This window comes from Microtus pennsylvanicus, chromosome 17 (assembly GCF_037038515.1).
Source record: "Microtus pennsylvanicus isolate mMicPen1 chromosome 17, mMicPen1.hap1, whole genome shotgun sequence".
Lineage (NCBI taxonomy): Eukaryota > Metazoa > Chordata > Mammalia > Rodentia > Cricetidae > Microtus > Microtus pennsylvanicus.
Genome location: NC_134595.1, coordinates 8,406,858 through 8,478,946, shown reverse-complemented (window position 1 = coordinate 8,478,946; position 72,089 = coordinate 8,406,858).

Sequence of the window (72,089 nt, the reverse complement as noted above, 5' to 3'; positions counted from 1 at the left end):
GTGATTGGTTGGGTAAAGATACTAACATACCTTGGGAGCTTAGTCCATTGCTCTGATGTGGGTCTCTGTCTCTATTTCCATCCATCCCCAGACGAAGGTTCTATGGTGATATTCGAGATATTCATCAGTGTGACTTTGGGACAAGGCCAGTTAAGGCTCCCTCTCTTCTGCTGCCCATGGACCTAGCAGGGGACATCTCCTTGGACACCAGGGAACCTTTCTAGAGCCAAGTCTCTTGCCAATCCTAAAATGGTTCCCTTAATGAGGATATCTTCTCCCCTGCTCCTATATCTGCCTTTCCTCCATCTCAACCCTCCCACTCCACGAAGCTCTCCCCAATCCTTCCTTTTCTCTCCCCCTCTTCCCTTCCCACAACCCCACCTCCATCCCTACTCCTGTGCCTCCAACTTTTGCCTGGTGATCTTGTCTGCTTCCAATTTCCAGGAGGATCTATATGTGTTTTTCTTTGGGTTCAGATTATTATTTGGTTTCTCTAGGCTTGTGAACTATAGGCTCAATGTTTTTTGTTTATGGCTAGAGTCCACTAATGAGTGAGTACATACCATATTCATCTTTTTGGGTCTGGGTTATCTCACTCAGGATAGTGTTTTCTATTTCCATCCATTTTCATGTAAAATTCAAGATGTCATTGTTTTTTACCGCTGAGTACTCTAATGTGTATATGTTCCACACTTTCTTTATCCATTCTTCCATTGAGGGGCATCTTGGTTGTTTCCAGGTTCTGGCTATTACAAATAGTGCTGCTATGAACATAGTTGAACAAATGCTTTTTATAGCATGATTGGACATCTCTTGGCTATATTTTTAAGAGTAGTATTGCTGGATCCTCAGATAGGTTGACTCACAGTTTCCTGAGAAACCATCACACTGAGTTCTCAAGATTCAGTTGAAGAGCAAAAGGAGGGAGAAGATGAGCCAGAAAGCCAGGACCACGAGGGGTTGGTCCAACCACTGAGACAGTGTGCCTGATTTAATGGGAGCTCAGCAAATCCAGTTGGACTCGGTGTGAAAGAGCATATGTTCAAACAGGACTCTCTGAATGTGGCTGACAATGGGGGCTGACTGAGAAGCCATTGATAACGGCACCAGGACTTGTTTCTACTGCATGTACTGGCTTTTAGGACATTAGTCTATTTGGATGCACACCTTCCGAGGCCTGGATGGAGGGGAAAGGGCCTTGGACTTCCCACAGGGCAGGGTTCCCTGCCATCTCTTAAGACTGGAGGGGGAGGGAGGAGGGGGAGTGGGGGAGTGGAAAGGGAATGGGAGAAGGGGAGGAAGTGGAAATTTTAGAATGGAAAAAAAATATATGATATTAACATACAAGAAAGTATAATATACTTTTTAAATGCAAAACATATATAAGTATTGCATTTTCCGTACTATAAGAAACTGTTAGACAACATTGTTCTTTCTCTTAAGGAACCTTGGATTATTAAGTACCACCAAGCAACCCCATGACATTGTCAGACTCAGCAAAGGACTTCTCGGGTCTTCTTTAGCATTTTCCTTCCCTTCTGTTTCTCTATCCTCTTGACCTCTCATGTCAGATCCCAGGCCTTATTCACAAGAGACAAGAAATTCAGACATCCCAGCAGGTTCCTCAGTGTTATTACCAGACAGAGTCAGTTTCTTGGATCCACTTCCAAAACCTATGGTCCCGCTGCTTTCCTTCTTAAGATACATTCCTGCCAGGCTAAAGATGATTCAAATTCACTTTGTTGATTCCTTACGGTCTATGTAGGTAAATAGAAACTCTTTCAGGGTGATAATACCAACAACATTAGCTCCTTTAACAGATTTTGTTATGTAATGACATAACAATATATAATTGTCAAACTATATAAATATGGAATGCCTATCTTGTCAAGTCTGCATCTCTTTTGATCTCTCAGTTTTGAAGCAGTATTGCATTTTGAGTGCTTACATTGTACTCCATTTTTATTGGATAAACAAAATCTTTCTGATATTTTAGAAGAATCACTACAGCTCTACCAATTTAAAATGAACCCTCTGAGATGTACAAACAATATTAAATGTCCCTTCTGTGTAATAAAATTTTGATACTTAAACATAATTAAGAGTCTCATTGAGGACCATTTAGATCATTCTTGTGTTCTATTTCTAATCCTGTTTTAGTAATATTACCCTGTTGTTAAAGAAAAGAGCAAAAACATAAAGACAGAGAATGGGAGAAAAGTGGGCAGCTGGAAAAACTGTTTTTCTGATGTATGAGTGACAGGAAGTGGAATGCCTTTGCTTAACAAACAGCCCACAAATCTCTGTGCCTTAAAGCCGTAAGAATTTATTTCTCTGGTGATATGCTTTAGGTATGGGCAGCTCTGCAGGGTAGCTGACCTGCATTTGAGAGCTCAGCAAAGTTTGTGTTAACTATCACGGCTGCAAAGACAGAGCAAGTGCTCCGTGGGTCCACTACAGGTGATGCTTCTCTATTCTGCTCATGTATCTTTATCATAGCAAGTCACTTGATACTTGCCTTTTTGAGTAAATAAAGTTGTAATTTGTGCTTAGAAAGAGGCTGGCTGTGAATCCAGTGAATAGGATTGAAGTCTTCAATTCCAGCTTTCACTGATCTGGCTGTTAATGTTTACCAATAGAGCTAGATCTCAGAAGAGTAAAAACCAAACAGGACCAGGTCCAATCAGCAACTCCCTCTCTATCTCAATCAAATTCAAATGTGACCTGTTAGTGATGTTTTATGAATATTCTACACACTCTTTGCCCTGCCTTATTGTAGAATATTGACAAAATGGTGCCAAATTATGCAGACTTTTTGCTTTTATCCCCATGAGATGAAACAACTTTGTCAACATTGATTTCCAGTGTGTATCACAGTAATCAATATATAGAAGTTACTAAAATATAAGTTAAATATAAGAAGTGAGATGAAGGGAGCGAAGGAGAAGAAGGGAAGAAGGGAGTGTTTTTGAACGCTACCCTAGGCAATGATAGAAACACTGTAGCTGTGCTCCTATTCCTGGGTCTCCACATACAATAACTTAAAAGCATGTTTAGGCAATGATAGTGTGTATGTAGGGTCTACGACTGAATAACAATGTTCATTTATCTTGATCTCCTTTATTAATAGAAAGTCTAATTTTAACAGGACTTATGTTGCAGACCATTATTTCCACTCTCTTTCGCAGGTGGTTGTGGTCAGTTGGGAGTAAAAAGGAAGTAATATAAACAACTTCCTAGTCACTTGTTTGTAGGGTAATTTCTGTGCATTCCCCTGTTCTTCTCTTCTGTCCACTAGAGAAGACATTTGAACAGCAAAATGGAACCTATATGTTTAATGTAACAGAACAAGAAAGAATTTAACTCCCCGCAAGTTTTAGCTACCAAACTAGCTATGCATTGCCTTAATTTAAAACAACCACTAACAGAGAACTACATTTCTTTCTGATAAGCGCTATTACATGTTCTTTATCTTAGTAGTCAACTAAGTTCACTTAGTTAATAATTTAATCTAACAATAGCTTTTAGTTAAGTGTGTGTGCATGTACATACACATTTGTGCAATACCTTTTGTTCAAACTCTAAGACAGAAATAATGAAAAGGATGCAGTCATAGGGAAGGGTGGAAGGAATTCCTATGGTTATCAGATATGAGAAGACTTGCTAGATCACAGAAATGTTTATAATTTTATTTTCATGCCATAACTATAGAAGAATAAAAAGTTTCCATAATCAACTTAGAGTCACAGGGATAGCCATTCCTTGTAAAGAATGGTTAAAGTCAAAGTTATCCAGTTGAAATTACTAATGTCTAATTCCAAATTTAAAGCAACGAGTTGCTGGGTTTTGATTTTGGTCAACTCGAGGGTTATTTCATTCACAGACTTGCCCATGCAATACATAAATTCTTTCCAATCCTTCATTATCATTTACAAAATTTTATTAAGTGTATCTGCACATTTATATTCCTACATGTGTCAAAATTTGTGTGTAAAGGAAAGCAGTTATCAGCAGCTATGATTTGCTAGGGAAAACAAACCCTTTCAAACCCTTAAAGCAGATACAATCTCTTAGTTTTAGTATTCATTGTATTCCAACACTGGCAGCAGCAGTAGGGAAATGGGTTGCCTGTCCTTTGAAGTCTGTTTGTGCAGATGTAGAGAAGAGAAGCCCAGGTGAGAAAGGAAGAACAGGGTATCAGTCCAAAGTTCATATCCAAGGGTACAGAAATGGCAAACCTCGCTTCATCTCTCTCTCTAGAAGATGAAAGAAGGAGGAAAAAAATCATTCTATAAGGGGAGAAATAAACAAAATTACACCCTCCCTAAGAAACCCCTAAAGATTTGAGTTCCTGATCCAGCAAAGGAGAAGATTCAGAGGCCAGCCTAAGTCGCACTGAGGACTGGCCAGGCGACATCACCTACAGCCTGTTCCATATTTATCACAGCCAACATGGCCAAAATAGATTTATTTTCAGATAAACATGAGCTTAGGGAGAGAAATGACTTCCAAAGGCTAAGACCCAAATCTGATATTTTTCTTCAGTAGGAATGAGAAGATCTTAGGGGATTGCGGGTAGTGTTTTTTTGCTTTCATGGTTAAGATAGTCCAAATAATCCTTCTGATTATGTGTCAGGAGTAAAAGGAGCAGAATCAGATAGCATAATTAAGAATCTTTTCTCCCAAAAAGAACTAAATAAAAAAAGGCAGAGAAAGGTCCTGGAAGTTTAGAATAGAGTGTGGGCGAACTAAGCACCGTGTTTCTGCTTATTCTGGGTTTTTCACAATTGGAAAACCTTTATTTTTCAGTCATTCTGTTACACTATGTAGGAGGTGCAGAAAAGCCAGAGATCATAGATACGCCCAAGTATTCATGAAAGGGTTAGCTGCTAATGCCATTATTTGCTTTAAAAACTGTTTTAAAATAAGCGGACAATGAGGACTACTGAGAACTCAAGAACAATGGCAATAGGTTTTTGATCCTACTGCATGTACTGGCTTTGGGGGAGCCTAGGCAGTTTGGATGCTCACCTTACTAAACCTGGATGGAGGTGGATGGTCCTTGGACTTCCCACAGGTCAGGGAACCCTGATTGCTCTTCGAGCTGATGAGGGAGAGGGACTTGATGGGGGGGGGGGGTGGGGAATGGGAGGCGGTGGCGGGGAGGAGGCAGAAATCCTTAATAAATAAATAAATTAAAAAAAGAAAAAATTATTATGGGTTATTATTACTTACTAAATAGTCAAATCATGCTCAATGACGGAAATGTCTTAACTTCAGTCTTTTGCTTATCTATTAGAGATCTTTTCACGTAAAACTTATTCTGGCATAGTAACTTAACTTTTAGGTATCTTTTAAGGAGGCTATATGCCAAAACAGTTTTTCCCTTTTTTTTTTCTGTGCTAAAGCAATGAGGGAGAAAATCCTATGACTAAGGAAAGATAGAAGTAATACCAGTAGGTTCTCCTTCTTTTTCTTCTTCTTTTTTTTTATTTTTTGAGACAGGGTTTCTCCGTAGCTTTTTGGTTCCTGTCCTGGAACTAGCTCTTGTAGACCAGGCTGGCTTCGAACTTACAGAGATCTGCCTGCTTCTGCCTCCCGAGTGCTGGGATTAAAGGTGTGTGCCACCACTGCCTGGCTCTCCTTGTCTATGTAGACAAAAGCACTGAATCAAATTCTGTCTCTCTCTCTCTCTCTCTCTCTCTCTCTCTCTCTCTCTTCCTCTTTTTTTTCTTTTTCTTTTCTCTTTCTTTCTTTCTTTCTTTCTTTCTTTCTTTCTTTCTTTCTTTCTTTCTTTCTTTCTTTCTTTCTTTCGTCTTTGAAGACAGAGTTTCTCTGTGTAGCACCACCTGTCCTGGAACTGGCTCAGTAGATGAGGCTGGTCTAGAGCACACAGAGGTCTGCATGACTCTGCCTCCCAAGTGCTGGGATTAAAGGCTGACACCACCCAGCTACTGAATCATGTCAAAGCTGAGGTGGAGACTGGTAATAATTCATAGGTGTTAAATGCAGTAGTAAAAATAATGAACCTCCAAAGATTTCCACACTTCAGTAGTATAAAGTACCAGTTTGTAACTTTAAATGGTAAGAAGACTTCACAGACATAAAGAAAGGTCTACAATTGAGATAGTCTTGGATCTCCTGGGTGGGACTACCAGGATTGGAATACATAAATCTGTCTGAAGGTCAGAGGTTGAAACTCTGTCATGAGATGAGGATAGAGTTTCTTGGAGCTGTCTATGAAAATCTATGAAAGCACCATCCTCAGGAATGGAATTTAAATCAGTTCCATTACTTCATCCTCTGCATCTTTTGCAGCATCAGGACAGAGCTTAACAGGTCATTCCAGAAGCTGAGCTCAATCCCCACTAGATACAAAATCTACAAATGTGGTAGTCATGACACTAGCTCTGCCACTGGAGGTCAAATGTCATAGTCATGACCAGCTATGCCACTGGAGGTCAAATGTCATAGTCATGACCAGCTATGCCACTGGAGGTCAAATGTCATAGTCATGACCAGCTATGCCACTGGAGGTCAAATGTCATAGTCATGACCAACTATGCACTGGGGGTTTGAGGAACCCATTTGTTTAATTTATAAGTTATACAGTGTAAGGTGCTTTGTTACATTCCCGAATGAATTAAAGTGGGAACTGAATAAAGTCCATCTGTAGACAAAGACAGGAAGATCAAAGTCTGGAAAGAAAGTACCATCATAGAAGCAGAACTGTGATGAGGGAAGAAGGAACCATGTGCCAAAGGGAGGAAAACAGTGGTAGGATTTGGATAAGCCAAACAACAAAACAAAACTCAAAACAGCAACAATTGCAAAACAAAAAAATCAAAAGCAAAAACAAAACAACTAACCAACTGAACAAACAAAAACCAGGTTGTTCCTACAGCTCTATTCCAGAAAAAACAAACAAACAAACAAACAAACAAAACTCAGCTCTGTTCATGCCTTGATTTCACCCTGTTAAATTCCATTTGAGAGTTCTGCCGTCTACAATTTGTAGCAAACAACAAGTATCTACATCACTGTCACCCCTATAAAATGGACAATTTTAGGTCCAAGGCCTTAGTATTGAGAAGAAAGATTGTCTTTTTTGAGATGGGGGCTCACGTAGTTGAGGCTGACCTTGAACTTGCTATGTAGCTGAGTCCTCTAACTACTGATCCCCCTGCCAGTGCCTTCTGAATGCTAGGTAATAAGAGCTCTAGCCTGACAAATAAATAAGCAAATAAATAAATAAAAACAGTTTTGCTCAAGCAATTGAGTACCACAAAATATACTCATACCCATTAAGTGTTCAATTAAAATGATTTCCAATAAATGTATCAAGCATCACTGGGGGAAAAAAGAATTCTGTTATCTAGAACTACAAATATTAGTCTCAGAAAATATATAATGTATAAGAGAAGAGATAGAGACTCATTTGTACTTTTTTATTAAGCAGGTCACTTGTTGACAATCCCAGAGCACAGTCATTGAAAATGTCATGATTTGTACGCAGCACCTGGTTCTTTCTTTTTGTTTTTGTGTGGGAGTGTTATGTATGTATTATATCTGTTTTTATGTCATGTGTGCATATGTGCATTTTCTCTCTCTCTCTCTCTCTCTCTCTCTCTCTCTCTCTCTCTCTCTCTCTCTGTGTGTGTGTGTGTGTGTGTTATTTATTTATATTCAGTAGGGAGGTAGGGTATGTGCAGATGCCTGCAGAGGCCAGATATGTAGCATTTCCCTGCAACTGGAGTTGCAGTCAATTGTGAGTCACCCAATATAGGAGTTGGAAACTAACTCTGGTCCTCTGCAAAAGCAGTCCCACTTCTTAACTGTGAGGCATCTTTCCATCGCTCCACCTTCTTTTCTAAAGCAAGATCTTTCACTGAACCTGATGCCCATTGATTTGCTATGACAATTTTCCAGTAAGCCCCAGGTATACTCTCTTCCACATTTCTCAGCTTTGAACCATCTCACCCAGCTTTTGATGTGGGTATTGGGATTCTGAACTTATGTTCTTATGGTTACAGAGCAAACACATCAATTGAACCATCTTATCAGCTCTCCTATTGCTTTAATAAAGACCCTTACCCCAGAATATATGACTGACTATAGCACCCAGACAATGCCTAGGGCCCACCTCATCATCTTCAACCAAACTTCCATCACTCTACACAGAGATGCAAGTCAACATTTAAGGCTCCCGCTTTTGGATACAGAGCCTGAACTGGCCATCCTCTGTAACCAGGCGAGGCTTCCAGCAGTGGAACTGGGATACTAACCCAGCCAAGATATCCACACCTGTCCTGCATGCAAGATGTGGTGGGCCTGTGGTGGCTCGGAGATTTTGGGAATGACCTCACAGTGACTGGTTTAACTTGAGACCCAAGCCAGATGTTGAAGCTGGATAACTTAGAGGCTTAAGATAAAACCAAACATGAATTCCAAGAAAAGAAAAGAAATAATTCCTAATGATATTCTGCTATTCTCATAGAAACAATGCCTAGTCATATTGTCATCAGAGAGGCTTCCTCCAGCAGCTGGTGGGACAGAGGCAGACATACACAGCCAAATATTAGGTGGAGCTTGGGGAACTCCACAGAAGGGAAGGGGGAAGGCTTATTCAGAGGGGTTTAGGACACCAGGCGGTAGGGGCTCACAGAGACAGGAGGCAATCACACAGCCTACATAAGTCTTTACCAGGTCTTTTGCATACATGCTCTAGTCGTTTAACGTGAGGTTTTTATGGTACTCATAACAGCGGAAGTGGGGATTTCTCTGACTCTTTTGCCTGCTCTTTGGACCCTTTTCCTCACACTGGGTTGCCTTCTTAGCCTTGATATAAGGATTTGTGCCTAGTCTTACTGCATTTTGTTATGCAGTGTTTTGTTGATATGACTGGGAGGCCCACTCTTTTCTGAAGGGAAACAGAGGAGCAGTGGATCTCAGGGAGACAGTAGGCGGGGAACGAGGGAGGAGTGGAGGGAGAGGAGGCTGTGTTGTATGAGAGAAGAATAAATAAAAGGAAAAAATAAAGCTCTTCCTAAAAACAAAATCCTTTGATTTCTACCCTAGCATTTAGGATGAGAACTATATTATGGGGTTTAACAGGTAAATTCTGTCCTGAGAGTCCCTTCTAGTTTCTCTCATCTGCAGTATTTTGCTCTCCAGACCTGGATATTGCACACATACACACAGTACCCCCAGCTACACATATGTAGATGAGCACATATATGCACGCTTGTGTGTGTGTGTGTGTGTATGTGTGTGTGTTTATTAGCCTAAAATAAATTCTGTAGGGTTATTTTCTTTTGTTGAATTTATTTGTTTATCAAGGTAACTTCTAAGAAAGTTCTAAGAAATAGGTTACTTTCTCAGGGAGGTTTCAGTCTTTGATTCCTTACTATGATTATCAAAATACAAATTAACTTTTATCTTTTCTCTTTCCATCAAACCCTTTATACCACTCTCATAAAGTTCCTTGATCACAGCTACAATGCATATTGTGTTTCTTTTCTACTAGAGCACTAATTATTTGGTGGTCATGATTCCTCTGGTCTATTTGTGTTTCAGTTTTTGGTGGAGCACCCCATACAGTATTCTTGGCATTAGGTGAATGTTGAACAGAGGAAAGGGGAAGACGTGCTTTGGAAGAAACAATTGTTCTTGAAGACTCTTCTTTGGTTTTCAGAATATTTAGAATATTCTGAAATATTCATAAATATTCATATCTCTCTCAAGCTTTCTGTGATTTTTTAAAGCTTCCTTAAAAAATAGTATTCTGGGGAACATTTCAAATCATAATTTTCTTGAAGGTACTTTGGGCTTAGTAGATTTTTAATCTGAACTGTTCTTAACAGGTTAACATTGTGAACACTTGGTTCCTAGTTATTTGGAAATGTATGGAGCCTTTAAGGGTTAATTAAGCCTTGCTGGTGAAGGAAGTCAGTAGGAGAGAGAATTTGAAAATCATACCTATACCGGTTTCCAGCCTGAGGCTTCTGTCTCTTCGTTCATGTGATGTGAAAAATTCAGAGATGCAAGCTTATTCCATGAAGGACCAAGTCAATCATGCTGCCATTCCTTTCCTGCCATAACGGATTGAAGTCTTGAAACCATGATCCAGAGGAAAACTTAGTTGCTCTTGTCAGATATTTTAGTTATAGTGATTCAAAATAACAAGTATGGGGCCTATAAGCCAACTGCACTCCCTGACTACACAAATTCCTCACTTCACAACGTTAATTGCAAATATCCGTTTACCTGAAAAGAAGAAACAGCCCTACTTATACAGAAGCCACTATATTTATTATCACAATTGTGAGTAAAACCCAAGTAGTTAGTAAAGAATGATAATGACCTGTGAAATACCTTCGAAAGAGTCTAGCTGTCAAGAAAGGATTAATAATTAAGTTGTTAACTATACAGATTTGATCATTTCACATTGTATACATATGCCAAAATGTCAAGAACTTACTCACAAATATGTGCAATTACTACAATAATATTAATTTTTTCTAAAGTTATACGAGAAAGACAAACATTAGAAATTGTTAGGTTTCAAAGGTTTTGAACTTGGAAAGTTTGGCCAAAGTTGAGGACTGAAGATTGGGATTTTTGTCTATCATTGTAGATTTAGAACTTGGGGTTCAATATCAAGATTATGTATACATATACATACCAAGCTCTTTTTTACATTAATTTATTCACAAGCAAATGTGAATGAAGTAGTTTCCTGCTGGCATGAAGGAAAGACTCTAGATCCCTAATCTAAGGCATGTCTGCTCATTCTGTCAGATTTGTCATGTGTGAGATGGAAAACTCTTATGGGCTTTTCTCTTTCTGGTTTGTCCTTTTCTGGTCTTTTCTGTTTCTGTGAAAGGATAGTAGCTTGTCTGCTTTGATACGTTTTATTCTTTTCCAGTCAACAGTCTAGCCATTAGTCAAGATTACAATACACTCTTTAAAAAATTAATGACCATTTTAATCAATATCTACTGGTACTTGTCCTATTCCAATTCATTTCACATTTCCTTCCTAGACAATATTCTGTCCTGACTTAAAAATTCCTCGGTTCTGCTTTTGTTGTCTTCTACTTTCATTTTATTTACTAGATACTGCCAGAACGCTGTTTAAGAATATCATGAGTGGATGTGGCATAGCTCAATAGTAGAAAACATGCTTAGCATACAAAAGTGCCTGTATCCAGACTTCAGAACCATATTTTATCATTTGTTCATGAATGACAGTTTATAGGAACTGATTCAAAGGGAGGCTATGGTTTAGATGCTGTAACCTCTCCTTTGCTTTCCTGTGATGACCTTGCTACCCTTCTACAGCTTTTACAGAACTAGTTGTTTCTTTCCTAGTATCATCCCACCATCTTGGATTCCTAAGCTTGCAAGTATACCTGGAAGTTGTGGATGGGTTGCCTATTTAGTTGGCATACCTATCCCCACTGCAACGTGCCCAGCAGGTACCCTTTTCCCTGTTTGCATTGCATTAGAACCTGGCAAAGAGTAACCCTATTTCGTCACAATATGGAATAAGAGAATAAAGACAACATGGAGAATTGAACTTAGTAACATAATAAACAGCAGGCTTGAGGGATAATATTTAATATCCTATCATAAGTAGGCACTGTCCAAAGCCATTGTTTTCTGTGAGTTTATCAATTTGGTGAGGCAATGGAGTCTGTTTTCCTTAGCATTTGAATAGAATTTTTATTTTTTAAATAATTTATTTTATATATCATATATGTGTAATATGCTAATCATAGTTGCTATCCTACTATCCTCCCACCTTCACCCTTTCTTGTTAAAAAATTCCCCTTCCCTATCATTTTTTGTTGTTGCTGTATGGCCTGTTAAGTTCTACCAGGGCCACCATCATGGGCATGAGTGTGAAGCTATTCATTCAATCAAAACAATCTAAATATTTTAAGATAAAAACTCCAAAAACATGTTTTTGTTAAACTTTACCTGCACATTTTAAATAAATAAAATAAAAATAAAATCACACTTAAAAATGATTGGATTATTTGTTTTCTGCATCTCCAGTGGACACAAAATAATAAAGTTTATCAGTTTATTTTTTTAATTATTTTCCAGAACCATTGTTGGCAGTGTCAACAATATATAGCATCATTTTCTTTCATGATGTGTTCTAAGAGGTACGTATGCATATGTACTAATTTCTACATATTATTTTAAAATCACATTGAACTTAACTTTTTAAATTAATTTTAAATACATGGAAAATTAAATACAGAAAGTTCTGACTCAGTTTTCTTTGATTTGAGATAAATCAAATCTAAGCTGATATCTAATGGACATTATCTGGGAAAAACAAAATGACAGAATTATGAACACCGATTTAAAGTTATATTTTTCCTTTATTAAGAGAAATGTAGAAAATATGCTTTAAATTTAAAATATCATAGCGGCTTTTCATATGCAAGGAAGATTTCCAGACATACTGCTGGATGTGCACTAGCATCTGACATAACATTGTCTCAGTCAACTGAGGCGGTAGATGTTCATATTTACAATGATGGGCCATGCTACCACCCTGTAAGAATATGGGAACATATAGACAAGATTCTCACTTTCACATGATTTCCATTTCCATTTCCAAATCATGTAATTACTCAAGGACTTAGGCATCTAAATATGAGTTATTTAACTTACCCTCATACACAATGGTTAAGATATTTTATGATCAATTAACTGGATAAGATATGAGCTAAAAGTCATAACTCATTTATTTACATATTCAATTGATGTTTTTTTTTTAAGAGAACACAGGTTTATGTTTATTTTGTCTAAGGTTTTTCAGATTGAAGGCCATCATGCGGGGGCAGGTGGCTGAGCAGTGCTCTATATGGCTGAAGGAATGTGCAGTGGGTAATGTTTTCATTATGACAGACGAGGAAGAAAAAAGTAAAACAGGAAACTGTAGGAGAAACTTACCACCCCCAGTGAAGCGCTTCTTCCAGCTAGATTCTAATTCTTGAAATTTCAGTAGAATATGTGAACACCAGGAATCCACACAGCCTCAAACACTCTGACTTAAAACATAAAACTGGCATTTCTGCAGACACTGCTGAGGTCCAAATCATTGTCACATTTTGCATGAGAACACTAGTCTCTCTGTGGATGTATGCACACACACGATTCTCATCAACCTTTCTTTTTTTTTTATAAATTTATTTATTTATTAAAGATTTCTGTCTCTTCCCCGCCACCGCCTCCCATTTCCCTCCCCCTCCCCCAATTAAGTCCCCCCCCAGCCCGAAAAGCAAACAGGGTTCCCTTCCCTGTGGGAAATCCAAGGAACCCCCACCTCCATCCAGGTCTAGTAAGTTGAGCATCCAAACTGCCTAGGCTCCCACAAAGCCAGTGCATGCAGTAGGATCAGAAACCCATTGCCATTGTTCTTGAGTTCTCATTAGTCCTCATTGTCTGCTATGTTCAGAGAGTCCGGTTTTATCCCAGGCTTTTCCAGACCCAAGCCAGCAGGCCTTGGTGAGTTCCCAGTAGAACATCCCCATTGTCTCAGTGTGTGGGTGCACCCCTTGCGGTCCTGAGTTCCTTGCTCATGCTCTCTCTCCTTCTGCTCCTGATTTGGACCTTGAGATTTCAGTCCTGTGCTCCAATTTGGGTCTCTGTCTCTGTCTCCTTTCAGTTAGTTGACAAAAATAATCTGAAATAGTGTTTACAAAATAGGATGGGAAAGTAAGAAAAAAATTAACGACAGTGGAAATTGTAACTCCTCCTTTTATAGAAAAAAATATTTTTGTTCTGTATTTTATAGTTCTTGCAATCAAATATCCATGATAAACAAGTCATCTCTCACCGACGCAGTGCTTGGGGTACACCAGATGAGCGCTATTTAAAGTGATCATTTTTTATTGATTTTATTGAGCTATATATTTGTCTCTGCTCCCCTCCTTTCCTATCCCCTCCCTCTTTTTAAGCCATCTCCTATGTAATCATTTTCCATCCAAAAACCATTTGAAAAATAAACTAATTTTTCAAGTCAAGGAATCAGGTAATATTTTACTACTGAAGTCAGCTTTGGGGGCAGATGAAAAAGCCAATGCTTCTTCTTCAATTGCTCAAAAATGATTAATTCTCTATTTTGGTTTATAAAACAGAACTATGTAAGTTTAATAAAAGGTTTTTCAGTGTTCTTTGAAAAAAAAAAGATATTTTATGATGACTGGAAAAACTAGGAAAGTGTATATCTACTTCCATCCACATCTTCAATGGGTTATTTTGATTTTCTACAAAATACCCATTCACGATGTTTTTCATGGAAAACATGGAAGCATTTCAGACAGCCCATTTAGAAAAGATTGGGATATTCAAGGCTTTCAGTGTCCTTTGCAGAATATTTTAAGTATCCCCCTGCATCTATCAAATAAATACCTTGACAATCATGAACTCAATTATGAAGGAAAGGATTCATTTTTGAACCATAGGCAACTGAAGTAGACATAAGTGCTTTGTGTGTGTGTGTGTGTGTGTGTGAGAGAGAGAGAGAGAGAGAGAGAGAGAGAGAGAGAGAGAGAGAGAGAGAGAGAGAGATCCAGGATTTTTTCTTGTTATGTGTTCTTTTCTATAAAGCAATGTCACTATCTTCCTGACTCCCCAAACAATAGAATTCTTAAGCTCCAGCCTGTTATTTTTAAAAATTAGCTATTATTTTCAAAGAAAACTACTGAGAACTTGACCAAGACAGCATATGAGAGGGAAAGGCTGTACATCTGAAATTATGGCCCTATAAGATAAATGATCAGACTCAAGTTCAGAGAAAGCTGTACCACTCAAAAACTTTTTAATACATGGGTCTCAAATATTCTTAGAAAACAAAGATTTTGTTGTTGGTGGTATAATTTCAATTCCTTATTTTAGTAAATAATGAACAGCTTTACAGTTTCAAAGTATTAGCTCTTTGTTAAAAATTTCCTTTGTGGGATTAATACTTTCATACTTTTGTACAGAAAATGGACAGTTCTATTACTGTAGCAAGAGTTCCCTGTCTGCTCTGCAAGTGATCCTGGGAGACTTGTTGTGAGGGCCAAACAGTCATGGGTGCCTCTCTGGAGCTTTTCAATAAGGTCCATCAACTTACAGATGCTAGGCTCACTTTGATGCTTTCAAGAGGAGCAAAATCATATGTATAAGTGAAGTATTACATATTACTTCCTTAGGTGAGGGGTGATCTTCATTTCCTCAAATAATGTATAAATCCTTTACTTTACACGTTTATATCGGATGGAGTACAGATGCCATAAACTTTTATTCAGAATATGAATATTCTTTTTATGGCTAACTGTGATTTATAATCAGAAAGCTACCCCGATAAATGATGTTGATATTTTTCGAAGTGTTCCCACTGTATATATAAAACAACCAATACATATGTGTATGTAATATATATTTCTGTAAGTGTCTGTGTGTGTGGGAGGGTGGATGGGTGGGTGGGTACTGGTGAATATTCAGATCCCCCAAAGTTAAGTCTCTCTTTATTCTTGACTTTAAATCGCCAGTTGTAAAATGAAGAAGAACAAGAAGAATATGAATTTTTAAATTCCTCTAATGGTGCAATCTCCACAAACGGTATCCTCTTAATTGTATACAAGGTCATATGAAGTCAATTTGTAGTGCAATGAAAGGCATTTTAGAAAAATCAAGAATAAGTGAGGCTGGAAAAAAAAACCTCATTTTGCTTCCCAGCTGGCCAGAGTTGAAGGGAATAAAGCCTTAACATTTTTAACAATAGAGAAAAAAAGGAAAAGGGAGAAGCGAAGTGATGCAGTGATGGCAAGGGCAAAGACAAGCATGGGTGCTGTCTACAGTTGTGGGAGCGTCCACAGCTACTGCTCCAGCAACTGAGATCTGTAGGCATCTGTCTCTCCTCTTCTTTTAAGGTCATTCTTTCAAGAAATGCTATTGCTCTCCTAGTCAAAGTTATTTGTGCATAAAGAGCGGAAGTTGACTTCAAACACTCTTTAACTCTAATTTGAAAGCCAAGTGCAATTTTAGCTGTTATATTTTATCCATTTTGAACATTCTGGATTCTCACAAATATTAAGAAAAGTCTGACTCACTTTGACATGATACCCAATTTAAGAAAAATCTAAAGACCACTAATATAACTATTAGAACCTGAATTTTAAATTAACTTTACAAATTATATTGATCCGTTCTGAACGTGTCACCTAGTGTTTATAGCTCAAACCTTAAGAATTTAGAAACATAGTTTGTCTGGCCGTGTAATTTTATATCTAGCCTTCTGCAAAACTGAAAGAATAGTCATCTGAAAAAGAGTTTTAACAATAAAGTTGATAGGCTTTGACAAAAAGCCTTATCATTTTTATTAATTGATTTTAGTATTTCTTTTAAAAATAATTTTCTATTTTTGAATGAATAGTGCTATAATGATATATTGTACATATATATCTATATCTATATCTATATATATATATATATATTCAGAAAGTCACCAATAATGTTGTTGTTTATATGAGTGGTTAAACGTCACACTCACTCACTCACACACACACATATGCTTACACAATAAACACACACACACACACACATGCTCATGCACAGACACATACACACAGTAAGAAAACAGTGGTTTCAATTTCTGTGGAAATCTCTCCAACAAAATATTTTCTTCTGTGTTTTATTCATAAGGGCCTAGGTAAAATAAAATTACCTCAACGTTCCTGTCATTTTTAATACTCAGAATATTTTTGAACAGTTTACATGAAAGTAATGTTGCCAAAAAAGGAATAACACATTTTTAAATGTAAAAAATGGAGATTCACTGATTGCTAAGATGATGATGAACATCTTGGAACTAATGTTTAATGGGCATCTAAGTGCCAAGGAAATTTCCAAATATGTTTCATAAAAATCTCTTTAGCCCTCCATGGGATTTGGTTCAATAGGAATTGTTATTACAAAGGCTTTTAAGTATGACTAACTTGAGATGTAGAGAGGTTAAGTAATATTTCAAGTTAATATTATGGAGTGTCAGACGTTAGAACTCAAATCCTTTACACTTAAGCAAATACAACAATCAATTGAATGGAAGACTATAATGCGTGTGGTTCCCAGTCTTCTTCTCTTAGTGTAGTTTTAGTTTGTAATCAAATGAGTATAATCTTGGCAATTATGTACATGTGTGAGTCTATAGATCTATAGATATGTGTATGCATGTGTATGTATAGGGGCATGAGTATTGTTTAAATGAGCGTGTGTGTGTGTGTGTGTGTACCTTACACTTCTATCAAATTGTCATTCCAGTTAGAAAAATGAAGAATATTAAAAGAAGGAAAGCATGCATAAGCAATTTTCAACTTTTCTAAAGAAAGCATGTAGTCCACAGTTCTGCATTTCTATAAGCTGCATATTTGAGCTTTAAAGAATCCTCTATCTTTCAAGGGTAGAATATAATCTAAGAAAAATAAAGCAAGGTCCAGTGGGCAAAGTATGTTTTTCCTTATTGGGCTGTGTACATGAGCATATTTTAATCAAAACAGTTGAGACCTTTGGAAAAATCTTTTAAAAAGCCATTGAACTTCAGCCAACAAAGATCCCTGTACACTCTGGAATAAACAAGAGCATCTGGCAGTACCCTGTGTGAGCTGTCGCCTTTATTCTGCCTGCTCATAGACTTTCTAGAAAAGTGAGGAATGGTTTCATCTGGTCACTCTATAAGGAAATCAGAAAACACAGAGTGTCTTCCCCTGGAAACTGGGAAAGAATGCAAATACTGGGTCGTCTCAGAATGAGGAGTTCCAGTATGATGTGCAGACATTGGTGCAGAGCAGTCAGTATGCATGGCCACTAACAACTCGCTCATTTTTACTTAGCTTCAAAGGAGACACAATCACAAATGTTTAAACATGTTTTACTTTTTCTCAGTGGTAATGAAGACATCTGAAATGTTCTAGGGACTGAAGGAAAGCAGGTCTGGGACACTAGTACTTCAGGATTTCTTTTCTAGAACAAGACTTAGTCAAGCAGATTCATTAAATAAATAAGAGCAGAGCCAAGGAGGAAGAATAACCTCCACTAGAGAATATAGGGAGCTTAGCCCTAAGGCTAGAATCTACTTTTGGGAGACAGAAGGATAAAAGTTGTGGGATTTGAGCTCATGAACTTAGTATATTGGAATGGCATGTGGAAACATGTATCATCTGAGAAAACAGAATTCTTAGCCAGGGCCAAGATGTTGACACAGAAACATCCCTCATCTCTAAGAAGAATGACCATGTGCTGGGGAATAGGTGTTCCTTATCCAGGGCCGGAGGATGCTAACACAGCCTTCCCTCATATCCTAGAATGACTATATGCTAAGAAATAGGTTTCCCTGTTTTATTTCCATGAACTTCCTTTAGATCAAGACTTCTGAGCTTTAGGCCTTTGGGTGTCTTGAAAACCTATGTGTGTTTTCATTTTTCTGAGGTAGTGGTTTAAAGCAGCATGAGGCACTAAATATTTTTTTAAAACATGATTTGAAACGACTCCAAACACTTGTCTGTTCAATCTGGAATAAAAAAAAAAACAACTCCCCCCTTTCTCTTTCTCTCTCTCTCTCAATTTCTTTCTTCCTTCTTTCCTCCCTCCTTCCTTTCCTCCCCCTCCCTCCCTCCTTTCCTTCCTTCCTTTATTCCTTTCTTCCTTTTTTCTTCCTTCCTTCCTTCCTTTCTTCTTTTCTGTCTCTTTTATACAGTGTCATAACACATAGAAAAACATATCCATAATCTTTAATAAAGGTGTAATGAACAAAACGGTAAAGGTGGTCATAAAGAGTTTGCATCCGTACTGCCAAGACTTTAAGAAACACATTACTATTTCAGACATGAGGATAATGAATATCAACTGAAGTATAAATGTTAAGTTCAAGTTTAAAGATGTGGACAACCTCAGATGTACTGGGAGCTTTCTATTACTGTTGGAAAGAGTCCATTGGATCTTCATCACAAGGGCATGAAAGCAGCCACAGAAAATAGAAACACAGAACAATTACCTCAAGGTCTGTAATACAGGAACAAGAGAGAGAGAGCTGGGTGGGCTGGCAGTTTTCTGTGGGTACCCTAACTTGGTGCTACCTCCTGATGGCTAAAGGAGGCTCCCCATTAGTCTTGTTTTATCAAATCATATGAGCGAGTAAGGAATCCACAGGTTTTTATTCTCTATGGAAACAAAAGCAGAACCTCATTTCCAAAGCAACATATCCTTAGATCCAAATTTGGAAGTCAAGATACCAATGTGTGTGTGTGTGTGTGTATGCTGAATGGTGTTTGTGTGTGCTTATATAAGGATGGTGTATGTGTTTATTGAACAGACCTATGCATTTCATTGTCATAGTTCATTTCGGATGCTTGTCACAGAGTCATTTGTTCTATACCTACACCACAGTACTTTTACCCAGTGTGCTGTTAAGATGATGTTGGTTGTAGCAGGAATATAAACACGCAAAGTCAGATATTGGGTTCAACATGAAACCCAAAAGAGCAAAGCAGCCACACCACCAGAAAACTGTTACCTCTACCAATGCTGGGTAACATCTAACTCTGTCTTCAAAATCCTGGGATTAAAGGTGTGTGTCACCATTGCCTGACCTCTACTGGCTTAGTTTTGCTTCTGGTCTTCAGAGATGATTTATTTATCAAAATACTAACAATATACCAATGTGCCCAATTTTATATTTTTTTAGTTGCTTGTCATAGATTTAAGTAAAGCATAACAAGCTAGAAGTTAAAATTTCTTGTTCATGTTAAAAACAGTATGATCTTATGTGCTTTTCCCCAAGGAGATGTTTATGTGTCACATTTTAGATTTCAGTTGGATTGCCATGTTCATAAATCCTAAAGCAATTTGCCTTTGTCAATAGTCTTTTGGCAATCTATTTAAACAACTAAAAAAATCTTTGTGCTGAATTTAAATTTTAATAGCGTATCCAAGATATTCAAGTCTGATGGTTACATGTAAATATCAGATCAGGAATTCTGCAATTCAATTAAGCTGTGAATAATTATAGTTTGAGTTTGAGATTTAACTTTCAACAATGAATTTGTATTATTTGTTTTCTTTGTGGGTATAACCTATTCCTAAAAATATGTTTTTAAATATTCAACTCAATACCTAATCTCATTTTACATTGCTCTTACTAAGTGTGATAGGTTAAATACTGTCAAACCCTATTGAAATCTCTCCTTTACAGACATCTTTCTCTTACCACCCTTGAATTTATGGTGAGATGAGTTGTCATTATTAGCAATCAAAAACAATGTGAGAAGAATTTCAAATAAGCCCAGGAGGTTTCATTAAGTTTTGTTGCTGTTGTTTATTTCTTTTTGTGATGCCAGTGTCATAGTCTAGATTAGTTTTAGCTATTCTAAGATTCCCTCACTAATTCCCTCAACATTCAAATGAGGTCATTTAGGAGCCACCGTTCTCAACTCCACTATCTATTGCTGGTAACTGGATAAAGAACCCAATAGAGCTGTGTAAGAACTACCTTTGTGAGCCTACCCTGGTATTACAAAACAAGTTTTCACCCATTATATTTTAGACTTATGTTCTCATATAACATTTAGAAATTGATTATTGACATGGTTTTTATAAGCAAATAACCATTATAGTGGCTTTCATTAGGGAATGGAGGTTTTTTAAAAATAATTCTTCAAAAAATGAGAAATTTTTATGAGTACCAAAGGGTGAATAGTGGAATCAAAGATGTGTTTTGAAATATTATTATATTAAAAATAAAACTCTGTAAAATTTTTTACAAAAGGGGCTCCAAACAATGAATATCATATCAGAACAGGTAAATTTTTTCTAACGAAAGGAAGTGAGTGAGAATTTATAAACTTATATACATTAATGATTCTTTAATTTCTCTGTAACTTGTGATAGATTTTGGTATGATTCTGTGAATTGGACCAAGGTATGACAAACACATGAGGAATAAAATTGATATACTCTAGTGATTATTTCAAATAAAAATGCTAAATGCATGAAAACTGATGTCATGGTCAGATTTTAAGTATTGTAGCAACAAGTAGCAGGTGAAATGAAAAAGAAAAAGTTAAAGGAGAGACAACAGAGTCTTCATTTGTTGTTCTTCTGCTAATATTAATGGAGACCCACTCAGTTTCTACATAAACCCCTTCATGGAGTGATGTCTCATGTCACCTGGGACTCAATCTGTCATTGCTGTGTTTTCTCATAAAGAAAGGCAAAAACTTGATAAATCAATGTCAAATACTCTTATAGATGGGCACAAATGAAGTTCAATGGACTTTAAAACCTACCACAGTGCTGAGTGTGGAGAGTATGGGGACCGCTGTGGCAGATATCTAATAATAGGAAGATCACCTCTGGAGAGCAGTATGTGCTGTTCAAGGACAAGTCCGACAGAAGGACAGGGGTGATAGCTTTCTTTTATAATTGAAGAAGACAGATAATTGATCATCAGAGTTGTTAAAGATACTGCTACAATGAAAATGCCAATATAGACATGCAAGAACAGTTCGTGCTCAGTTGGAGGTCTTAAAGAGACAGTAGGTTGTATGCACACTGATGTTTATACACACAAATAATACCAATGTAGTGCTTTCATGATGCTAGAAGAAAACATTTTGGTGAACCCTCCCTTAAGTTATGATTATTCAAGTTACCACTTAATACAATATTTTCTGAAAAGCAAACAGCCTTGTTGCAGGCCTTTAAATTGATATAGGCACAGAAGGTTCCTCATAAAATTACTCAGCACAGTCTGTTAGTTTATCATACATAGCTGATAAAATGAAACTTATTTGTTAGCTTTTCATCATTTTAACAAAATACTGGAGACAGATTAGGGTACATAAAAAGAAAAGAAATATATTTGCTCACATATTTGATTTTCAAAAGCCTTAGGGTTTAGTACAGGTTCTGTGGGGATAATATTTGACAATCAGCAAGATATGCTGGTGTGATAATGGCACAAATGTTGTAGGAGTAACCAACCACTCTCTGACTCTATTTAAAGCTCTCTGAGCAAGCTAGAATCCATGCCTAACACAGCTTAAGTCTCCACGTACCTGAAAATGGATATGTCATGGGCCTAGGAGAAAACTAAATGCTATTGTTCAGCTAAAGAAAAATAGTAATAAAATGAATCCTAACATACTTCTTTTATACCCATAGATAAGTGTCTCACTCAGCCACCATCAGAGAAGCTTCCTCTTGCTGTAGGTGGTAGCTAACACAGAGACCCACAACTGGAAATTACACACAGCATGAGAGACCTTGGGACATTCATATCTAAAGTGGATGTCTTCATCATAACGCTTACCCTCAGGGATCAGGGAGCAATGTGAAAGGGGAGATAGAGAGATTTTAAGAGCCAGAAGGGATGGATGACTCCAGGAAAGTAGGGGCTTCCAGACAACACTGTGACCAGAGTCCAAGGTAAGAGGCCTGACTTCTAAGCCTTAAAGAAAGCTTCAAATTAATGGGGAAAAAAGGCAGGAAGTTGTTTCAATCAAAATGGCCATTTTATAAAAATGAATAGCAAGCATTTCTACTTATCTTTTAGGTATTGACTTTAGTTTTAAGTAGAAAAGGAATTAGGCCAGAGAATGAGAAGTATGCATAGTTAATCAGTTTAGGCCAAACTGCAGCTTGGTTGGTCATGTCTTAGCTCTTTCTTGCTCTCTAAGAAATTTCTTGGTGGGCAATGTGGTTCCTCTGATTTCTGCTCGGGAGCAGCTTTGGTTCCCACAGGTTATGTCTTCTTTATGACTCATGATGAGGGTGATGTCATCATGGGATGATCTGTCTTCAGAACTTTGCCCTTTCGAGTTTTGGAGAGTCTTTTAGAATCTTTTCTGGAGTCTGGAACAGAACATAAAAGCTGGCTATAAAACATTTCTGATGCTCTTGTTCTTGGCATTTGGTTTTGTGAAATAGGTTGGGTATCACCCTTTTAAGACAGACGTTTTTGAACGGCTAGCATGCTTATGTGCAGGGCTGGAGGAGAGCAAAGCCTGGTGTAGAAGAAACATATATAATGTGAAGGTTGGTGTCTTCTTTTGGTTACCATGCCAATCCAAGCAAGAAGTTGGTAGCCTGGGCAGAAAAGAATTGAGGTTTTCTGCAAAAGCAGTTCATACTCTTAACTACTGAAACATCTCCCCAACTCCCTTTTTGACTCCTCCAGCTGTACCTAAGCAGATTCTCATTATGTAACCCTGGTTTGCTTAGAACTCACCTCACTATGTAGGCATCCTGGCCTGGAACACTTAAGAGATTCATCTGTTTCTGTATCTGAAGTGTTCATATTAAAGACATGTGCTGATACAACTATCCCTTTAAAATTACAAATTATTATTTATTCTCTGAAAACTTCACACATGAATATAATGGATTATGACTATATCTACTCCCTCTAGCTACCTCCCATTCCCCGAGATCCTTTCAATCAACCTATCTCCCAAATTCATGTCCTCTTTTTAAATTATTCTATTATTAATAATTTCCTGAATCCAATGAATGCTAACCGTATGTACCTTGATGTCTATTGGAGCATTGGCAATTTAACAGCAGCCATCTCCTCAAAAAAAAAAGTGACCTGTATTTTCTTAAAAGGAAAACACAATTTGTTGAAAAGGAAGCTAAAATAACTAATTTATAGATACTATTATAATTAAATAAATCGAAGGAGATCATTTTATTGGTACTAACAATATCTGGAAATAGGGAGAAAACAAGTACAAAATATTCATTGTGTTTTTGAGGCCTGACTTAAGTCATTCATTAATTCTGAAGGCCTGTTTGATAATGAACAAAATTCATACCAGTGTTAGAGTTCCAAGTTGTGAAAGGCCCAGGTAGACAAATCCTTGACCAGAATCCTTTCATGGAGGTTAGTTAAAAAATTGAATGGTTTAATAAAAAAGAAGAAAAAAAGAATTTTTAAGGTTTTCAAAATAGTCTTGAAACAACTAATAATGTCCCATACTGGATAAGAGAATCCTCAGTAATTTAGAATATTTTTCATTTCCAGAGGTCAGGAACAATTGCTTTCCAAACTAGAAAGAAATGTTGAAAATAGTTAACCACCTGTACGATAGTTACATAATCAAGTTTATTCTCTTTGAAAAATTTGGACAAACATAAGAAAGAGCTTGAATTTAACAGTATAAGAAATTCCCCAGTATCAAGACTGAGAGCAAAAAAGCCACTAAACTAGGAAACCTGTCCACAGGCCTCTATCATTTTCAAGGATCACTCAAGGTTAAACAGCAATATTCGTTCTTGGCTTTGCATACAAGGGAAACACAATAAAATGTTTTGTAAGAGGGCATCTTGTTCCAGGGCAACACAGAGTTTAATAACAAACATTGTTCTTGGACTAAATGTCAAAACCTTCATGTTCTCTTTCAATGGAATTGGACTCACAACGAAGCACAGAGAGAGGATTCAAGGAAGACTTTGGAAACAACAAACTTACATTTTTATTGAAATAAAACTTAAGAAGCAACAACAGAAACTCTTGAGGATCACAACTCATTACAAAGAAATTCCCCTTGATACAACTACTGACAAGACAGAATTCATTTGAACACAACTTCTTTACTAAGAAATCCAATTATTGAAAGACTAAAAGTATGTTATGGTAATAAAACCTTCATTGTAATCTAGTTATATGACGTAATTAAGACTAAGTATGATGTGTTAGTTTACATGATCCCATTTGTACAGCTGTGGCCTTTTAGGGTACATATTTAATAGAGAATAAATATCTATCTTATGTTAAAATTATGTGTGTTGAAATTGAAAATATTGTTGGGGAAAATAAAGAATTCCACACCTATTGGGTGTGTGGGAAAGAATGGACAAAGATAAAAGCATCAAGTAAACAGGATCCTTTAAGATGGTCCCCAAGATCCAGGACTCTCCACCCTGATTCTCATAATCCTTTGACTGATTTCTAAGAGACATATTAGTAAAGTAGTGGGATGTTGTATCTATGATTAGGTGACAAAAAGGCTAATAACTCCTATTAGAAGCCCTGAGCTTTTGCGTCTCTTACTCCCCTCTCCAAACGGGTACTCCACTTGCCTTCTTAGAGATGCCAGCTGTCATATCAGAAATAACCCTGTGGGGAGAATTATACGGCACTGAATGGATGCCTCTGGCCAGTAACCGCTAAAAGCCTGCCAACAACCCACGTGAACTTGGAAACAGGTCTTTTGTGTTGTGGTTGTTGCATGCTGGAAGGCAAATAAATCCAAGGCTTCTGAGCTACTGAAACAGAAGCACCAACTCAACCACATCCGGATGACTGACTTACAAAAGCTCTGAATAAAATAAAAGTTACAATTTAAGATAAGATATTTGAAGCGTTTGATACACAGACATGCACAATTAGTGATGGGTGTCGAATAAGTTTTTGCTCTTATACAATTTGATGCGGATCCCCCCCCTCACAGCTTCCCATAAGCATTTATATATAAGCAAAAGACCAACTTCTCGTTAATTAATTCAACTAGGGAATATATAAAACTAACTGCTCCACATGAATAGGTTGTCCATTTGTAATTAAATGTGGTATTTCTAAGAATACAAAGAAGGTCAATATAGGTACCCATTTGTTTCTTTAAAGACCACACGTGGCATGTGCACTCATCTTACATAAATCTGCATATTACTCTTTAAATTCTGAAGTCTAGCCACTGCCTTACAGTGAAGCAACTGTGTCGAATGAATAAAGAATACTAGGACAGCAGTGGTACTTTCTTTTTCTTGTTAAAACTTGTATTGATGCTAGAACATTAGCAACCCAAGAGGAAAGATGCTCAACATCCTGCAGTTTCAAAGTAGAGGAACTGAATTATTCTAATAGATAAATAAGTTCTGGGCATGTATGTTAAGATGCTTGTGAGTCACATTTTCAGAGGACCTGGTAAGAGGATGTTTTTTTATGGTGGCTGGTTCTGAATATTTGCTTAAAAGATATGTACATGTATTGGGAATTTTTGAGGCACACATTCAACAAAACTTGGTAGCAAAGTTATACAGAGTAGATAGGCTCTTTAGGAGGCTCCTGTTTGCCAAAAGAACTGAAATTGTGTGTTCAACAGTATTGACTTGGGATAGTTTGCAACTATCCCTAAAATGATGTCCTACTATGGAAAAGCCACACAGAAGAAAGGAACTGTCTGGGGTACAGGAACAGGTGTGCATTAAGACCACCTACTTGTGAGTGTTTGCTCATGGAAGGGAACAGTGGCACTGAAGACTCACAGTGAGGGAGTCTTCAGAGAAGCCATGGATGATTCTGTAGAGCCAGTATTTAGAAAATTGATTCTAAAATACAATAGAAACAGTCAGGAGCATTGTGCTAACTTTCTTCCATCTGATGCCCACCCTGGAAGAACAGAAGCAGCTGCTGGCTGTGAGGCAGAAGAGCTAGGAAAATAGAAAGGGCAAATGGCACCTCCCTGGGGAGTGGAAGATTGCAGAAGAGAAAGACATTTAATTTGATGAAAGATTAAAGTTCTTCTCACATCACACTGACTTGTAACACCCCAGACTCAGGGTGTCCTTCTGCCTCAGCAGCATAGCAGTGCTGACCAGAATAATATTCATTTCTGTACTCTGTCTAGTTTAGCTAATTAAAGAAACCCACATGTAGGCATGCACCAGGCAAGCTGTACTAGGAACACTCCACAGTCATGAGCTATGTTCATGAAAAAAATTGGGAAATTTCAAGGTTAAAACATACAGGGTTTGCCCTATTCATATGAGCAGCTATAGTATTTCATAGTCCATCCTTTGAAAGCCGTATTTTTTTATTGTTTTATATTTTTTAAGAAAGAAAACACTATCTTTTCTTCATTATACATACCAACCCAAGTTCCCATTCCCTCCTCTCCTCCAATTCCCTCCACTTACCCCATTCCCACCCCCCATCCACTCCTCAGAGAGGGTAAGACACATTGCTTTGGGTAAGGACATATTTTACTTAACCAATCTTTAACAAACTGTGTTTTTATTCTTTAAATAAATGACTTATTTTGGTTCTTGTTTGTGCATGCTTCCGTGTGTGTATGTGCTCATACAGGCATCCATGGAGGCAAGAAGAGAGCATCAGATTCCCTGACCTGGAGTTATAGATGATTGACAGCTATTCAACACGGGTGCTATAAACAAACTGAGCGTCTCTGATAGAGGAGCAAGAACTCTTAATGGCTACTCTATACCTTCAGACTCTAATGTTCTACTCTTTCAAATAATATTTTGGTGAACTTTGTGTATGAGTTCAATATGATAATAAGTTTTTGGAAATTAGTTCTGATTTTAGCAACCTTGATATTATCAACTGGTTGTCCACATTTGCATCATCTTTGATTAGTTTGTATAAACGTGATGTCTCAAATATCTTTCCCCTTTTTCTTTTGTAATTGCTACAGTTGGGTTTTGAGTCAAGCTAATCCATATAAAATATTCTAGTCATGAATATCTTCCATGTTGCTCAATCTACTAGGCACAGCTTGCTTGTCTGTCTTACTGAGAGAAACCTGGCCCAGGTCTCAGAGCTGGTTTCTCTCCTTCCTTGGAACATTTTCTTTACTCTGTTTCTGGAATTCTATTCGTTTCTCACTTCATTTCTGGTCTCCTGACTTTTCTTATCTTACCTGCTGTTGGTGTCTAGTGACTTGCGACTTGAATGCTTTTCTCTCCATGCTTACTATGATCTCATGTTATCTCGTGGCCTTCAATATCATATGATGACAAATTTCAAATAGCACAGATATTTTCAGGTGAACCCAGGTCCATATTTCACCAGACACTCCACAAACATTTTGATTTTGTTAGACATTTCACATAATATAGCCTAAAATAAAATTCCTTCTTGACCAATATACACCACACACACACACACACACCATATACACACACTATCTAATCTATGTTAGATTTTCTCTGCCTAAAACCTACCCTTGACTTTCATTTCAAAGTAAATTTCAGTGTTTTTATGATACTCTATTAATCTGTGCTGATTTGCTCCTTTAATTCCTATCTATGAACTGTGTGCACTCACCCAGAATCCCCTGCTTGTCACACTTTTCTTCCTTCCCTTCCCTCGGTAAAACTGTCTACCCAACCTCTAAACCTAAGTGTCTTTTTACAAAGGGGTACTTTTAAAAGAGTCATTTATTGCTGAGCAGTGGTGGCACATGCCTTTAATTCTAGCACTGAGGAGGCAGAGTCAGGTGGATCTCTTTGAGTTCAAGGCCAGCCTGGTCTACAAGAGCTAGTTCCAGAACAGGCTCCAACAGAGAAACCCTGTTTCAAAAAAAAAAAAGGTTATTTATTTTATTTTATTGTCTTGTGCATTTTGTGCATTTGGGGTTTTATTTCCATGTATGCCTGTGGAGCACATGCATGCATGCCTGATGCCCACAGAGGTCAGAAGAGGTTGTTGGGTCTGCTGGAACTGAAGTTACAGATGGTTGTGAGCCACTAGGTAAGTGCTAACATTAGAATATGGGTGTTCGCTAGGTGGTGGTGGTGCACGCCTTTAATCCCAGCACTCGGGAGGCAGAGGCAGGCAGATCTCTGGGAGTTTGAGGCCAGCCTGGTCTACAAGAGCTAGTTCCAGGACAGGAATTAAAGCTACAGAGAAACCCTGTCTCGAAAAACCAAAAAAAAAAAAAAAGAATCTGGGTGTTCTACAAGAACACTGAGTGCTTTAACTGCTGACCCATCTCTTCAGCTCTTTACATATCTTTTAAAGATCTCAGATTTATTACACTTCTTGTGTTCACCCACAAAGACATTTATACATAGCTGTTCCTCCACCACTGGCCCGATTACGTGCTTCTCTCTGAATGTTAGCTAATGTTTGCTTCATAGTGGGATTTTGTGTGCTTTGATTACAGTTTCATTTCTTTGTCCTGGTTTTATTTTTTATACAAATATTTGTTGAACAAATGACAATAATTTATCCATAGTTTGTATATGGTATGTGCCAGGTTAATCTATGGGAAATCAACACAAATGGTTATAGCCTTGAACAATGCTAATATCTATTTTTTGCTTTGTGGAGAATAATTTCAGTAGAGTTTCTGTGCTACGTGCTGGTGTGCCTGAGACAGGCTCACCTGGACAATATTTATTATATCTTCACAACCCCCGACATTTGCATCAAAGGAAGAGGCCTGTGGGGGATAAGTTTAATTTAAAGAGGAAACTTATAATCAAAGGGAACATGTAAGTGGATTTGTGTGGAGAAATATAGAGAACAGTCCATGACTATGTTGATGTCAATGTTTGTACCCACTGTCTAGTGTACTTACTCAGGGATTTTCCAGCCTTGCTTCTCAGCAAGTTAATGACAGGATGGTATTCTATATTCCCCTCAGCGACTGTCTTTATTATGCAATATGCTTTGAGCCCCTGCTGGGAGTGTCAGGACCTTCAGGGCTTGACTGGAATACTGATACTACAGACCTGAGAGGTCTGTGTTCCCTGGAAGTCCTTGGCACCTGTCATCCACCTTTCACACCTGAAAAGTTTTCAAAAAAAAAAAAAACCGTAGTTCCGTTCCATCTCTACAATTGTCCCTCCCTTTCACATTTAAACTTTTAAAAACAACAACTTACAAACACCAGCAAAGCCTGGATTTGAGCTTTAATATGACAGCTCACAAGCACACAAGACTAGCCATTTAACAGCTTTAAAAGAAACACAAATAAAAATTCATTTATTCATTGTTCCTATCCACATTTCTATATGTTTTAAATCTGCTTGCTGGCTTCCATAATGCAAAGTGGTTTGTTCATAGTTTATGCTTAGCCACACATTCCCCACCAAGATAGGCTGATAGTCCAAACCATGAGTTTTCATATATATCTTCCTGCTTAAAGCAGGAAATATTCTGACAGGTTTTCTGGCCCAAACCACTAAACATAAGAAAACACACTAGACGATTGGACAGAAACTGGTCTATACACCACTGCATCACTTACCTTCCCTGCTATTCTCCGAATTAATCAACATCCATTCAAAAATAGTTTTCTATTTAAAATTACATGATCATTTTTGTTGCTCAGAACAATAATACAAAATTCAAAATAATAATCTCTTTCTAAATAAAGGAAATTGATCCTCGGTATGATTAAAAGTTCTTCTGAGGTCAGACTGTAAGATGTGTGGATTGGAATTAGTATCCTTCAGACCACATCAAACACTAAGAAACAGCCTGGCAATACATACAAAAAGGACATTTTATTGTCCGTAATTAAAGTTGTATATTTTTGAGATTTTAGAAGTCTGCTAATCTGAATTGATTCTGGTCATATTGGAATGGATTTTAAGTGGTGAATAATCCTGACAAATGATTAGGACTCTCAACAAGAGGAAAACTTTATTATAAATGGGAAATATTCTCCCACTAGTGAAAGCACTTTCTGGGGTAACATGTCTATCTACTCAGGCTATATTGAGTAGACCCTACTGAGCAAAAAAGTATGTAAGTCCCTTGTGGTTTTATCCAACAAAGGAACTTACAATGAATAAAAAATTATGCTAACAGAAAATAATTTTAAATGTTTCTTAGAAGACAATTTGAAGCATTTTTCAAAAAAAATTAAGTGAAAAAATCCCTGTGTGATCCATTTGCTGTGGAGATTTCTCCAGAGAGACAGAAACAGAAAGGAAAGGATCCGTACACAGGCGTGTGGCAGGAGCCTTGCAGTATGGTAGCTGAGAAGTTCTGTAAAAGTGTGTCATGTGGCTCAGTTCCAGTTCAATTGTTCAAAACCAGGACCCCGAATGGTTAAACTCTCATTTCAAGGCCCAAAGCATAACTGCCCAGAAAGGGTAGAGTGGTGTATTAATAGATGTCCAAAGTCAGCAAGCCTGGCTTTTTGTAACAAAGCAGATACTTGAATGTATCCTACCTCTTGAGGTGTAGAGCTGACAGAAGAAAGTCCCAGTTATTCTTCCTTTTAACTGATTTTTTTCTGTCTAAGCTACTTAGCTTCATACGCTAAGCTAAGAACCTCTAGAAGACCCACAGAAGATACACCTGAAATAGTCTTTTACTAATTTTTAGGAAGGAATTCTTTAATACAATTTAGTACCTGAATTTAACCACTATAATCCAAGATTTCAGACATTTAAGAGCAAATGATTAAACAAATCACATAGGTGCATTTGCAGTAATCTGTCCTCTAGCTAGGGCTTTCAATACATGTCAGCCCATAAAGGGACCAATTCAATTACTAGGTCAGAGCCCTCATAATCTATTTATTTCTGGAAATGACATCAAAGACACCCCCAGGTATTTTTTACTAATTCCCTAGTCATTTTCATTCTAACCAAGCTGACAAGACTAACAATCACATCAAGCAAGTCTAAGAATTGTCTCTGAGTATTGCTGTTACTGGTTCATTCCATTCAACATTCAAAGTTCTTGGAGAGGGAACCCAATAAAATTAGTGAGTTGCATACCCCATTATGCAGTCTGAGAGGGGAAAGCACTTATTTCATAACTCCACTAATACTGTATTCACTTACAGAGAGAAAGATTCTCAAAAACACAGATCAATGTCTTTTACATTACAGAAGTAAGAATGACTTCAAGTATTTGTTACTAATTTTATAAATAATATTATAATTGAAACATGTAGAATGATTGATATAAACAAGTACTCACGTATAGATAGGTATATGTAGTTCTCAACCCGCTATCCTGCTGCTTATGTTATATAAATAACCAGACAACAGACTGATAGACTGAGATACATTCCTCTGGTGAACAGGACTTCTAAGAATACAGGAAATTACAATAATCACAATTTTATTCCATTAGCATTATTAGCTTTTGATAAATATTTTAGTACTTATTATCTTTAAGGCATATGTAGTTGGAATACACATATTAGCCTGCATTTAGAAATTTTTATTGATTATTAAGGAAAAGAATTTGAACAGGTGTAAAGCAGAGACTTCCTACTAAAATATTTGGATTATAGTGAATATTTTCAATTTTTTTATGAATCTGAGCATGATTAACCTTCAACTTATTACAAAAAATATTTTTTTAAAGAAATTTGTTAACGTTGGCTTAATCGTTACAAAGACATCCAGCAAAAGTATACCTGAACACTTGGATTGTCAAAATGTTTTGGGGGAATCTCATTTAAAGCTAATGAGTATTATTAGGTGTGAATGATGCATTCACCTGAGATGTTACATCACCGGCATTCCAAGTCATTTATTGTTTTCTTTAGGAAAGATGCTCTCAATATTGTAAATGAAGGATCAGTAAAACTCCATGTTTTCTTATTTCTACCCTTATGTTAATTTCCCTGGAGCCTGAGATTATCTATTAGCTAATTAGATATCTAAATTTTTCCGAGGCCCTTCTTACTATATCTAGGCTCAGCAAGATATCCCTCCAAAGAGAATAGGTTTCCAAAAAGCCAGTACAAGCAGTAGGGATAAATTCTGATCCCAGCCATACAATTGTCACCTTCATTTTGAGGGCCTAGATTTTTCCTATGCAGGCTCATTCCCTTTCTGGCCAGATGAGTTCCCATTAGCTTAGGTAAGATGTTTCAGTGGGTATCCCCATCATGCTCTTGAGCTCTTCGCTCATATTCTTAACTCCTCCCACTCTTCAACTGTACTTTGGGAACTCAGCCCAGTACTCCCTTGTAGCTCTATGCCTCTGTTTCCATCAGTTGCTGGATGAAGGTTCTATGGTGACATTTAACATAGTCATTAATCTGACTACAGGGCAAAGCCATTTCGGGCACCCTCTTCTCTATTGCTTAGAGTCTTAGCTGAAGTCAACCTTGTGAATTTCTGGTAAATTCTCAGTTGCCAGGTTTCTTACTAGCCCTAACAGGACTCCCTCTATCTCTTTCCATGGTCTCCATCTCTGTCCTTCCTCCATCTTAACTATCATGTTCCTCAAGTTCTCCTTCCCCTTTCTTTTGCCCCTCCTCCCCTTCTGCCTTTCTATCTCCCCCCACACTTTTGCTCCCAATTTTCTCAGGAGATCTTGTCTATTTCCCCATCCCAGGGTGATCTATAGGTTTCTCTTAGGGTTTAGCTTGTTATTTTGATTCTCTAGGGTTGTGGATTATAGGCTCGTTATCTTTTGCATTACAGCTAGTATCCACTTAGGAGTGCGCATACACCAAGCTCATCTTCCTCGGTCTGGATTAACTCACTCAGGCTGTTTTTTTATAGTCCATCCATTTGCATGAAAATTTTAAGTTGTCATTGTTTTTTACCTTTGAGTAGTACTCCATTTTTTAAATGTACCACATTTTCTTTATGCATCCTTCAGTTGAAGGGCATCTAAGTTGTTTTCAGGTTCTGGATATTAAAAATACTGCTGCTATGAACATAGTTGAGAAAATGTCTTTGTAGTATGATTGAGCATCCTTTGGTATATGCCCAAGAATGATATTGCTGGGTTCTGAGGTAGGTTGATTCCCAATTTTTCTGAGAAACTGCCATACTGATGGCCATTTTTACTATATTAATTCTGCCTATTCAAGAGCATGGAAGATCTTTCCATTTTCTGGTATCTTCTTTAACTCTTTCTTCAGAGACTTAAAGTTCTTGTCAAACAGCTCTTTCACTTATTTGGTTAGTGTTACTAAAAGATATTTTATGTTATTTGTGGATATTATGAAATGTGATGCTTCTCTGATTTCTTTCTCAGCTCCTTTATGAATTGTATATAGGAGGACTACTGATTTTTTGAGTTGATCTTGTACCCTGCCACATTATTGAAGGAATTTATCAGCTGTAGAAGTTCCCTGGTAGAGTTTTTGGGGTCACTTAGGTATACTATCATATCATCTACAAATAACAAAAGTTTGACTTCTTATTTTCTAATTTGAATCCCCTTGATCTCCTTTTGTTGTCTTATTGCTCTAGACAGAACTTCAAAAACTATGCTGAATACATATGGAGAAAGTGGACAGACTTGTCTTGTTCCTGATTTTAGTGAAGTAGCTTCAAGTATCTCTTCAGCTAATTAGATGTTGGCTGTTGGCTTTCTGTATACTGTTTTTTATTATGTTTAGACCCATTCCTTGTATCCCTGTTCTCTCTAACACCTTTATCAGAAGGGGTGTTGGATGTTGTTGAATACTCTCTCAGCATCTAATGAGATGATCATGTTTTTTTTTCTTTCAGTTTACTTATATGAGAGATTACATTAATAGATTTTCATATTTCAAACCACCCCTGCATCTTTGGAATGAAGCTGATATGATCATGGTAGATGATTTCTTATGTGTTTTTGGATTCAGTCTGCCAGTATTTTATTGAGTGTTTTTGCATCAATATCTTGATATATTGGTCTATAATTCTCTTTCTTGATTGTTTGTGTGGTTGTCATATCAGGGTAAGTGTAGCCTCATAAAAAGAGTTTGGTAAAATTCCTTCTGTTTCTATTATGTGTAACAATTTGGGGAGTATAGGTATTAGCTCTTCTTTGAAGTTCTTGTAGAATTCTGCACTGAAACCTTCCAGCCCTAGGTTTTTTTTTGTTTGTTTGTTTGGTTTTTTTTTTTTTTTGGTTGTTAGGAGGCTTTTTGATGACTGCTTCTAACCCCTTGCAGGTTATAGGTCTATTTAAATTGCTCACCTGGTCTTGATTTAATTTTGGTATGTCTTACCTATCCAGAAAATTGTTCATTTCTGTTACATTTTCAAATTTTGTGGAGTATAGGGTTTTTTTTTTTTTTTGGATAACTTATTCATTCTCTGGATTTCCTCCTTGTCTGTTGTTATGCCCCCTTTTTATTTCTGATTTTGTTAATTTGGATGTTCTCTCTTTTCCTATTGATTAGTTTGGATACAGATTTGCCTATCTTGTTGATTTTCTCAAAGAACCAGCTCTCTGTTTTATTGATTCTTTGTATTATTTTCTTTGTTTTTATTCTATTCATTTCAGGCCTTAATTTGATTATTTCCTGTTCTCTATTCCTCCTGTTGAGTCTGTTTCTTTTTGTTCTAGAGCTTTCAGGTGTGCTGTTAAGTCACTAGTGTGAGATTTCTCCATTTTCTTTTTGTGGGCACTTAGTGCTTTGAACTTTCCTCTTAGCAATGCTCTCATAGTATCCCATAGGTTTGGGTACACTGTGCCTTCATTTTTGTTGATTTCTAGGAATAACAACAAAATTTCTTTAATTTATTTCATTATTTCTTCCTTGACCCAGGGGTGTTTCAATTGTGTACTCTTCAATTATCATAAATTTGTAGGCTTTCTGCAATTAGTGTTGTTGTTGAAATCTATCTTTATACCATGCTGATCTGATAAGATACAAGGGGATGATTCCAATATTTTTGTATTTGTTGCAGTTTGTTTTGTTAATGACTATGTGGTTAATTTTAGAGAAGTTTTTGAGGTGCTGAGAAAAAGGTATAGTCTTTTGTGTTTGGGTGAAATGTTTTATACATATCTGTTAAGTCCATTTGAGTCATGACATCTGTTAGTTCTCTTAATTCTCTGTCAATTTTCTGTCTGGTTGACCTGTCCTTTGGCGTGGTGTGTTGAAATTTCCTGCTATTTTCTTTTACTTATGTGTGTACACTTGCATTTGGGGCATAGATGTTCAGGACTGAGACTTCATATTGATGGATTGTTCATGTGATGAATATGAAGTGTCCTTCTCCATATCGTCTGACTGATTTTAATTTGAAGACTATGTTGTTAGATGTTAGGATAGCCACAACCACTTGTTTCTTAGGTCAATTTTATTGGAAAATCTTTTTCCAACCCTTTCCTCTGATATAATGTCTAACTGTGAGATTGAGGTTTGTTTCTTGTATACAGGACAGAGCTTGCTTTAGTATCAATTCTTTTAGCCTGTGTCTTTTTATAGATTAGTTGAGTCCATTCATATTAAGAGATATTAATGACGAATGATTGTTAATTCCTGTTATTTTTTGGTGGTTGTGTTTGTGTGTTTCCCTTCTTTGTGGTTTGCTTGTGAGAGCTTACCTGCTGCCTGTGTTTTTGTGGGTGATGTTAGCTTCCTTAGGTTGGAGTTTTTCCTTTCAGCACTTTCTGTAGTGTTGGATTTGTGGATAGGTATTGTTTAAATCTGGTTTTGTCATGGTATATCTTATTTTGTCCATCAATGATGATTGAATGCTTTGTTGGGTATAGTAATCTGGGCCTTTATTCATGGTCTCTTAGTGTCTGGAGAACATCTGTCCAGGACTTTCTGACTTTCATGATTTCCATTGAGAAGTCGGGTGTAATTCTGATAATTGTGCCTTTATATGTCACTTGGCCCTTTTCCTTTGCAGCTCTGATTATTCTTTTTTTATTCTGTATGTTTTGTATTTTGATTATTGTATGGCAAGGAGCTTGTTTTGGTTTAGTTTTTTTTTTTTTGGTATTCTGCAAACTTCTTGTACTTTCATATGGATATCCTTTTTTAGTTTGGAAAAGTTTTTTTCGATGATTATGCTGGATATATTTTCTGTGCCTTTGAGATGGAGTCCTTCTATTCCTATTATTCTTAGGTTTGGTGTTTTCACAATGTCCCAGATTCCCTGGATGTTTTTTGTAAATGATTTGTTGGAATTAACATTTTCTTTGACCAATGAATCTGTCTCCTCTATAGTATCTTCAACACCTGAGATTCTCTTTTCCATCTGTTATAGTCTATTGGTTATGCTTGCATCTGCAGTTCCCATTTTTTACCCAGATTTTCCATTTCTGGAATTCCTTTGGTTTGGGTTTTCTTTATAGCCTCTATTTCACTTGTCAAGTCTTGAACGGTTTGAACTGTTTGCTTCACTTGTTGGTTTTTTTCTTGGTTTTCTTGGGTTTCTTTAAAAGATTTATTGATTTCTTCCAATTTTTTATTTTCCATTTCCTCCATTTCTTTAAGAATTTTTCATTTCCTCTTTACAGGTCTCCATCATACTTATAAAGTTACATTTAAAATGGATTTCTTCTGCTTCTCCTGGGTTAAGATATTCAAGTATTCCTATTGTATGACCACTGGTTTCTGGCCTTACCATGTTACTTTTTAGGTTATGGAATAAATTCCTGCATTGGTGCCTACCTGTCTTTTCCTCCAGCTGGTGCTGGACCACATTTTTGCCTTTTGGATCAGTCCTTGCAGTGACTGTCTGTATCCATGGCAGCTGTTCTTGGTCTGCTCTGTACTAGTACTGTCTGTGACTCAGAGGGCCACTGAGGTTTCTCTTGGCCCACTCTCTTGTTCTGCTCTCTTGGTTCTCTTTGCAGTTGTAGCCTGTGCTTTATAGTTACTATCCTGGTCCTTTTTCTTGGATCTCTCTGTTCAGGCACAGCTTGTGTTTCAGGTTTTCTTGAGGTTGCAAAGGATAGGAAGGTTTCTGGGCAGAGTGGGACTTGTAATTTTCAGGATCTGATAGAAGGGGTAAATGTGCCAATTTTGTTTCTTTTAATGGTTAGTAGGGTTTTTTTTTTTGTTTTATCCATTGAGTTTTGGCATACAACAAGAAGCAGACAAGATACATTTCTATTTTCAACGAATACCCAGTGACATCAACACATTTATTTTCAAGATTTTTGTTTCTCCACTCAAGAGTACATCAAAATGCTATACATGTGTTAGACTATTTAGATACACAACAATGATTTATTACACATTTAGGGTTGGTGTTGATGATGTTATTTTTTGCATTTTTATATGAACCTGAATTTCCTGTGATTTTGGTGAAGTGACATATTAGTACTCATTGTTTATAGACCTCTTTGTATCTTTAAAACATATAAATATGCTATAAGATGCAACATAGTCAACCAATTTTCACTTCAGATATTTTTGTCTTCTTTTGATGTTCCATTTGATTCTCTACTTGTCTTTCTGTTCTTTTCCTGTTTCTTTTATGAGCTATATAATCTAAAATAACATGCCATAAACATGAAAGATATGTACATATTTATTTTCTTATACAAAGAAAAATGGTGCAATATTCAGTCATGAAAATCATGATGTATTTTATTAATTGCAGGCTTTTAAATTCTCGTACTGAAAATGTCTCTTTTTATAGTATTATAGAAGCTTTTCTTAAATTAAAATTTTAATTTCATAATTCTTTCCATCCATCTACAAAGTCTGATGGATTTCCACCTATATTGTGCAAAATATGTGACTTCATTGCTAACTGTCTAATGTTAAATCATGACTGTGATTCTGAAGTAAATAGTACTGTCAGTACAACTGGTGTTTTACAGTGGTCATAAATTTAGGTTCCTGAAACTTCAATCACTATTTTTTCATTTGTGTTCACAAGGGTTATCTGTGTGATATCATTTGAGGAAATTCTTCCATTTATTATAATATCCTGGCTGGATCTTGGTATCACTATCCTGCTGGACATATGGAAGAGTGGGAAGCACTGTTTTTAATATTCTAAAGAGAGTATAGATGAGGGATTTTTCTTCAGTATTTGATAGAATTCATTAGTAAATTGATCTGATTTTAAGAGAAGGCAGAAGGGCTTTTTTTGAAAGACTGGTTAAATATTCAAATATATTTAGTAGATATAGGACTATAGAATCTTCTTGTGTAGAGTTTAGTACATTCATTTGTCAAGAAATTTGTACACTTCAAAATAGTTATTCAGTTCATTGCCATAAATTTATTCCTCATATCATCTCATTTTTTATGTCAATAAGATTTATACTGACATTGCCATTTGGCAGCTTTAAAACTATTTCATCTTTTCTTTCTTTCCTTTCTTCCTTCTTCCTTCCTTCCTTTCTGTCTTTCTTTTTTTCTTTTTGAGATAAGATGCCATATACCCAAGGATGGTCTGCATCTCACTGTTAACCAAGGTTCCCTTCTACCTCCAAATTTCTAAGATTAATAGGCATGAACCAACAAATCCAGCCCTGAATTTTACTCTTTTTTATTCCCTCTCCCATTTCTCCCTCACCAGCACCCCTCTTCCCACTTGTCTTCAGTTTCTGTTCTGTTCAGAAGAGGCAGGTCTCCCATGGGTGTCAACAAAACATGGCATATAAAGTTGAGGTAGGACTAAGCTCCTCCCTTTGTATAAAGGCTAAGCAAGACAACCCAGCAAAATGAACGCCAGTCAAAGCATTAGGGACAAGTCCTGTTCCTACCCCTAGGAGTCCTACATAGACCAAGCTACAAAACTGTCACACATATGAAGAGGGTATAGGCTGGTTCCATGCAGGTTCTCTGGCTGTCAGTCCAGAGTATGTTAGCTCTTATGAGCCCATGTTAGTTGTTTCTATGGGTTTCCTTCTGATGACCTTGACTGCCCTGGCTGGTACAATCCTACCTCCCTTTCTTCAACAGATTCTCCAGGTTCAGTCCAGAGTTTGGCTGTGGATCTCTATATTGTTTCCATCAGTTACTGGATGAGGGTTCTATAATGACAATTGAGGTAGTTACCAATATGATGACAGAATATGGCCAGTACAGGCTACCTAGGAGTTTTAACTGGGGCCATCCTTACAGATTTGTAGGAGCTTCCCTTGCACCAGGTTTCTCCTTGACCCCAAAATGCCTCCTCTAAAAAGATGTCTCTTTCATTTCTCTCCATCTCCATCCACTTTCCTCACCCAATTCCTCATGTTCTGATCCTCCCTGACCCCCAGTCTACCTAATAAATCTCTTCTGTTTCACCTTCCCAGGAGAATCCATGGTTCCAATCACCTTTTGGACCCTTCTTTCTACCTAGCCTCTGTGGGGCTGTGAATTGTAGTATGGTTATCATTTACTTCACAACTAATGTCTACTGATGAGTAACTACATACCATGTTTGTCTTTGAGTCTGGGTTACCTCACTCAGTATGTTTTTTCTACTTCTATACATTTGCCTTTAAATTTCCTTATGTCTTTCCTTTTAACAGCTGAGTAATACTTCAGTGTGTAAATGTACTACATTTCCTTTATCCATTCTTCAGTTGAATAGCATCTATGCTGTTTCCAGGTTCTGGCTATTATGAATAATGCTCTTATGAACATAGTTGAGCAAGTGTCCTTGTGGAATAAGTGAACATCTTTTGGATATATGCCCAAGAGTGGCATAGTTGAATCTTGAGGTATATTGATTCCTAATTTTCCGAGACACTTCCATATTGATTTCTAAAGTAGCTGGACAAGTTTGCACTCTCATTGGCAGTAGAGGAGTGGTCCCCTTACTCTACATCCCCTCCAGCATAATCTGTCATAAGTGCCATTTTGACAGGTGTAAGATGGACTCTCAGAGTTGTTTTGATTTGCATTTTTCTGATGGCTAAGGATGTTGAATAATTCTTAAGGGTTGAGAATTCTCTGTTTATATCTGTGCCCTGTTTTTAAGTGGGTTTTTTTTTGGGGGGGGGGGAATCTAGTTTCTTGAATTCTTATATATTCTGAAGATCAATTCTTTTTTAGATGTGGGAGTAGTGGGGCTCTTTTCCCATTCTGGAGGCTGGCATTTAGTCTTGTGAACAGTGTCCTTTGACTTAGAGAAACTTTTAAGTTTCAGGAGGTCTCATTTATTAATTGTCAATTACAGGGTCTGTACTACAAGTGCTCTAGTCAGGAAGTCTCTGTCAATGAGTTCAAGGCTCTTTCCTATTTTCTCACCTATCAGGTTCGGTGTAACTAGGTTTATGTTAATCCACTTGGACTTAAGTTTTGTGCAGGGCAATAGATATTGATCTATTTGCATTCTTTTACATGCCAACATTCAATTATGCCAGCACCATTTGTTGAAGAGGTTTTCTTTTTTTTCCCCATTGTATAATTTTGGCTTCTTTATCAAAAATCAGGCTTCCATAGGTGTGTAGATTTCTATCATGTTCCTTGATTCAATTTCATTCATCCACATGTCTGTTTTATGTCTACTCCGTGCTGGTTTTGTTTTGTTTTTGTTTTGCCACAGTTCTGTAGTAGAGCTTGAGATCTGGGATGGTGATATCTCGGGCAGGTCTTTTATTTCACAGGAATATTTTGGCTATCCTGGGTTTTTAGTTTTTTCATATGAAGTTGAATATTGTTTTTTCAAGGTCTGTGAAGAAATTGCATTGGAATTTTAATGGGAATTATATTGAATCTATAGCTTGATTTTGATAAAATAGTTATTTTTACTATGTTAATATACCAATCCATGAGCATGGAATATCTTTTCATCTTCTAACAGCTTCTCCAATTTTTTTCTTTAAAGACTTGAAGTTCTTATCATATAGGTCTTTGACTTGTTTGGTTAGACATTTGATATTATTTGTGGCTATTGTGAAGGGTATTGTTTCCCTGATTTCTTTCTCATTCCATTTATCATTTGTATAAAGGAGTGCTATAGATTTTTTTTAGTTAATCTTGTATTCAGAAGATTAAGTACTATTTAAATCCTCTTCTTTTTAACTGTTACAGTTTCGTGACTGGTTTATTTAGATAAGATTTGTTGATTTTTTAAGATTATTAATATTCAATGTTAAATATATTATGACACACTGCATGTGTTTTGTTATTTCATTCAAAATATTTCAAGTTTTTGTTTTTGTTAAGTCACTATGACATACTGGGCTGTACAGATCTTTACTAAGCAAATAATTTGAGTAACTTTATTATTACTATTTTTGTATATTTGTCCTCTAATTTTTCATTGTCAAAATATATTCCATATGATTTCAATGCTTTAAAATTTATTGAATTTTGTTCTGTGACTCAGCATTCTATTTTAGTGAATGCTTTGCATGTTTTTAAATATAATTTATAAGCTGTAGCTGCCTAGTACAGATAGGTGAATTTGGTCAACTTGGTTAATGGAGTTATTCAAATCTTTTATAACTACCTTATACTTTTGCCTGCTTATTTATTTAATTTGTAGAAGAATTATATTAAAATTTCTAAGCAGGGTTGCAATGTGACTATTTCACCTTTAGGTTCTGCTATTTTTGCCTTATATATTTAAAGCAGTGTTATCAGCTATATACCATATTTAAAATTACACTTGCCTTTGAGGTGACTTTTTGACACTCTAATGAGTTACTTTTATAATATGTAATACTCTTTGAATTAAATTTAATCTAATTTGGAAACAGCCATACCAACCATTTGTGGTGAACTTTTTGCATGGTTCATCTCTATCTCCTCACTGTTCTAAAAATACTTTTTTCTTGTTAACAGCAAAACAAAACAAACAAACAAGCAAAAAATCTTGACTGTAATTTTCTGTGTTTCCTACCTTTGATTTGAAAAATTATAACAAATTATTTTTAGTCACTGACACCCAAAGATGTTCTTCTACATGCTTTTAGTAGGTTAGAAATCTAAGATTTTCCTCACTAATCTCAAATCACAACACCGTTAGGATCATGCTCCTTTCAGGAGAATCTCAGGGAGAAAAGTCTATTTTATTGCCTTACTTTTAGCTTATGAAATGCACAGTCTCTATCTAAGTCAGATGCACCTTCACTATAGCCTGTTGCTATCAACAAGACTTTTCCTGAGACACAGCTGAGAAAGGCTGTGTACCACAACAAGGTCATGAGATTATACTGTGTCCATCTAGAGACAGACAATCTCTGCAGCTCGAGGTCCACAACATCAGTCACATGCACAGGGCTCTTTTGCTATTTAAAATGACACAGACAAGATCAAAGGATGAGATGTGTACATCAGTTGGGTGAGGCTCATTACTCTTACCAGAGAGCACTGGTTTGTCTGTTACATTATTATTGTTATGGCTGCAGTAAGTCAATTATCTTGAGAAAAATTTATGTTCACTATTCTCTAATCTCTTCCCATTTTCCTGTCATCAAATTTGAGAACTGATATTTTATGAAATATTCTTATATTTACATTAATTAGTTACTCTAATTCATATTTTTTGTAACTATTTTATATCAGTGGGTACTTAAACAAATGTCCTTTAATTATTTCTGAATGTATGTTTAAATATCTTATTTGTCACTTTCTTGAAGTACACATAACTTCATTGTTTGTTTTATCCTGAGTTGTATTATATATATATATATATATATATATATATATATATATATATATATGATACCCATATATGTATAATATATATATTATTGAAATTCTACTGAGATAGCTATTTAACTCATTTTTAAGTTTTATTACCCTTTGTTTGCTAAGGCAGTACCTTTAATGCTGTTTACACTTTGTTATTTTAAATAGCCTAATAATTACGTAAAATATTTGTGTCTTTTCCAAAAGAAAAATAATTTCCTTCCATATATGTTTCTGCCTTCAGACTCCAATCTAAGGATCAGGCTAACTGTCTGCTCCATAGTCAGAGAAGTCGGCTTACCCAGCAATTAAACTTGTTTCTTATCAATGCATTACACACATGTTTGGATGTGTATTAGATGTCTAGAGCCTTTCCACTGTTCAGAATGTACAGTCTCCCTTGATGTATCACAGCCCTGTAGACGCTCGCGTCCAGGTGTTCTTCTCCCATGGAACTGTTTGTGTCAAAGTTCCCTATGACATGACACGACTGACTTGGACTGAGGAATGTTATCAAACAGCCTCCTTTCCTCTGGAGTCCATCTACAGACATTGGACCTAATTCCCCAAAACATAGAGATTACATGTTTTCTTTAGGTCTAGGATCAGGATTAATTACAAGGAATTTTCTTTAGAAATTCTCTCATCTAAACAACTGAAAATATCTTCTTGCTTAGATAGTCAGTAAACTCCTAGTGTAGGCACACTTAGGATGTATTTGTGCAGCAATGAATCCCAATGCCAGCTTAGTTTTTACTTTCTTTTTCATATTTCTAAGAGGTTCAAACATAATAAAATTTATTCTGCTACTTGAAACAGAAAATATTCATATTTAATATGTACACTATACATTAAACTTAATAAAAATACCCAGTACATAACTTTCTTTCCAGTTTCTAACTTATTTTTATTTTAATAGCTTTGGCTTATATTTCTGAATGCAGAAAGTCAGGTAAATACATTAATACTGAGAGATGACTCTATTAATTCATATTCTATAAACCACAGAAACAGAATTAAGCTAATTTAAAACAGGCATCCATGTGCATAGAGGTAAGTGGCTGGACTAATAGGTATATACACATGCTCAGACCCACAAAGATATATACACACACTCACCAATTATCAAAAAGAACAAGAAATTGAGAGGAAGAAGGGGGAACATAAAAGGAGTTGGAGGATGGAGGGGTAAATGTGAACAAAATGCATTATACTCAACATGCAATTATCAAAAATGTGAACAGAAGAGGAAAATGTAGTTGTTTATACTTACACAGTACATGGGAGATTTGCCATTGGGAATTGTTAGAGTTTAATACAAGAATGGAATAAGAACTAGGAAATGGGTTTTAGGGCAGAGCTTTCTGAAATATGCACGACCTCCTTGACTTTCCTCCATTACTCGCATCTCAACACTCTTGACAACCTTTAGTTGGCCAATCTTGGGTTTCATGCCCATACTCCAGAATGTTCTGGAAGGTGAGCTCCTGTGTTCTGCAGTTTCAGCTTTCCAAGATGGAGACAAAAGCTTTCTTCCAATCAAGACTATACTCAGAAAAAAAGAACACTGTGGAGAGAAAGGATTGGTACCAGAAAGACTAAAAGAAAATAAAAGTCCTCAATGATGAGACACAGTTTTGTAACTATTTATTAATAATAGTCAGAAAGTGAACAGCATCTCCAGAGAGCAAAGGCAGAGGTTTGACGTGTGGAACAGTCTCTTTTCTCAGTGTACAGTCAGCAGAGGTAGTTAGAACAATAGCAAAAAAAGGGGGGAAAAAGTTATGGTTCACTTTATGATACAAAGAGACTTCATGTGTTGCAAAAGTGTGTTTGTGGAGGCACCAACATGAAGTAAGAAGAGCAGGAATGCTGAAGACCTAGATTTAAATTCTGATTCTTTTGTAAAATATGTGACTTCATGTTAATTATTTTCTCAGACCCTCAACCTTAACATGCACCGAAGGAACAACATTAATTCCACACACTTGCTATGGAAGCTCAATAAAATGATGTAAGCCAATTCTAGACACACATATATTGCTTTCATTTCCTCTCACGTGTTTGACCTTTACCTTTTATATGAAAAAATTGTATTGTAAGCAGAGCATTGAGTAGCAATAGAGAAAAATCAGTGCATCATTCATAGAGAATTCCTGTCCCTTACCTCAAATCAAATGACATTTCTTAGCTCTCATTGGTGTCTACAATACAGAGGATATATAACTTACTTACATTTTCATATATATATAAATTTCATTTTACATTCCACCCACAGTTCTCCCCCCACCCTTCCTCCTGCCCCACATTTTCCCAACACTCTCCCTATCCACTCCTCCCAACAGGTAGGGGCTTCCATGGGAAGTCAACAAAGTCTGGCACATTAAGTTGGGGCAGAATCAAGTCCCTCCCCACTGCATTAAGACTGAACATGCCATCCTATTTTGTTGCTCACATGGGTGTTTATGTTGCTACATACCTCTTTGCTCAAGTCCTGTGAGCTTAGCCATAGTCAAAGGTGTCAGAATGTAAGCCGCTCCAGTCTTTTCATCAGTATTAGAGGTCAACAGAGTCTTGACTAGTTCATTTTTTTGCTTTGTTGTCTAGACTGTATTGTATTTTCCTGAATTTTGAGATACTTTTCAAAGTGTTAATGTAGTTGTATTCCACGAATACAAAAGTCATAAAGTATTGATTAAGCTGTTAAAAAGAGGCCACATGATAGAAGCTGAAATCAGGAAACAATGCTGAATATTGTTTCATATTATGGCATTCAGGGATGATATGGCAAAGTGACACAACCAGAAAATTCAACACGGTGCTTAGCAAAGCTTCATGGGAAAACTGCAAACATATGATAAAAAATAGAAAGCAATCCAGCTCCTGTGAAGACCAATTTGTGAATCCCTATAGGGCAGGAGAGGAATTCCCACCTCAGTCCCTGGTCTGATTCACAAAAGTCATTCGAAATCACGACTTAGACATCACTCACAGTTGTTCCAGTGTCCTGCCTTTGAGTGTAATGCTTCAACTGCAGAGACTGTGTGTGTGTACATATGTATGTGTGTGTGTCTCTGTGTGTATGTGTGTGTTTCTGTGTGTATGTGTGTATCTGTGTGTGTATCTTTGTGTATGTGTGTATCTGTGTGTGTCTGTGTGTTTATTGTGTATATGTGTGTATGTGTGTGTCTCTGTGTGTGTATGTGTGTACATGTGTGTGTCTGTTTGTGTATGTATGTGTATATATGTGTGTGTATGTGTGTGTCTTTCTTTAGTCGGTTAAGCCTGATTAACAAGTCTTAAGAGTGTTTCTGCATTGCAGAGGAAACACTTTCCCTAATCTCCTCTCCATCAGTCAGTCTCTACTACGGAGAGACCCTAGCTCAAAACCCAAAAAGTACATGACAAAGACAGATTGATTGTGACTGTTTGAATAAAAATGGTTCACAGAGGGTGGGACGATAAAGGAGTGGCCTTATTGGACTAGGTGTGGCCTTGCTAGAGGAAGTGTGTCACTGGGGGTGGGCTTTGAAGTCTCAGAAGCTCAAGCCAGGCTTGGTGGCTACATTTTCTCACTGTCTTGGGATCAAACTGTAGACTTCTCGGCTACCTCTCCAGCATCATGTCTGTCTGTGTGCCACAATACTCCCCTCTGAAACCAACTGATCCAATCCAGCTTTACAGTTTCAACAGTGGAAAGCAGTATTTGCTGACAAACAAAGAAATACAATTCCTTTTGGATGCTGAACCAAAGGGCATTAAGATACTGTTCCTGGAACACCAGCTTTCTGTTGGATCCAGGAAATACACATTTCATTACTTCTCAAGCACAAGGCTGATGCAAGTAGCAAAGGATACAATCTAAGGGAAGCCAGTTTAAACTTGGGCCCTTTTGCAGGTTAACTTTTTCATAATATTTTGTATCTTTCCATCCATATGTCCTCTCAGGAGAAGAACCTAAGCTGAGGATCTTGGAGCAAGTTGTCGGGAGCTGGAAAGGAGGGGAGTATATGTGTTCTGAAACTATTTTTGGTAAACAAACAAATAAAAAAAACCTCCTAATTCCACTTGACTTTCTTACAGATGTTTTCTGTAGGAAACTCTGGGAAACAGAATTCGGGGAGGGGAGAGTCACTAGAAAATGGAAACAAATATAAATAACAGCATATTTTCCTTGGGAACAGTTTGAAGTCTTTTAACCAGTGGTTCTCAACCTTTCTATTGGTGCAACCGTTTAGTATAGCTCCTCATGTTGTGGTGACCCCCACCATAAAATTATTTTGCTGCTACTTCATAACTGTAATTTTGCTACTGTTATGAATCATAATGTAAATTATGATATTCAGGAGTTTTGAAATGCTACCCTTTTAAAAGAATCAGTCTATCCCCGAAGGGTCACAACCCACAGACTGTGAATCACTGCTTTAAATCAAGGTCAGGGATGGAGTCAGTATTTCCTCCTGCTTCCGCCTGTAAGCATCTGGTGGATTCCTAGACAGAGTAAGAAAAGATTCTAGTTTAGAAATAACCCTGTGTCAGTTATCTTTTGCCACAGTAACACTGCCTGACAAATACCCACAAACTCCCAGTTTTATACAGCATTAAATATTGACTTTAGTTTATGGCTTCATGAATTAGCTGGAGAGATTCTAGAGATTCAGTCCAGAGTAAACTCTTCTTGGCTGGCCTGGCTTATGAGTCTAGGCCAGCTGGTACGTTGGCTCAGAGCTGGTCAGTCTACGTGGAACTCAGGCCTCGGAACTCTCATCCACATGAACTTTGATCCTACAGTATGCTAGCGTTGTTTATCTTCTTGCTTAGGATGGATATGAGAGAGGGAAAGAAATAATAAATGAGATCTTGGATTACTCTGAAGTAGAAAACTGTCATTCCTCTCATGTTCCAATGAAATCACAGCCATTTCAGACTGAGGTTAGGAAATACCTCTGCTGTGACAGAAAAGCTGATGTCAGGGGCAGAGGTGCAGAAAAGAGCTGCAGGGATCTTTGCAATCAGCCTGCTTACTCTGAATGGTACCACATCCTGGAGAGAGAATGGACTGCCTATGCTCTAACCCTGCTCTGCTTTCATGATGCATTTCCCTGCCAGCAATCCAGAGAAATAACACTTGCCATATGTGTGACCACAATTCAATAAAATCATTTTCCTATTCAAATAAATAGAGACAAGTGAAAGCTAGCTCCATAATAGCCCTTCAGTCCTCTCTAACATCCAAGGAAAGAAAAAAGCATCACACTTCATGCATAGGTTTGGGTGTCAAGTTGGCAATATCTGAAAACCTATTTTCTGCCAGTAATCCAGGTGAGGGTCTTAGTTTTAAGTGTCCTCTATCAATTGTTGAGAATGAAGAGAATTGCTTTGTTTTGTTTTTTTCCCTTAAATTTCATTGTTTTTGAAAGCACAAACCATATTGTGCTGGACAAAAATCCAAAAGTGGCTAACAAGGGAAAACTACAAAGAAGAAAGAAGCAAAAGAGTAAGTGTGAAGACTCCCCCACCTCAGTAGAAGGAAGCATCTGACTCTACCTAAGGATATGTGTTTTCTCATCCTATGACAGGGAACCATTCCAATCTATGGAAGGACCTGTGCACCAGCCAGTACCTGCACTTCAAGACAGAGTCTGCACAGTGCCAGATGAGGGGGTGATCACTAGACCCCCCAACTTACGTGAAATTTTTGCAGAAATTTTAATTAAAAGTTATTACTTTCCAATACTCCTAGAAACTTGTCAGATGGCTTGATTAATTAAATATGGCAAAAAGAAGCTATTCAACATACAACTTTCTAAGCCTCCGCTAACTTCTACAGAATGCTGCAAATTGACAAGTTCAGCCCATTTTCCCTAGGAAGCTTTTCGTAGTGAACTCCCTCTCCTGAACCTCAACATTGTTCAGTTAATAGAATGTGTTCTAATAAAGAAATAGATGAATAAAACTGAGATAGTTCTTCCAGCTTAATCGTAGTACACACTGGGCTGTGCATGCCCATGTTCTAGAAGCAGTGTGTTTCTAATTTCTGCTGCTGTGTGTAACAGTCTTTCCACTTAGACATTCCTCTTTCATTCTGATGCACATGCATCCTCCTTGTAAGTACAACCGGCTTGTTCTTTCAGCTTGTTTAATTAAATGAAATGTGCTGTGAGTTTGCATGCAATGCGCCACAGTTGTGGAAATCCTGCCTCGGGTTCTCCATTTTTCCCATGTATCTTCTTGTCTCCAGATTTACTTACCCAACCCCAACTCAGAGTTCTCACTCTTTCTTCTTCCTTATGGCATTTTTTCTTCCTTTAAAAATATTTACTTATTTATATTATATGTATGTGATTAAACATGTTTGAGCAGTCTTTCAGCTATCTGTGCAGCTGGGCTATAAGCCTTTGCAAGCTGCCTGGTGTGGTTTTCTGTAAGAGCAGTGTGCACTCTTCATCACTGAGACACCTCTCCAGTGTTTCCTATCTCTTTGACCTATAAAAATAATTTTAAGGAGAATGATGCTTCCTAATACACTAATACACTGTGTGCAATTGATAACACTTAGCCAATTCTGCTGAAACCAATGGTTTTATTGCTAAAAATGCAAAACGTGCCATAGAAAGAAATTATATAATTAGTTCTATCCAGAAAGGCTTCTGTAGGCTGTGAGCTACCTTCAAATGTGCTATTTTAAGAAAATACAGGAAATATTTATGTTACTCTCCGACTCCTAGTTACACTCAGTATTTGCTCTGAGCATGTGGCATAAATAAGATAAACAGAGAGAAAGATAGTCATTTCATCTGCTTCTCCACATTTCTATACTCATCGTCCATCACACACGTTGGGAAGAAGAGGGACTGTGTGGGTCCAGATTCTATTTACCTCCTATCTTAGTTAGGGCTTCAATTGATGTGATAAAACAGCACAGCCAAAGGCAGCATGGGGGGAGGAAGTTTATCTTATTTTGCCATGTGTGGTCCATCATCCAGAGAAGACAGGGCAGGAACTAATGGTAGAAACCTAGAGGCAAGAACTGAACACTGCTTGCTGGTTTGCTCCCCATGACTTTCTCAGTCTCCCTTCCTATGATACACCACCAGCCCAAGAGTAGCACTGCCCACACTGAACTGGGCCTTCCCACATCAAATGTCAATCAAGTCAATGCATCAGAGCTATGCCCACCAGCAAATCTGGTGGGAGCATTTTCTCAGTTGCAATTTCCTGTTCTAAAATGACATGTGTTGAGTTGACATAAAATTTGACAGCACACCTACAGAGATTCTCAAATTAGTGAATGTGATAATTCATGCATCCATAACAGTCCATAAAGCAAAGATGTACCTCATAATAGATGGCATGTCAAATTCAATGGAACATAGTATTAAAATTATAATTTCTGCTTTATTTTCTCTCTTTTCTTTCACCAGTATTCAACCAGGAACACTGACTGTGAAACAAAGTTACCTCATATCAGACTGGGGAGCCCTGAATGAATTCCATGCTAGCTTAAATAATATGTATAGTAAAAAAGAAAAAAAAAATTGACACAAAGAAATTTAAATTATAAATCATATGTATGTGTACAAGTAGGTTATATTTTGTGCAATCAGGAAATTTATTTGGTATATGATACTTGGATCTCATTCAGTCCAGCCTACCCCTTCAGTGTAGTGGTCTTATCTTGCTATCAGGGAGTAATATGCATTATTCTAATATTTTCTTAAGCACTACTAAGAAGATGCTGAATAGCCTCCAGGGAGAAAATCTCGATGCATGTAAGGTATAAGTTCTAGCTGTCTGGATACTTCAACAGAGACTGATCCTAGGCAGTGTGTGATCAAAGTTCTAGCTATCAAGATGCTTCAACACCGAGTGACCCTGGGTGGTGTGTGAAGGCCTCCCCTTAGCAGGCTTTAGAGACAGTCATTACCTATTATCTATCTTCTTATATCTTAAGGGATGAGAAACAGATGACTCCTGTATGGGCTAAAAGGTGAAGGAACAGAGAGACTGTCCCTTCCAGACTTAGGTTTAATAATCTCTGAAGTAACAGCATGTAAAAGGACATAAAATTTGGAACAGTGGGGTAGCTCAGTGGATTAAAGCATTACCACGATGACCTGAGTTTGATGCCCTGATTCACGAGGACGATTGAGAAAACTGTCTCCTTTGGAGTGTTCTCTGGTCTTCACGTGTGTACCAGATCACCCCCTAAAATCAACATTAACACTGTCATAAAAACCCATAAGTTATTCTTAGAAAATGTCTTAACTATCAAATCTATATATTTCTCATTTCCTGAAGAAAACCATAAAGCAACCAACATTTTCTTTAGAACATCTAACTCGTATTGTGCTTTTATTCAAAGGTAGTCTGATTTTTTTTCACCCTCCACTCAAATCTAGAACTCAGTTGACTGTGGGAGATGAATCTTTAAATACAGTTGGAGGTGGCTCTTTAGAAACTGCTGACTTCACTGGAGTAAAAATAAAAGTAAAAACCATAACTCTTGACACAGTAGCCTCTATTGTGCTGAATACTGCCTCAATATTGTTGGGGAAAATTTAAAGTGTATATTTCTCTGGAAAGGACTTGGTAATATCAAATACAGAAGAGTGTAACTCTAGTGGGTAATAAAATTCCCCCAAATCCCGACATGCATTTACAGCCTGTTCACAGCTTTCCTGTTTCATTTTATACAGCATAGCAGAGGCTCTGAGCTTAGAAACCCTCCTCTGGCTTATGCTCTGTTTTGTATTCTCAGACTCCTTCCTTGGATTCCAGGCCTTTAGTTCCTGTGTAGAGCAGTAGAAACAGCTGTCATCAGATCCAGTCTACGCCACATGATCTTACCGAGCACATGGGGAGTCCCACATTTCCATCGTGGTTTACCAAATTAAAACAGAATCCTAATCCTGTTCAGTGTGGAGGAAAGTCGCCAGGCACAGAACAGCTGTCCATGGCCAGGGGACAAAGTGCCTCCCTCAGAAAATATGGAAACAGCAAATCTGAAGACACCAATGTCAGGCAAAAGCCAACAGAGATCCTCAAGGTGTCTGCACCTGTAATGTAATGCCACCCAAAGCCATAACCTTAATCTCTGCAAACAAACTAGAACTAATTCTACTCCCTGTAGAATGCCCAAGAAGGTACAACATACCAGGTTGGAAAATTATAAAATAAATCTGTATTAAATCCTGGACAAATCTACTGTAACTGCAACCAATCTGAAACACATTGAGTAGCCTGTCTCCAGTCACTTTTCTTCCTTTTACTGCTTATTTGTCCCATTTCCTCGAAGCCTGCATTGCATCTGATGGGATGTTTAGATCTTCGCAAGGCAGCTAACCCTCCAGTGGTACAGGCAGTGAGTCTCACCAGCAAACAAATGCAAACATCTTAATTCAACAACATGCCTCAGCTACCTATATATCAAATACCAATTTTCCTATCACTAAAGTCAGAAGGATTTGTTATGTCATGGATTACAAATATACAAAGGAATATTTTCAAATCTACACTAAAATCAAACAGGAGTTTGGTCAAATTCAATTGTTTCTGGGCCTTTTTAGGGAAATTGGCAGAAAGTCAGGGAAAAACAGGATTTGCCTGTATCCTTGCCTGTGAGGTCTATTTAGCTCTTCTGACAGATGTGCTGGCTAAAAGAGAATGAAAGGACGTTGTGCCAGCTTCCAACAGGAGTAACCTGGAGTTTCCCGAAGGATTTGGGTCTCACAAATGAAGCTTCATGTGGTAAACAGAAAGGTGCAAGATTCAAGAAAGAGTTAGCTGAAGTATAAAGGAACACAGTCCAGGAGGCATCAAGGCGTGCTGAACCAACCAGAGTTAGCGCACAACGGGAGCTGAGTGTAAGCACATCCCACCAGCCACGATTTGACTTCGTAGAGTTAACTGCCAGCCTTCAAGAAAGTCTTTTCTTTAAATGATAAGAACGCTATTGACGACTACAACATAAAGACAGGCGTTCATTTTTCATTATCTCAGTATTATCTATTCTCATATTCTCTGGGGCATTTGAAGAAAGTTGATAGTCTCCAAAATGACGAACTTGGAATCCCTGACATGCTGTTAAGTAAGGTGCCGAAGCAAAGTCAGGTACAATTTGGCTTCACACAAATGTGATTTTTCATTCTTTCTCTAGTAAGATTGACAAGTGAGACATATGCACATTATGCCTCCGTTACTCTGAGGCACAGAGCTGGTCCTGTAACAGTCTCTACAGGACCAAAGAATTAGGAACCATCGCGCCGCTGATTGACACTGAAGGATCCTGAGTCTTAGAAGAATAATGGTTGCAGCTTCTGCATCTGGCTCAGATACAAAAACGTTGATACCACTTGTTTGAAGGAGGAAGTAAGCAGAGTTAGGGCAATTCCACCTCCTTAAAGCCACAGAAAAGTCTTTTTATAGCATGGCAGGCTTCATAGTTTTACATACTGCCTGTGAAAACACGGATGTTTTGTGCTATTGTTTTAGACACAATACAGCTCATAAAAGTCTAAAATATTTACTAGGGTTTTTCTTAAAAATGATAAATACATAAATAAATAAACAAATAAATAAATAAATCTACTTCTCTTCTAGAAATAGGGCATTAACTCAAACCTCTGTGGAGCAGAGTGGATAAGGCAGAGCCGCTGCCAGGCAACAGAGCTATCCAAGCCAGCAGCCAGAGATAAGGTACTGAGCTTTGGATTCCAGCAACAGCCGTCTTCCTGCCCTGTTCTAGCACTGGATGCTTGCTGATCTATTTTTCCCTGTTCTACAGCAGGGTTTTCCATGTCTCTCTGTGCAGCAACTTCCAGGTGAATTAGGCCAGGGAGAAGCACCCAGGGAAGGTGGAGATGGAGAAAGAGCTCAAAGGACACCTCTGTTTCCTCAGCTTCTGACAGACTCTTCAGTAATGTTTCTATCTCCTTTATGAGTCCAGCTCCTAATGATTCTCTTGTAATGGAAGCTTCTGTCCTTAGCCCTGACTTCCTAGCTGTTAACTCCTGGTTGCAACAGTTCCCCAAAAGTCCCTACAGATTGAGAACACTACTTGTCTCATGCCACAGCTACTCTTGGTACTCATGGCCTATATTGGGATGCTCAGCCCTTATCTCACTAAGCAACTAGTAAGACCCTGTTACGTGCTTAGGGCAATAGCTCATCTGGTAGAGGGCTTTGGGAAGCATGATCACTCAAGTTTGGTGTATAAATTCCATGTGGGTAGAGGATGTTTATATTTCCAGAACTTGGAGGCTGCAATGGGCAGAGGCATGGACCTTGCTAAGCAGACACTCTGGCCTGCTTTGGAAATTCCAGGACAGTGACAGACCCTGGATGAAACAAACACACTGGAAAGCGCCTGTTAAGGAAGAGATTGTCTTCTGATCTCCACACATTTGTAAATTGCTTGTGTGGATACACACACACACACAAACACACAGAGAGACACACAGACACAAAAAATGCACAACACACACACACCCTCCCCTATCTTAAGCACTAGAAGTGGTTTCTACCCTTAGAAGTGTATTTCAATTATCAAAAGCAGTGAGCACAGTCAGTTCGTAGTGTGGCATGCTCTGAAATCACAGCTTTAGAGTTCTCATAAACGCTGGTGGGTAATAAAATTCCTGTATTTACAAGTGAGGGATGGACATCAGGAAGACACGCACAGCCTTTAACATGATTTCAGCTATGCTGAGGGCTGAGACGTCTAGGTCACAAAGATGATCCCATTCTGAACTATATTGCTATTGATTCGTTTCTTACAAAGTCATTCAATATTTTTCCATATAAAATTAATTGAATTACAGTTTCTACTATGGAAAACAAAAGGAGAAACTGAAGATTTATTCATCCAATGATGTCTTTGTTATTATTGCAAAAAATATGCATAAACCTTCAAGCTCAAGAGCCCAGCCCCTAGTTCTACTCTGGTAAGATCTCGGAGAGCTCCCAAGGCCACCGTAATTTCAACTCATAGCCTGATAGGAGTAGTCAGCCCTAGTTAAATGTCATCAATCGCTAATGCAGTTTGGACAGTTTAATTATGTACTTGTCTGAATCCTTGACATGCTTTTGGTGACTTCAAAGCAATGTAGTTGTCTTGGGCACTAACATTTGCAAAGTGTTTTATAATGGTTTTTATTAGTGCTTCTTCACATTATATCACTACAAGACATATGAAGAGGTTAAGTAATTTGACCAAGACTAACCTAAACTGACAAGAAAAATTGAGAACTAAAACAATTAGCTAAACACTTTAAGTGAGATTAAAATACAGCTGGGGGTGTTAAAAGAGCAGAGGGTGTTTAAATTGTTAACTCTTTGACAATAACTCGGGCTTTCAGGTGTGAGAGTAAAATCCATGATCTCTCAAGTTAGTGTCGAGATATTTTGTGCACTTTAAAACTGTTTTTAAATGATGTGAGCACGGCTGTAAGCTCACACAGGTGAGTGCAGTGAGTGCAAATGCTGAAGAACCGAGAAGAGGGTGTTGCATCCCAGGAGCTGTAATGAAAGGTCACTCTGAGCCTCCTGACCTCGGTGCTGGGGACTGAACTCTGGTCCTGCTGCAGTAATACACATTCTTAATCACTGATCCATGTCTCCAGCCCTGAAGATTTTTTTTGAAATTTCTCATTGTACATTAACATGCACCATAATGATTTTTGTAACATTTTTATCCATGTAAATCAATAAAGTTCATTATTTGCCCTCGTCTGTGCTGCCCTCCACTTCCCTCTTACCTTCTCTTGCACATTCTTTCCCCCTCCTTCTGGCTTCTTGTCACATTCGTTATGTTCCCTTCTCCTCTTCTGTCCAACTCCACTATTTACATATGTGTATATCTTTTAATGTCATGCTTTCTTACTGAAATTAGGCACCTTTGCATTGTGCTTGAAGTCTGTCAACTTACTCGGTTCAAGCCATCACATATTTAGATTGCCACCTAGTGGACAGATTTATAACAAACACAGAAGTGGCTTGGGGTGGGTTAGGTGTGGACTCTTCCTCAGCAGCCTCTCTTGTAATACAGAACCAGGATGTTTTGATTTTACTATAAATTCTCAGGAAAAAAAGACATTAAGAATAATCTTCTTAACAGGCCTTCCTTGCCTCCTCTAAGAGAAATAAATGAAGATCCTAGTGGCTAGGAAAACAAGGACATATGTTAAAGTCATTAACAGTTGTGTTGAAGCAAGGTATAATGACACAAATGATCTTTCTCCTCATTGTGAGGTAAAACAAAGAGAACAATTATTACAGAGAAGACAGGAATAGTGGTAGTCTCAGAAGCCGAGGTAAAGGGCAAATTTGATCCAAATGCATTTCTCCTGCTACGAAAAACACACTTAGAAAAATAAACAGAGAATCGATGTAATACTTTCATTATGAGATGTAATTCTCAAATCCAGAATTCTCTTTGCGTATTTGTTCGTGTTACTCTAGCCTGACTTTAGGGCAGAGCTGAGTTCAGTTACAATCCCAGCTTGTGTTGGTTGGCTTTTGTGTTAAGACAATTTCTCAGGGTCATTTCTGTAGGATATTTCTTTGAAATCTAATATTCTTCTTATGTCCAAGGCAGTAAGAGTTCATGCTTTTGCCTTTTGCTATAATAGCGTCCTTGTAACTGACAGGCATTTTAAAAAGGGAAGCACTTCCTTCTGTTGAATCAGCCACTCTCTTTTTGCACAGTTCCTCTAGCTTTTTGAGGCATGGCCACCATCAACAATAAGTGAAAACATGGTAAGCCTTTCAGTAAGCAGAAGAGCCTAGAGTGAAGCCAAAACCACAGTCTGTACAATGGTACAGATTCCTGTTCTCTGATTAACAATGCCCCTCAAAATTTTGATACATTAGGTTAGTATTTTGAGACATTAGGTTAGCATTTGCATCACTTTCTTAACATCTATTCCTTTTTTAATAGTCATCACAAGTGAGAAGAAAACATTTAGGAAGCCCAACCAAGAAATATTTGCTGATTAAAATAATATAAAACATTGAGAATTTAAAATTAGTTTAAATACCAGTCCAAAAAAGATCCAGAATCAGTGATTTTGCTTTTTTGTGGGTTGGGAGAAAATAAACACAGAATATCAGAAACAAATAACGTGTTTTGAAGCTCCAAGAGTGCACATGCCTATAAACACTGAGTAGTATTTGCAATAAATTTGCAATTTAAATACATTTGTACAAAGCCATAATCTTTCTCTGTCTTTCTCTTTTTCCTTTTTGTACAACTTTCCTCCCTTTCCTCACTCACCCTAGGATTTTTTGACACTTAAAAGCAACTTTGAGCACATAAAATTCATTGCTTTGTTTGGACTTTGAAATAGTCTTTGGAAAGGGAATGTTTGTACGTGTGTGTGTGTGAGAGAGAGAGACAGAGAGAGAGAGACTATGTAACAATGCATATATGTGGGTATGTACATATGTGTGCTGTGGGTTTCTGTGCATATGGATGTGGGTCTGGATATGTATCTGCATGTATGCACGTGTGTGTGTGTGTTCATATGCTCAGTGATGAAAGAGATGTAGATAGTACAAATATGCATCTCTGCTCAGTGTTCAATACTACTATTTGACATCACCGTGTGAAGCTGTTTTCTGATGGAATGGTTCTCTCCCTCTATCCTTTGATTTTTTTCTCAGTGCTATCTTTAATTTTGATCAAAATAAAGATATGACTAATGTAGAAGACCATAAGATATAAAGAGGCGTTTTTGAAGCAAAAACATTCCCTACTTTCTTGAATACAAACAATCTATAATTAGTCTTCTTAGGGTGGGTAATATTCACCAGCAATTTTACTCCACTTGGAGTCCCAGGAGACACACTTCTGGAGTCACCCAGGAGACACACCTCTGAATCACTCAGGAGACACACCTCTGAATCACTCAGGAGACACACCTCTGAATCACTCAGGAGACACACCTCTTGGAGTCACCCAGAAGACACACCTCTGAGTCACTCAGGAGACACACCTCTGAGTCACTCAGGAGACACACCTCTGGATGTGCTTTTGGGAGCATTTCCAGAGAGGTCTAACTGAGGTGGGAACTAAAAGCCAGAAGAGCATTTCCATGCTCCTCTCTAGTTGGTGCCACAGACCAAGTTAGTTCTGCTTCCAAATATCCCCTTTCATGACAAAGCCAAAATAAACTCTTGCCCCTTAAGTTGTTTTTCCTTAGATGTTTGGGCTCAGGAAAAGACAAAATAACAAATATGCACTTGTGCAAGCACTAGGATCTCATACATGCTGTGGGACAATGGTCTGTACCCTATCACTTGTATTATTTTTAATAAAATGCCGATTGGCCAGAAGCCAGGCAGAAAGTAGAGGCAGGAAAATGAGAACAGGAGAATTCTGGAAAGGAAGAAAGATTCAGTCTGTAGTCATCACCCAGACATAGAGGAAGCCAGATACAGAGCAAGCAAGATGTGATTGTCTCACCGAAAAAGGTACCAAGCCACGTGGCTAACACAGACAAGAATAAATGAGCTAATATAAATGTAAGAATTAATTAAGAAGAAGTCTGAGCTACTAGGCCAACCAGTTTATGATTAATGTAGACCTCTGTGTATTTATTTTTGACTAAATGGCTGTGGGACCTGGTGGGACAGAAATCTTGGTCAACAAATATAGATTGTTATTTAGTGATTTTTGTATTTAAATCATGTGGGATCAGAGAAGTAAGAAATTCATTTTGTTTTGGTCCCCATCTTAATCCTATCTAAGAACCATCTCCAACCTCCAGCCAATTTCTCCCTATCTTTCCAGGGTCATCATTGGATCAGTAGCTGTCCAAGATTATATTTTTACAATGCCAGCTTTAATTACTGAGATGTAATGGGATAAGATACAGTGTACTGCAGAGAAGATAGGATTTGTTCTTTCTAAAACTTGTGATGAGTCATGATTGTCAATATAATGCTGTTGGGAGATGGTGAGGCCATTGAAAAGTAATCAAGTCTTGTGATGTCACCCTCATGAATGGATGAATTCTTCTCTTGAAGGATTGGAATAACCACCAAGGAAATCTATTGTTAGAAACCAAGGCCACGCTCACAATCCATCTCTTTCTCATAATCCACTGGCCCTTCTATTCTTTGCCCTGTCATGAAGCAGCACAGAGTACTCACCAGAAGTCAAGCAGATCCCAGTGTATGCTAGAGGACTTTCTCAACTCAAGAACTATGATCTGGGTAAACCTTCTTCTTTATAAATTATCTTAGTCTCTGGTAGTCATAGCAACAGAAATTAGACACTAATAACAACAAGATTTTCCCCTGAACAACTCTTTGTTCTTTCTGTCAAGATAAAAAAAAGTGACTTCCTTATTTTTATTTGTTTTGTATCCATGATTCTTACCTCATATTCTTCCTCTCATCCCTTATATATTCTATCCAAATATCTAAATTCATCAGGCAACCCACTATGTGAATCTTCTTGATGCATTCTCCTGAACCTTGTGAATTGCTGGTGTTCTCTATAAAAACATACTTCCTGTAATAAAAACACATTTCCTAAGGAACCTCTCTCCCTTGCTCGCTTTCTCTGGCCTTTGGACTTTGCCCTCTCTTTTCCCTCTGTTGCTCATCCACATTCGGAACTGGCTGCCTACCGTGCTTGGCCTGCAGCTGGCTTCTTTCAGTTCCCTTCATCCTCCTCCTGTGTCTGGATCTCACACGCCACTTTACACAAGTGGATACATTTTCCCCAGATTGCTCCCCTATTTGACCTAGAACAGTCTGTGCAAGGGTAGAAGGAAAGGAAAGTCATCAGACTTTGCCTGTCAAGAACTTCATTGCACTCCTCTTTGATTAATACTATGCCTGCATTACAATTCACACTTAGAAGTTATTCCCTTCATAAGGTTGTAAGCCTCTCTCCCATGCGTTCAATGTTCTGCAGCTAGAATATTATGATTTCTGATATTTTGTGCATGGCTGCACTTTTTATACATAAAATCAGTACAAAATCATTGATACTTTATCTCTGCAACAGAAAAGGGCATTTGAGACTGGTGACATCACTGGTATTAAGGAGCAGACAAACACTTGGGGGCCTGTTTGATCAGGGCACTAGCACTGCTCACGAAAGTACCAAGTCCTGAACCGACCACCCTTTACAGCTACCCCTTCGAGCAACTTCACAGCAGTGAATGGGGTTCTTAAAAATGATTCATTTGTTTTAAAATTTTATGTATGAATGTTTACCTCTACTTATAGGTATGATCTGTGCACCTGGTGCCCATCGAAGCCAGAAAATAGTGTCAGATGCCCCGAAAGTGAAACTACTAATAGCTATGAACCACCATCTGACTACCGAGACACAGGTCTGGGTCCTCTGCAAGCGCAGCAAGTGTCCCTAACCACTGATCAATCTCTCCAGTGAACTGACTTTGAGGAGCAACACGAACATTAATTCCATTGCAAACGATCTGACTCTTGCAACCCTTTGCCATTGAAAACATTCTCATTTTTGGTAGCATGATGATGGAGCAACATCCCTTTCTACAGTATTCCTTTCTACAAATCTTTTTATATCCTCAACCCACAGACTTTGTGGAAAGAGAGTAGATGTCCCATATGCTACTCTTAAGTTTTGTGGTAGTTTGCCATGTAGCAGCAGAGAGGGTGTGCTCAGTGCCAGTGACTCACGACACATTTTGGGCCCTGATTCCCATCAGGTGGCTTCTGAGAACTCTTTACCACAGGATTGGAATTCGATTTGTTCAGGTCTGTTAAATTCTTTGCCAATAGTAACACAACTGCTTCTGGGGTCTGTCTTACTGTGCCCCAAGCTTATGGATGTGGGGCTTTGGAAAACAAACTTTTTCTCTCATTTTAAAGGAGTGTCTAGAAGATTTATAGGATGTGTATATATCAGGATGCCACCTTTACCTCAAAACTTGCTCTTACATTTATTTGTAAATATCCAGTTTTCTTCTGTATACGCCACATAATTAGACTCGACACAGAATTATTGTTGTGCTGTGTTTTCTTGGTCCTCTCAGAGGTAGAATGAATTTGCAGCCAGAGAATATTCTGCTTGCTATCGCTGCCAGGCATCCTGATATCCTTTATTTATTACTGAGAATGGCCAGGGCTTTCCTTTGACCTATATCTGAAAGTTGAAGATGTTTTATGCCTCATGGTACCATTTTAATTTCTAAACAACCCACTGAAAAATGTAATAAGTACCCAAGAAATCAAGGAGATTATTTCCCCATCAACACTTTCTATAAGAAGGATAAAGCACCTCAAGCAGTATACATATTTAATTCCTTATAAACCTCTTGTAAAGTGAAATGTTGGTAATATATATTCTCCTATTCCATTCTAGAAACTTCCTTGATACCTTATTCCCTCCAGTAAAACATAATTCTTTAGCCTGAATGCTAAGACCTTTGTCTACTAAACCTATTCACCAGATTTGAAGTTTATTCTCTTCCCTGCTATTCAGGTGGTGGCTTTTTAACTTAGTATCATATAAAATACTCCTTTAATCATCTTTTTGAACTGTGCTCTAGTCTTACTTCTAACAGAAAATCATATGCAATGGGATGAAGCAAGAGCTGGACTTATCCCCAAAGATCTAGAGTCAGGTACTGTGCCCTGGATGATTTTCTCTGAAGTCCTAGGTAGTTTGTTATCATCTCTTTAGGAGTCTCTGCATGCATCAATGAATGGAAGTAATATCAGGCCATGATGGTATAGTCATCTCATCCCAGTTATGTGGAGACAAAAATAGGTGAATCTTAAGTTCAAGACAAACCTGGGCTACACAAAAAGGGGCTGGGCAGTAGCCCAGTGGTAGAACACTTGCCTGGCCTATTCAAGGCTCTAGGTCTAATCCTTAATGCAGTAAATAAGTAATACATCTTTCCTCAATTTCTTTTGTTTTCTAAAATGAAATGTTAAAAGTCAAAAGAGGAATGATGTTAAAACATTTGTACAAGCATAATGAGATAGTTAAAGTTTGAAGTCAATGTACTTAGCAATAGAGAATGTCTAGTTATTTGTACAGTAAATACGAGCTTCATATCTCCTTGTGGAATATTAAGTAGTCAAAATGTGTTATATCTGTTTATACTGCAGAATACTTTCACTATGTGAAGGTGTGTTACATTTGTTTTGCTGCCTTTGTTGATGTAAACAAGTATTACATTTGCAGGTGCTACATTTGTTTAATTAGGTAAAGATGAGTTGCTGTTTTACCTTGCTGCCTAAGTCACTTGATTTGTCTAATAAAAAACTGACTGGCCAGTAACTAGGCAGGAGAGGGATAGGCGAGTCTGGTGGGAAGAGAGAATAAGTAGAAAGAGAAATCAAGGCTCGAGAGAGGAGAGAAAGAGGGGAAAGAGAGAGACACACCAGGGACCAGAAGTCAGGTAGTTGTCAGACAGACAGACACAAGAAGCAGTGAAAGTAAGAAAGATATATGGAAGGAAAGAAATATCAAAAACCCCAACAAAATGTAAATGAAGAGAAATGGATTAAGATAGCAAGAAATGAGCCTAAGCTAAAGTTGAATATTAATAACTAATAAGTCTCTATGTCATGATTTGAGAGCTGGTTGGTGACCCACAGGAAATCCTGCTACATTGTCTGGCTCCTTTTAAAGCTTTGTCTTTGTTTTATGATCTTTCTTTCAACACTTCATGTGTACATGTTTTATTTTATGTGCACTTTAAGGATTTTGATTAAAAAATGAACATGCATTTTTAAATACATTAAATTACATAACTGAAGAGAAAACTTTAGCTTACATATCTTGCTTTGAGTACCATTAATATTATTAATATTCATGTCTTATTATGAGTTCTATGTTCATAATAGGCTTATTATGTTAAGACATCCTCAGGGAATATATGTGCTCTGTTTTTGTTAATGTAACATACATTCATCATGCACCATTAAAACTGCTTCTTAATTACATCTTAAGTATGATATTCTTAAATTAAAATAAGGGAATTATATCATGTATATCTTTTGTGTACACTTTCCAAATCAAATTGGTTTGAGATTGTCCATAATCAATTTGAAAATTCACACAGGATATCTTTCTCAAATTTTTTTCTACTGTCATATCAAGTTGCATTTAAAAGTGGACAATACAGTTCTGTTCACAGGCCCAGTATGTATCACTCAGTATTACACAGTGGCTTCTCTATTTTGTCATATAGAATTTCTCTGAATTTTCTATTTAAAAAAGCTTTTCTAAATGTTAGTTTTATATTTAATTATTCATTACTGCAACAATGAATCATCAACTGATTTTTACTTTTCTTAAATATTTTTATTTATAACAAAATTAAATTTTATTTATAATTCAATGCAGCAGCCTAGTCTCTCCATCCTCCATCCTTGTTCCACCGACCTTTATGTGTGAAATGGTTTATATTGTAAAACAAATAATGGTGGGCAGAATATTAACAATAAACCACTATTATTATATAAAGGGAGAATGATCTTGTGTCTGAAAGTAGTTAAATTTCTCCTTCCAACATGAGCACACAAATTATGTAAATAGCTCCGAATTGTACCATAGTGAATAATGCATCTACTCAACTAACATTTTACACCCTCCACATTTTCCTTGGAGCTAATTTATACAGTTGGGAATAGACAGGAGATGCTCCTGAAATCTTTCCTTGTAATGTGGAAAATCTATAATCTACATAATCACAGGTTCTTAACATGTGCGCCTTGTTTATCTTATAGCCAGCCATCATTACAGTTGTATCCTTCTCACAACAATGTATTCTGCTTTTCTTGGTTCTGAAATATAGAATGAAGAGGTTTCTGAAAAGATTATCTACAATAATTCTGTTCCCATGCATGGCCCAGGCTATCTAATACTGTGGGAATCTGTTCTCAGCGTTCACAGACTTTTGGCAGTAGGTGCTATGCAAATGTGGAGAAGCATAAAGTGCATGGCAGAGATCCATTGTCATCGCTGGGCTACACCACTCGTCTTCATTGCACAAGCCTCTAGGCTTAAGTGGATTATAATACAATAATCTAATTCAATTAAAAGTGCATCTGGAGAACCATGTAAATTTACATTCGGTGTTGATAACTTGCTGTGTAGCTTTCAATATTTCTAACCGTGTACTATTCATGACCCTCTTTGTTCTGTCTTTCAATACTGTTGTTCTAAATGTTTCCATTTCAGCCATTCATTTACAATTTGTAGTCCAAGTGTTTATTCCACATTTGTAGCTGGGTAACAAGGGAACAAAACACACACCTACCTTGTTACACAGATTAGATGTAAGCTTCTTTCAGAACAATACTTTTATAAGATTAATGTCTTGTTAGTGAATGGTTGCAATGCTTTCTATCAATATTTAACAAAAAGAACTTGATATCTATTTGTCAATAAGTAACACACATATTGATTTTGTAAATGAAAGAATTTGGCACTCATTTTACTATCACAATGATTTGAGAAAGCTAGGAGGAAATGCCATTTGACAACCTTTGCACATTCTTCATTCCTGGGAGAAATGCATTCTGCTAGCTGTCCAATCAATTATGTAGACAAAATGAATTTCATCATAATTCTGTCAACAACATGCTAACTTGGTTAAATTATTCTCTTCGCAAAATGAATTAACTTAAAAATCCTTTTGTCCACAAAATAGATTTAAGCATTTAGTAAAGCCTTGTAAATACTATCGTCTGTTAGTTTAGTATGCATAATGCAAATATGTGGATTGGCTATATCAGCATTTTCAGTTCTTCAGAGGTTGTGGACCTGTCTGGCAGAGTATCCCATCTCATTTAAGGTCAAGTGGAGAGCAAGGTCAGTTATCTAGAGAACAGCATGGGGTAGATGAATGAAGCATTGCATGAAACTGTTATAACTTAGCTCCATTTGAATATCACAGACTTTTACAAAGTATAATTTAATATGCTTATCAACTAAGTCTTTAATTAGGGCTCCATATTTAACAAGCCATCTCCCAGATAATGCTTCAGCAAGAAAATGGTTGACTGTTTAAATTCTTGACAACATGTCAGTAAAGAAAATAAGCTCACAACTTAACATTATATCATTTTAAAACTATGCATTATCACTTTCTAGAATATTTACCTACTATTTGTTTCTATTAGTATTTTAAAATAAAACTTAGGCAAGTTTATGACAGGTAGAACTTATAGTGTTTTGTGTCTCTGTTTTAATAACAAAAAATAATTGGAACAAAGTTAGTTTACTTGATAGCAGTCATTTTAAAGAATCATTCAACAATGTAATGCAGTGTTAAGGAATGTATAATTTTATATTCATTTATTTTAACAATTAATTTTATGTTAATGAAAATGTGAAAAGTTATTTGAAAGTAATATTTTTCTGTTTGATCTCTGTACTTGCACAATCATATGAACTGGCACATATACCAAACCTAAACCCAAGTAGAATGGAAACTATTAAATATTGCCTTTTCTATTAGCATCTTACTGGCTTTAGAATGGAAGAATTACCTCATTTTATTTCAGTAGTCATCACTTGATGTGGTTTGAAAGATGATGTTTTTGTTAATACAGCTTTACAAGACTCTTATTTTTGTTGGATTGGGATAGAATAGAAAGGCAGAAAAAGAAATTTAGTTGAAATAATTTGTATAGTTTTTTAAACAAATGCGTTGCTCTTGATTGAATACACAGCTTATAAGTGATGCCGTAATGATAGTGATACAGCACCTTTACCAAACATGGCCAAGACTCCAGTGAAGTATGCTGTTTCTTAAAACTGAAATGTGATTACAGTTCTTTACCATTTAAAAAAAATGACTGTGTCCTCAGAACTTGATATTAAGATCCTCTTACTGAAGACACTTGGCTACAGATGGAGAAATCAGCCTGATAGTGGCCTGAGAGTGTCATCACTGTTGGCTGGAGTTTAGTGTCAGAAGGCGCTCTGCAGGCTGCTTGGGAAGAAAACTCATCAATAATCTTACCCAGCTATAGTCCTTTGAGAGGTGTGGCTGCTCGCAGAATACCTAAACTGCAGAAGACTTCTAAAGTTTTTAAGTTGCCGGCTATCACCTTCTAGAATGTTCTTCTCTTGTGATCTATTAATATCTTTAAAGAAACACATCTATGCACATTGGACAGCATTGATTTGATTCAGTGGATTATAATTTTAAAGAAGGAAAGATCATGAAATTGTAAGTGCGACATTTTGAGGAAAAGCATCTGGGGGAGTTTGGTAGGAAAGTGGTGAGTAGATCAACAAATTCTCAAAGAAAAATCAAAAAAGTTTGAAAAGCAATCACTGTCCTCAATGGTTTCATTGTTTAAGCAAGTTTAAGCAACCACAGCTTATAAACATTATCAAGAACAGGTGTTCTTATCTGAATATGAAACATATGTAGTAGAATCACTGGCAAGAGTACAAATTGATTTTTTAACCTTATCATGATTTACCAACATGAGAGCAGTGATGAGATCATGGCAGATACTAGACTTGTATTCACTGAAAAATGAAGTGATCCTTATAAATTCTCTTCCATCAAAGTGCACTAGAATTTGTGCAATTTAAGCAGATATCTGGTTTTCACCTAAAAAGCCATAAACACTTGTCAGAAATAGCAACAATCTGTTAGAAAAGGGACACAGAAAAAGCAATATTGCTGGACTATTTATTAATTTCAATGTCCAGCACTGACATGGGGTCTCTCACATGCTAGGCAAGCACTCTGCCATTATACTCTATTTCCAGAACCTTGGACTTAACATATTTTGACCGAATAGTAAAAATACTCATTTTCAGGATTAAAAATTAGAGTTTTAGTTTAATTTTTTCCTATTTGGGTCAAATATGTGGGTTCCCAGCCTTTCTTCAGATAATTTTCTATTTTATGTTATGTAGAAGTTGCAAACTTTTAAACTATTAGCTGTGAGAGCATCCAAGACAGCACATATACCAGCAGCTACTCTGCTGTTGATAAGAAATTCAAGGAGCATTGACAGAGAAAAGTGGAAAGGTTCTAAGGCTGTGATACTTAGGTCCTGTGACATAATCCATAAATTCTAACAGGAAGAAAAAGCCACCTGAAGCCTGGGGATAAAGCCTCCCACACTGGCCTGTTCTCAATCTTTGAACGCATAAACACATAAGCTGAATACTCTGGAAATACTGTGGCTAAAATCGGTGCTCATACCTCTCAGAAGCTGCTACTGGGCAGACTTATCATTGCTGTTTACGACTTTGTACTTACAACCCAAGCCTAGTGTGCACCCATTTGTATTTGTGTATATGCACATGTGTCTGTATGTGTACTTACAGTAGATCACCCTTACCCATGGCTGCATTATTTATCATTTTAATCACCTAAGGTTAACTATGGTCTCCAACTATTAAATGAGAAATCTCAGAAACAAAAGTACACATGTAAGTTCTGTTCTGCATTTGATGAAACCACAGACCTCTTCCTCCTTGTCAAAAAAGGAGGTGTCCCTTTGTCTGTGCATTCACTTTGTTGCCAGCCCCTTCATCACAGTAACCATTTTTTGAGACAGGTTTCTCTGTCCTGGAACTAGCTCTTGTAGATCAGGCTGGTCTCATACTCGCAGAGATCCGCCTGCCTCTGCCTTCTGAGTGCTGTGATTAAAGGCGTGCGCCACTGCCGCCCAACTCCATATGTATAATCTTATGTTAAACTTTAACAAAATCTTTAACAAAAATATTCATATGAATATCTTTTTTCCTTTTCTTTTTAAAATTTATTTATTTATTAAAGATTTCTGCCTCCTCCCCGCCACCGCCTCCCATTTCCCTCCTCCTTCCCCTCCCCGATCAAGTCCCCCTCCCTCATCAGCCCAAAGAGCAATCAGGGTTCCCTGACCTGTGGGAAGTCCAAGAACCACCCACCTCCATCCAGGTCTAGTAAGGTGAACATCCCAACTTCCTAGGCTTCCACAAAGCCAGTGCGTGCAGTAGGATCAGAAACCCATTGCCATTGTTCTTGAGTTCTCAGTAGTCCTCACTGTCCACTATGTTCAGCAAGTCCGGTTTTACCCCATGCTTTTTCAGATCCAGGCCAGCTGGCCTTGGTGAGTTCCCGATAGAACATCCCCATTGACTCAGTGTGTGGGTGCACCCCTCGCGGTCCTGAGCTCCTTGCTCCTGCTCTCTCTCCTTCTGCTCCTGATTTGGACCTTGAGATTTCAGTCCTGTGCTCCAATGTGGGCCTCTGTCTCTGTCTCCTTTCATCGCCTGATGAAGGTTAATATTCAGGAGGATGCCTGTATGTTTTTCTTTGGCTTCACCTTCTTATTTAGTTTCTCTAGGATCACGAATTCTAGGCTCAATGTCCTTTATTTATGGCTAGAAACCAAATATGAGTGAGTACATCCCATATTCCTCAGTTTGGGTCTGGCTTACCTCACTCAGGATAGTGTTTTCTATTTCCATCCATTTGTATGTAAAATTTAAGAAGTCCCTGTTTTTTACTGCTGAGTAGTACTCTAATATGTATATATTCCATACTTTCTTCATCCATTCTTCCATTGAAGGACATCTAGGTTGTTTCCAGGTTTTGGCTATTACAAACAATGCTGCTATGAAAACCCACTATCCCTTTGACAGTAAAGCAGGCAAGGCTATGCTGTCAGTTTGTGTCCACGTGTTGTTTTGATAATAAAACTGTACAACAGGTAGAGAGTAGTATCAGTTTTTATGAGTCACTATCACAACAAGCTTATGACTACTAATTGAAATCTAAACCCTGTTGTGTCTAGTGAAGAGTAAAAGGCAAGAGTGACAAACAACTTAAACAGCTATTATTATTATTATTACTTTATTATTATTATGTTACATGGGACAAGAGATCAGTGTATCTCTTTATCTACCTAGGGTTGGTGGCATGATTTGCTCTTATTTTATCCAATATCAAGTTCAATAGAAATATAATATGACAAAGTATCTGCTGTGTGAAAGTTCAATTTCTCAAATCTCTAGCTGTCATATTTTTGTAATCAATCTTGAATGAAACTTTTATACTTTAAACTTTTTATTAAAATGATTTACATAATTAATTCTTTCAGGAAACCAAATAGTCACTGGAAAGTTTGTTTCTATTTTGGTTTCTGCATTTGCAACAAAAAGAAGCAGGAAGTGCTACTATATCAATATGTTCTATTTTGTATTACAATTACTACCCTTTTCTACCACTGTGTTGTGGAAAGGAAGAATAGAAAAGAAGCATGCCATGGTAAGCAGAAAACTGAATTGCTGATAACTTCATGTGAATGCTGTCATTCTCTCAAGCTGCCAGCATTACAGACTAAACTGTTTTGGAGCTGAAACGATAACTTGAGATTGGTTATATTCTATCATTAAATACCATGTCTTTCCTACATCTTGGCTAGTCATTACAGTTTTACAGAAGCAAAATTGAACAATAATAGGAGCAAAATGTTGCATTAATATTTAATGCAATACTTTTTGAGACCATAAGGGAAATAAAACCATTCAAATGCAAATGCACTGGGCTAGGATGCATTCATTTTAGAAGTTTTCTGGAGATTACCTTGATGTTGCTAAGGTTTTGCCTGTGAAGATAAGGGCATAATGGCCTTATCTGTAAACAATTGTGAACTGAGCTTGTAATATTTATATATGAATCTGTGGCAGTCTTCTCACTTTTCCTGTGGTTCTTCAAAACAGTTAATTCTAAACTTTGAATTTCAAATATCAGAAAATAAGGACATTTGGAATACCCTATTTAGTAACAACAAGCATTTTAAGAAATGGAAGAAATAAATTAATTATAAAATAGGTGGCAGCCCTGAACATTAATTTATGAAACAGTGTTCAACTAATCCTTTTTGTCCCCTTTCCTCCTTAAAGAAGGACACAAAACATAGGTTTATCATTCAGAATGATGTTTGTTGTGTATCTGCTGGAAGAAAAGATCCACGACCTACCTGAGATCTAAACTGTTTCTACGATCTAGTCTACTTCTAGTCTACTTCTGGTAATTCTAATTACTAGGTTTTAACAGCTGTGAGATTGTATCTCTTAGTAATGTCAGAAACTACAAACACAAAGTCTCTCCAGTGTGACTGGCCACACATGAGCTAATCAAGAACTGCAATAGATAGGTCAAAGTAGATCAGAAAGGACCTCAACTCCAACTCCAGGCAACTAGGGGATGCTAATGGTGGGGGATTATTCACCCCCAGGGAAGAATACATCAACTGGCTATACCATACCAAATAGTCATCTCTGAAAACCACATAAAGTAACATCAGACAGACTATTGTACAGACTGAGCAGGTTATCTAGGAAAATATATTTATATGCCTATAAATGCATTCATGTAAGAACAGTTAATGAAAAATGAGGACATAGATTTGATAGAGAGCAAGAGGGCTTAGAGGGAAGGAACTAAAGGGAAATGATGTAATTATAATCTCAAAATATGTAACAAAAAGTTAAACATTCAAGTCATTTCACTGTCCTTTATCTTTTTTTAAAATTAGAAATCAACTTCCTTGACAGCATGTTTCAAGAAGAACACTGAAGCTTGGGGCTGAGAGAAGGCTCGGTGGGAAGTGCTTGCTATACAAGCATGTGAACCTGAGTACAACATTCACGGCACAAACCCAGGCATCTAGTACACAGCTGTAACTCCAGCACTGACTGGGGAGTCTAGTCAAAACGGTGAATTCAGAGAAAAAGACTGTTTCAGGAAATAAGGAGAGGCTGGAGAGTCAACTCAACAGTTGAGAGCATTTACTGCCTTTGCGGAGGACCTGTGTTTGGTTTCCAGCACACACATTGAGCAGTTGACAACTGCCTGTAACTCCAGCTGCAGGAGATCCAATGTTATTATATGGCCTTTGTGGACATCTGAAATCACATGCATATACTTACATACACACACACACACACACACAGATGCATGCACACATGCACACATGCACACACACATATGCACATTTAAAACTAGAAAAAAAATAAAATTTAGCATTTCATAAAGGGTTACTTTATAAAAGAAACCAATTGAACATTTTATAAATTAGAAACATCAACTACTCATTTAAAATATATGTACTAGAGTCTACTTTATGATAGAGTTATTTTATCTTTGTCTTGTTATTTATAGAATATAACAAAAAAGGATCGTTAATTCCCAAAGCTATTATATTGTGACTTTTAAATTCATGCATATGTTTAAAACGGTTTCAGAAGCTTGCAAAGTAGAATATGAATGAATGTCAGTGGGATATAATTCATTACTTTAATATGCTATCATCATGTATTTAAGACAAATAAAACATGATTTCCTGGAAGCAACTGGGCAAATAATGGCTGAAACAAATTTAGACTGAATTTCTCTCTGATCTCCATGCCTCTGATGAACTAGTTCTAGGAACCATATTAATATCAAGAAAAAAAATTTAAATGAGATAGAAATGGAGCGATGGACAAAAATAATAATTAAGGAGTTTTACAAGAAAATGACCAAACAGACGACGTAGTAGTTTAGTAGTAACCAAACAGAGCTACAGATCAACCAATGATGTTCTTCCCATGTACAAACACAGAAGAAAAATACATTGCTGTGAGAATGTATGCTATTATACGACAATCAGATGGCTGAATGCTAAATGTATTTCTCAAAGAAATGTGGAAACTGAATTATTTCTCAGAGTAGATGGTGACAACACAGGCCAATGAATCTAGCATTTCTGAATTCTGGGCACATAACTTCAATCAGAAAGTAAGAGGCATTTTAGGGTTGGCAAGAGACTTGACTCTAGAGGGGCTCCCAGGTGTACAGGGAGATGTCCCCAGCTAGGTCCTTGGGCAGCAGAGGAGAGGGTGCCTGAACTTGCCCTATCCTATAGCCACACTGATGAATATCTTGCATATCACCATAGAACTTTCATCTGGCGATGGATGGAGATAGAGACAGAGACCCACATTGGAGCACCGGACTGAGTGAGCTCCCAAGGTCCAGATGAAGAGCAGAAGGAGGGAAAA